The following is a 60464-nucleotide window of genomic DNA, read 5'->3' on the forward strand; positions in this document are numbered from 1 at the left end:
AGAGCTACGTGTTAAAATGACCGTGTATATTTTTAATAAACAACGATATTTGATTTATTTTGATTTCCTGCCCTCCCCTCCCCCGCACCGAGTCTGCGCTATGAGTGCTGCTACATGAGATCAAGAACCCATTCAACCCACGGAAGCGGATATTGCAGAGCTACCTCCAAGGCCCCGCTCTGCACTTGACGTCTGGTCCATAGAATAGGCGGCGACTCATTCCCACCCCCCAGCTTGACTGCCATAGGATGACGCTCGTCATCCTATGGCAGTCAAACTGGTATCGTTCATTCTCAGGGTTGGAATTTTGACAAATTAAGCACGGCACAAATAATTTTTAATGTGATGCGTATTTTTTGGGCGACCGGGCTAAGACCATCATCAACTTGCTGCACTTGACAAGCCGGTTTAATCACCAAGCCTGCCGGGATTCTGAACCCGGGAATTTCGGCGGTCCCAGCCCAACGCCTCAGAGCGGCGGGGCCACGTCCACAGCGGAGTGGGAGAAGAGGGACAAGGGCAGCAGCCATGCCCTCCGAGCTGGGGTGGGTAACGATGCGCGTGGATGAATCGATTTAAGTCGGTTTCTTCCACCGGGACCGTGGTTGTGTTGTATCCTAACCCTTCTTCCATAATTGAGATTAATAATATTTGATGATTTTTATATATATTATCTTTTTACTTGTTTTTTTTAATGAGTGAAACACACCAAGCGCAGCAAACTGCAAAACACCAGGTGTTGTTAAGTAATGAACTGGAGGAGGGCTAGGATGGCAGAATTTGCAACCTTGCTTCAAGGAAAGATAAGGCCTGATGAACGGGCACATGTCACCCGTGCAGGCGGCAGAGACAGTGGGAGTGTCAGCCAGACATCGTTAAGGCAAAAAGCCCAACCATCCTGCATGGTTTTAAAGTAACGTCAAAATTCGAAATTCAACAACAGAGTAGGCTAAATTGTCGATCCTCGCGCTCGCTCAAACTGGAGACCAGGCTGCGAGCTACATCAATGAACCATTGCCCATTTGCTAATCCAATACTGAATGTTAATATTACTGAAGTCAAAACGAATTCTATGACCTCAGCACATGGGCAAATAATAGGGCAGTGTCGACTCAAAGGCAATGGAAGAAAACAGAGGCGCCTTTGTCTAAATCACAACCACAGAAAGCCAGGAATCATCACTGATTGTGTGTTCAGGAATTCCGAGCTAGTTAGAACACGTGCACAGGGGGGGAGCTGATGTAAACAACCCTGCGCGTCTGGATGTGAGGGGGCCTTTGACCTGAAAGTAAGAATAACACTCCCAGAGCAGAAGGTTGGATGACCACAGTGAGACGAGAATAAGAGTGGTGTATATCTCTCAAGGAGGCAGACCCAGCTGAACAACAAGGCTGCGGGGTCACCAGAAGTTCGCATTCGCCTAGTTAAGACAAAAAGCTCAATTATTCTGTATTGCTATTAAAGTAACGTTAAAGTCGGAATTTAACAACAGGGTAGGCTAAAGTTATCGATATTCACACCCACTCCAATTAAACCAGGCCACAAGTTACGCCTACTGAACCATCACCATTATTAAGTCAATATGAAATGTTATTTCCATACTTCAATACTTTCTATACAATTCGACCCGAAGCATATGACAATCAGAACCTTCCTAAGTCAAAATTGAATCGCACCCAGACAGGAGCGAATAGTCAATATAAGGTTGAAGAGGGAAGGAAATCAAGAGCACGGCGAACTGCAAACGTAAGCAAAAAGCCGGGAACAACACCAGCCCAGCAACAGCGAGTGGGGCTTCGACAGGCCATAAAGTAGAATAATAACTCCCGGGGTCAGGGGACACAAGAAGAAGCAGGCAGACAAAAACCAGAACTGACTCCAAGGTTCAACCGCCCTCACCTACTCAGGGGTGACGGAAATTAATGAGGCCTTGAATTAACGGCAGGCAACAACAACGGCGAGCAGAGATAGGGTGGGGCAAAGACTGCGGGCTATGGAATGCAACTTCGTGTCAGTAAAGCCCTGACAAACAAGTTAAGTTAAAGACATCACAATACATAATATCGCACATAACATCAATGTTAACGCTATTCACCGTAAACTATATTCCGCTTATATAACCATCCAGGCACCAAGGAATACGAATTCCTAGGATCAAGAAACTTACCCCTTAACCTAAGATATCGGAAATAAATTAATAGTAATAAGTATATGCATGAAAAGACAAAAGTAAAACTTATGGAAAAGCCAGGATAACGGGATGAATCACCACCAGGTCGAATATAAATACATAATAAAAAAAAAAAACAATGTTAAACCCAGGGTCGGAGAGAAAGGGAGATCCCGGCCGTCTTTGTATCCCCGCAGCGCGGGATAGGAGTGTGTGTACGCTCGGGGAAACACCTACACTTGGGTCGGGAACCACGATGGGAAACGACAGACCTTAGGTTACATACAGAATCATAACTGTGAAATAGTAAGGGACAAATGTTAACTTAAAACTTTTAACCATTTCTTTGTGCGCCGGGTCGGAGAGAGTGTTGCCCCTCCCTCCAGGTTGTGCAACACGAACAAAGACGCCTATGAGACGATTTGTAACGTCTGTGTTTTGGGTTCATGAAGAAGGCCAGACAAGAGATAAATTGCACCCAGACAGAGAGACGACTTCGAGACAATTTGTAACATCTGGTTGTTTGCTCGTGGGTTTTATGGAGGGAGTTGACAACGGAATATACCGTCAGTGATGCACACAAGGACATACGGACACACACATGGACACACCTGCCTACGGACAGATCCTGACACAGCAAAAATCGGAAGCCCCGCCTTGTGGGCGGGATCCAGGGGGATTTTTCAGCATAAAGGAACGGATCCTGAACATTGGAAACCAGTGCGACGGGAGGGTCCACTCAGAAGCTCGACCGGGAGGGTCGACTCAGGAACGAGTGCGACGGGAGGGTCCACTCAGAAGCTCGACCGGGAGGGTCGACTCAGGAACGAGTGCGACGGGAGGGTCCACTCAGAAGCTCGACCGGGAGGGTCGACTCAGGAACGAGTGCGACCAGAGCAGGTCCACTCAGGAGTGCGACCAGAGAGTCGACTCAGGAGCGAGGGCGACCAGCGGGTCGACCCAGGAGCGAGCTCGACCGGGAGGGTCGACTCAGGAGCGAGCTGCGACCAGCGGGTCGGCTCGACTCATCTTCAGCTCGTCAATCTCTGCTGCCGCCGGAGATCTCCGCTGCCGCCGGTGGTGAGCGTCGCGACTTGGCGACGATCCAGCGCTGCACGCTACGAGCGAGTTGTGGGCGCCACCTACCGACCGGGTTCCGAACTGCGACAGCGTATCAACAGCCATCCGAGCCAATTCACCACGGTGACAGGGGAGCGCCTGATACGTATGACGCGCACCGCCCCCTCACCACACGACCACCAGGCGTCTGTTTGACATAAAGAATCGACTCCGAACACTGACTATTCAAGACAACTCTTACCACTCAAACACACTCGAACCCACAAGTCATCCGTGGCTGGGAAGGCATCACAACGAGACCGAGTGGTGGCCTCCGTCGTATAAGAGTATTCTTAATTTTTATCTTTAATATTTAGTGGGCTGTACTCTTAATCGCATAAATTCCCAACAGATCCATCAATACGAACTGATTCTTGGCACCTCCTTCCGCCGAGCCACGCTCACGTGGGGAGTGGTGGCCCACCGGATCCTTATCAGGTGATCTGGTCCCCAATTAGTAAACTTGGTATAAGATAACGATCTTCGGAAAAGGAGCACCGTCGCAGGCCCTTACTCCGAGCCGTTCTGAGATAACCTGCCGATGTATCTGTTGAGATTGGTGCCTTTAAGAATAATAACTGTTTTTGATTGTGTTTTTTTTTTATCGCCGTATAATCTTTCAAGTATCTTTCAGTCATAATCGCCGCACGTACTCGCATCCTCTACAGAATATTCAACTGTTCCGTGACCCAAGGTGTTAACAACGTGATAAGGGTTGCGTATGATCAATAAGGAGTGCGGTACTGCGTGAACAATATTGAGTATAATCATTTATTAACGTTAAGGTTTTCTTAGCATAGTATTTGCACGTTTTAACGACTCTCTCTCTCACTAACAACCATCGCGTTAGGCGGGATCCATGTGCAGTTGTCGAAGTGAAATCCGACAATCGTTGATGATACTGTATTGATGCCGTATTGACGTTCCGGGATTGAGAGTTCGCATACTATATCATAGTTAAGGTTGAATTAGTAATAAATTGATCAATACAGAAGTGGTTGTGTGATTCTTTCCTGAAATCTATGCATAAGATCTGCTTCTGCGTTGAGATTTGAACTTGGTGACCTTAATAAACACACTAATACATACTCAGTAAACGTTAAAGCGATAACGGGGTGAACCGGGGTCTGGTTATCATAACGACTTGCATTATCATAATTACACCCACTCGCATAATTAATACGATTACCTCTCGAATTGGCATAATTAAAATGTGCGTAATTACATAAATTAACATATTTCCGGATAATTACACATTTGGCCAAATTTCATTTAATTATTATTATTTCCACTGAATATTCATAACCCACATATACAACATAATAATTTCACCCACGCACGCATACAACATAACAAATTTTCATACCCAACATATACAACATAATGGGGGCTCGTCTTCCGGGATCTCTCGCAGACAGTTATGCATGAATTCAGGAACGAATCACTGATGTGTTAATCAAAGTGTTGTGAACTAACGTTGCCTTGTGATTGTAAACGGGGGTATACAAACAAAACGCGCTCTGAAGGGAAATACCAGAGTAGCAGAGTATAACAAAGACAGCTGGGCTGAGATTATTTGCTCGAGTTGAACTGACGCATCCTGTGATACAATTGTTTATATGTGCTCTGAAGGGGAATTCTAGAGTAACTCACGACGCACATGAGATGTTAGAATTAAGATACACTCTTAAGTCTATTAACCACACTACATAATAGAGAGGGCACAGGATCCACAACATTCTGAGTTTGACACACCAACGCATAACACTGATACAGAGTGGACCTCTGAGGAGGAGATGGAATCTATGGAAAAACAATATCGGGAATTTGTATTAAAACGTACTGGACGGACTGCTAGCCAGCAGACGGAGCAGAGAGATATATGGGAGGGGAGCCATACAGAAGATGTTAAGGCCCATAGAAGGAAACTACTTAAGGATGTGATGAAATGTGGCAAAGCCAAACGTGACGTAAAAATTGCAGAAATAGCGAGGGTAGACTCGTATCTCCTCGCACAGACAGACAGAGAAAGATTATGGAATGAGGAAAAATTTGAAAGGGAGAGACAAGAGAAACTGTCCTTAATGGTGCAGGTAGAGCGTCTGCACGCCCTCGTGAGAGAGAAAGAATCCGCACTAAATGCACCAGTGAAACACCCAGACGTTGATACACAGGACACATACGGGAGTAACAATTTACCACACTCCGAGCCACGGGGACGTAGCCCAGGGCCAGATCCCACAATGAGTGTGGCTACTATGCAAAGCAATTTTGATAAAGTAACACCCTCGCAAATCGAGGAGAGAGAAGAGGAAATAATAATACAAACGGGAAAACATGAGGCCGACCACCCCAACGTTAGAGAGAGACAAATAATTAACCCTAAGTCATCAGGATACACTGTAATGATAGAGCGGGAAAGGGCGGAGCTGGTGCAAGACGGGAAACATGACATAAACAGAACACCAGGCAGACGCACGCTACGCAAGTATGACCGACATGATGCAGATGACAGAGACAGCTCACCAGAGAAACGCACCTCGCACAAACACGACCAACACGACACACGTAACAAGAGCTCACCAGAGAGACGCACATCACACAAGCAGGAGCCATGGGATAAGCAGAAATCACCGAGCCAAGTTGACCCACGTAACAGGTGCAAAAGGCACTACAAAAGTTATGTTAAGCAGAGCCATCGTGAGGGTGACGGCTCATCTGACACTGACTTCTCTGACAATGACCAACACGACACGGATAACAGGAGCTCACCAGAGAGACGCACATCACACAAGCATGAGCCATGGGATAAGCAGAAATCACCGAGCCAAGTTGACCCACGTAACAGGTGCAAAAGGCACTACAAAAGTTATGTTAAGCAGAGCCACCGTGATGGTGACGGCTCATCTAACACTGACTCCTCTGACAATGACCAACACGACATGGGTACCAGAGAGAGCTCACCAGAGGGACGCATGACATGTGAAAATCACCCACGCAAAACCACCCGCACCAAAAATCCCAGAGACAGGAATCCCGATAACCATGAAGCACGAGACAAACATAAATTCAACACCTCACCTAGCAGGCACCACACACGTAGTAGGCAGCATGAAGGTCGAGGACAAAAACACTCACCACATAGACACCGCTCAAGGAGATCACGCACACCAACCCACAAGCACGAATCACAAGACCCACATAAGGAAAACAAGAGACACAAGCAACGGGACAGATACGAATCCTCGGACAGAGGGAGATCACGACACAGACACGGGACACATGACAACAGTGATAGTGGAGACAAGGGTAGCTCAAGGGAGCACTCCTCAGGAACCGACACCACTGATGACGAACAACACACTTTTAACAGTAAGACACTAAAACTAATGGACAAAGCACTCGTGAGAATTCCCTATTTCGATCCACATAACAAAAACAGGGATATCCACACTCACATAACTACAGTAGAACAGGAGGCTAAGATCCGGGGTCTGGGTAAATCAGCAGAAAAGGCATGTTTATTATCAAGGAGCCTACATGAACCCGCCAGACCATGGGTAGCCTCCCTGCCAAATAGGGTGAAGAGTGACTTTAAACAATTGAGCCGAGCAGTAGTTAAGAGATTTGGGGAATACTCCACACTATCCGAAGGATTGAACGCGGCAAAGTTGATGACCCAGCGTGTAGACGAAGACCCACGAGATTATCTCCTGCGCCTTAAGAAAGCATATTACGCAGGGGACGTGGACAATGCCCAGGGAGATAAGACAGTCTTAAAAGTGATGTTCTTCCAATCATTGAGACCTGAAATAGTGAGAATAGTAGGAATGATGTTGGACCCCGAGACTGCCTCCCTACGCCAGATTGAAAGCAAGGCCCACACGGCCTGGGTGAACGGACGGAAAACCACTGGCATAGCCAAAACCCACATCGTCACCAGAGATAAAGAATGCCTCGATCTGGAGGGAAGCGAATCTCCAAGGAATAATATTAGCGCCACACGGGGTGAACATGAATTCCCCCAGGAGAGGGCGCCTAACCCAATAGAATCAACACCCGTCCACAACACGCTGAATAACGTTCCACGTGAGAGGAGGAACGAGGCCAGAGGAACATGGCACCCACAGCCGCCACCACCATGGAATGCAGAAGAGGGCGGAGGCTGGAATTATGGAGGAGGAGGAGAGAGTGACGGGCCATACCTACACCGCGGAGGCCGACACCCACCAAACCAGTTACCATATCGTCCCCCACTGCCGCCTCCACTAGCAATGGAGCATAGACCACCGTTAGCTAACAGGAATCGATATGCTCACCACATTAGGATGGAAAAAGAGCTCCTAGGGAGTATGAAGACTCCCATGCAAGTAGCGAAGGGAAGAATACCAACTATACCCACACAAGAGGAGGACACACCCAGAGCAAAGGTAGCCCAAGTGAACGTAGGGAAGACAAGAAGCCTCGAAGCAATCACCGAAGTGGTACCAGAGGGAAAAGGGTACCATCTGGGGGAATTGATTCCCGTAGGACCAGTCGGACGAGTCCACGTGGAAGTAATACTGCAAGACACCCTGACCAGCCAGGGCCTTTGTGATACTGGAGCAGAAATATCCATGATATCCAGAGAATTATTTGACGAACTCCAGACTGCCCTCCAGAGGAAGAATGAAACACTACAAATGATGCCAAGTAAACTTACCTACTCAGGATGTGAAGGGACCCACATGCGACCATTGGGCAAAGTTATGACGAAGTTGACGTTCAACAAAATCAACATGAACCATCCACTATATGTCGTACAATACCCAGGTAAAGAACTGATTTTTGGGATCGAACTACTGAATCGCCTGAAACCCATTGTGAACCTTGAATCCCGACAAATTTGGGCACAGTCAATGCCGGAGAAACAAAGGGACTCAGAAGATGAAGACGTTATGAGAGACTCCACGGGAATCCAAGTGATAACACAAGAGCTCGACGACCTATCAACGACAATCAGGAACGAAGACAAGCTCCCCGCAGGAATTCGAATCACTCAGCTAATGACTAACAGACTGAGAGAAGTCCGAAAGGAAGCCGACTTAGAGTCAGTATCACCGAAAGACCGTCCCCTCATGGAGTATATACCGCCCCCTGGAGGCCAAACCGACGAACTGCAAACTGATGAAGGAGAACCCAAGGGCAAGAGCGTATTACCCTCGGATGAAGCCAAGGCAACTCAACCGATAGTAACGCAAAAGGAACTTTCAATTGAGCCGCCCGAAACCACGAAGGCCCTAGATCCAAACCAAGAGGGAAGAGTCCTTACAATAGAAGAACAAATAGAACAACAAATTGAAGCAGCAGACGCCCTCGAGAGGGAGGAGAAGTCAAAGCTCGCGACACCAGCGAAACTCACAGACGTTGAGCCACAAAATAAATATGGAAGTAACATCAAATCACTCTCTTGGGTACGTGGACAGAGTCCAGGGATTGATCGCACAAAAGTTAAAGTAAAATCGCCAGGACATGGTACACTAAGGGCAGAGGCAAAAACTGAAGGGAAATGGCAACACGAGCGACACGGCACTGGGCGCGCACACAGAAAATGCACACCACTTAAACACAGGAGACACAGCACAGACCAAAGTGACAGATTGCCTGATGATAACTTGTTTGATGATGACGCTGTCAGCAATCAACTTTCGGAATACCTGTTCACCAGTAAAACCCTTAAGTTGATGGACAAGGCTCTAGTCAGAATTCCCGATTTTGACCCCCACAATAAGACTATGGATATCCACACACATATCGCGACAGTGGAAGAGGAGGCAATGATTAGAGGGCTGAGGAGACGGGATGAAAAAGCGAGTTTGTTGAAACGGACCTTACATAAAGAATCTATTCCATGGGTAAAGTCACTACCACACAAGGTTAGAAATGATTTTAAACAATTGAGCCTGGCAGTGATTCGGAAGTTTGGAGAATATTCGACACTCACTGAGGGGTTTTATGCTGTAAAATCGATGACCCAGGGCATGGACCAAGATCCACGTGACTACCTCGTCCAATTTAAAAGAGCGTATTACGCAGGCGATGTGAATCAATACCACGAAGGGGATAAAATGTTCAAAATAATGTTTTTTGAATCCTTGAGCCCAGAGATTACAGAAAGGGTGAGAATGGTTTTGAATCCAGAAACCGCATCCTTACGCCGCATAGAGAGCAAGGCGTACATGGCATGGTTATACAGAGCTAAGAATCATAATTCGGATCCAGAACACAGGGAGAGGGATGAGGAACCCAGCCTCTCAGAGAGGAATAAAAATCACCGAGCAGTCCCACCATGCAGAGAGCAGCAGAAACGCACGCACACATGGCAAAATAACCCAGAGAGAGGTTGGCACGAGAATGAGAGCGGCACAAAGCCGAACATTCAGGAGAATCGCAGGAGGGGGAGGTTCAGAATAGAACCATACCAACACCCCATGCCCCGACATGCGCAAGGTCAAGATTACCCACAGGGATGGCGAAGTAACAATCCAGGAAAAATTTGGCACCCAAATGGGAAAAACACTGGGCCAAGGGTGCAGGAGAATCGTAGGAGGGGGAGGTTCAGAACAGAACCATATCAACACCCCATCCCACGACACACGCAAGGTTCAAATTACGCACAGAGATGGGAAGATAACCACCTAGCGGGAAGGTGTTACACATACCGCGGAGGTATGGATGCGAACATTCACGAGAATCGCAGGATGGGAGGTCAAACACAATCGATACAATTCCGACCAATTCCTCCACCGGCTATACCAGGAGGGAATAGAGGAATAACACAGAATACGGTCCAAATACGTGATGAACCATCCACAGTGATTGAGAGCGGGCAGCCCATACGCGCCACACCCGCCGAGGTGTTAAACCCGGCGCTCAATGTGAAATACAGGCAGGCTGCAAGTGACAGGGCGGGCAAAAACGTGGACAGTGCTCCCGTAAATGACGCGCGGATCGAATACAAGGACAGGGTTGAATTGAAGCGTGATCGGACAGTACAAAAACAGACAGCAGGGATACGCCCTGAGGAGCGCAGGCATGAGCCTTTGAATGGAAAATATCCAAGGGAAACCAAAAATTATGTGGATCGGAGTGCTAAAATGGAGACGAATGTCCATGACGTACCGGGAATGGTGTTGAAATCCAACACACTAGTAAAAACAAAGAGGGCAACATTACGAGGGACAGAATTAAATCGACACACTGACTCGGCAAATGTGCATGTAATCGCAGAGAGAGCGAATGCCTCGAACCAAGTGTCAAAGTGGGTCGTGTGCGCGAGTTCTGGTTATGTGCAGCACAATTTTTCACCACACACTCCCACGACACAGAGAGTCAGAGAGGAAACTACAAAAACGAACCCGAAAACCGTGATCGAATTATCGAAGTGATAAGTGGTGAACGAGGCAACATGAGGAAGGTAACGCATAAATGCGTTCGAAACCGCTACCTAGCGTTTCCCAGGATTTAACAAAAACAAAAATGAATATTCGTCGGAGTCATGATGTATCAGAACCGATGTAACGCAATATCGATGTTTAACGCTTGTTTAATTTTCTTTGCTCAATTCAAATATAACCATGTTAAGTTGTGACACGTACGCGCGCGTTGTAAGGAATAGCAGCAAAACTTGAGGACAATCGATGGTTCATGATGGAAGAAGGGTATACATTTTTTTAAAAATAACCCGTGGCCATTTGACCACTGGTCATTTTTAAAAGGGCGGTATGTTGTATCCTAACCCTTCTTCCATAATTGAGATTAATAATATTTGATGATTTTTATATATATTATCTTTTTACTTGTTTTTTTTAATGAGTGAAACACACCAAGCGCAGCAAACTGCAAAACACCAGGTGTTGTTAAGTAATGAACTGGAGGAGGGCTAGGATGGCAGAATTTGCAACCTTGCTTCAAGGAAAGATAAGGCCTGATGAACGGGCACATGTCACCCGTGCAGGCGGCAGAGACAGTGGGAGTGTCAGCCAGACATCGTTAAGGCAAAAAGCCCAACCATCCTGCATGGTTTTAAAGTAACGTCAAAATTCGAAATTCAACAACAGAGTAGGCTAAATTGTCGATCCTCGCGCTCGCTCAAACTGGAGACCAGGCTGCGAGCTACATCAATGAACCATTGCCCATTTGCTAATCCAATACTGAATGTTAATATTACTGAAGTCAAAACGAATTCTATGACCTCAGCACATGGGCAAATAATAGGGCAGTGTCGACTCAAAGGCAATGGAAGAAAACAGAGGCGCCTTTGTCTAAATCACAACCACAGAAAGCCAGGAATCATCACTGATTGTGTGTTCAGGAATTCCGAGCTAGTTAGAACACGTGCACAGGGGGGGAGCTGATGTAAACAACCCTGCGCGTCTGGATGTGAGGGGGCCTTTGACCTGAAAGTAAGAATAACACTCCCAGAGCAGAAGGTTGGATGACCACAGTGAGACGAGAATAAGAGTGGTGTATATCTCTCAAGGAGGCAGACCCAGCTGAACAACAAGGCTGCGGGGTCACCAGAAGTTCGCATTCGCCTAGTTAAGACAAAAAGCTCAATTATTCTGTATTGCTATTAAAGTAACGTTAAAGTCGGAATTTAACAACAGGGTAGGCTAAAGTTATCGATATTCACACCCACTCCAATTAAACCAGGCCACAAGTTACGCCTACTGAACCATCACCATTATTAAGTCAATATGAAATGTTATTTCCATACTTCAATACTTTCTATACAATTCGACCCGAAGCATATGACAATCAGAACCTTCCTAAGTCAAAATTGAATCGCACCCAGACAGGAGCGAATAGTCAATATAAGGTTGAAGAGGGAAGGAAATCAAGAGCACGGCGAACTGCAAACGTAAGCAAAAAGCCGGGAACAACACCAGCCCAGCAACAGCGAGTGGGGCTTCGACAGGCCATAAAGTAGAATAATAACTCCCGGGGTCAGGGGACACAAGAAGAAGCAGGCAGACAAAAACCAGAACTGACTCCAAGGTTCAACCGCCCTCACCTACTCAGGGGTGACGGAAATTAATGAGGCCTTGAATTAACGGCAGGCAACAACAACGGCGAGCAGAGATAGGGTGGGGCAAAGACTGCGGGCTATGGAATGCAACTTCGTGTCAGTAAAGCCCTGACAAACAAGTTAAGTTAAAGACATCACAATACATAATATCGCACATAACATCAATGTTAACGCTATTCACCGTAAACTATATTCCGCTTATATAACCATCCAGGCACCAAGGAATACGAATTCCTAGGATCAAGAAACTTACCCCTTAACCTAAGATATCGGAAATAAATTAATAGTAATAAGTATATGCATGAAAAGACAAAAGTAAAACTTATGGAAAAGCCAGGATAACGGGATGAATCACCACCAGGTCGAATATAAATACATAATAAAAAAAAAAAACAATGTTAAACCCAGGGTCGGAGAGAAAGGGAGATCCCGGCCGTCTTTGTATCCCCGCAGCGCGGGATAGGAGTGTGTGTACGCTCGGGGAAACACCTACACTTGGGTCGGGAACCACGATGGGAAACGACAGACCTTAGGTTACATACAGAATCATAACTGTGAAATAGTAAGGGACAAATGTTAACTTAAAACTTTTAACCATTTCTTTGTGCGCCGGGTCGGAGAGAGTGTTGCCCCTCCCTCCAGGTTGTGCAACACGAACAAAGACGCCTATGAGACGATTTGTAACGTCTGTGTTTTGGGTTCATGAAGAAGGCCAGACAAGAGATAAATTGCACCCAGACAGAGAGACGACTTCGAGACAATTTGTAACATCTGGTTGTTTGCTCGTGGGTTTTATGGAGGGAGTTGACAACGGAATATACCGTCAGTGATGCACACAAGGACATACGGACACACACATGGACACACCTGCCTACGGACAGATCCTGACACAGCAAAAATCGGAAGCCCCGCCTTGTGGGCGGGATCCAGGGGGATTTTTCAGCATAAAGGAACGGATCCTGAACATTGGAAACCAGTGCGACGGGAGGGTCCACTCAGAAGCTCGACCGGGAGGGTCGACTCAGGAACGAGTGCGACGGGAGGGTCCACTCAGAAGCTCGACCGGGAGGGTCGACTCAGGAACGAGTGCGACGGGAGGGTCCACTCAGAAGCTCGACCGGGAGGGTCGACTCAGGAACGAGTGCGACCAGAGCAGGTCCACTCAGGAGTGCGACCAGAGAGTCGACTCAGGAGCGAGGGCGACCAGCGGGTCGACCCAGGAGCGAGCTCGACCGGGAGGGTCGACTCAGGAGCGAGCTGCGACCAGCGGGTCGGCTCGACTCATCTTCAGCTCGTCAATCTCTGCTGCCGCCGGAGATCTCCGCTGCCGCCGGTGGTGAGCGTCGCGACTTGGCGACGATCCAGCGCTGCACGCTACGAGCGAGTTGTGGGCGCCACCTACCGACCGGGTTCCGAACTGCGACAGCGTATCAACAGCCATCCGAGCCAATTCACCACGGTGACAGGGGAGCGCCTGATACGTATGACGCGCACCGCCCCCTCACCACACGACCACCAGGCGTCTGTTTGACATAAAGAATCGACTCCGAACACTGACTATTCAAGACAACTCTTACCACTCAAACACACTCGAACCCACAAGTCATCCGTGGCTGGGAAGGCATCACAACGAGACCGAGTGGTGGCCTCCGTCGTATAAGAGTATTCTTAATTTTTATCTTTAATATTTAGTGGGCTGTACTCTTAATCGCATAAATTCCCAACAGATCCATCAATACGAACTGATTCTTGGCACCTCCTTCCGCCGAGCCACGCTCACGTGGGGAGTGGTGGCCCACCGGATCCTTATCAGGTGATCTGGTCCCCAATTAGTAAACTTGGTATAAGATAACGATCTTCGGAAAAGGAGCACCGTCGCAGGCCCTTACTCCGAGCCGTTCTGAGATAACCTGCCGATGTATCTGTTGAGATTGGTGCCTTTAAGAATAATAACTGTTTTGATTGTGTTTTTTTTTTATCGCCGTATAATCTTTCAAGTATCTTTCAGTCATAATCGCCGCACGTACTCGCATCCTCTACAGAATATTCAACTGTTCCGTGACCCAAGGTGTTAACAACGTGATAAGGGTTGCGTATGATCAATAAGGAGTGCGGTACTGCGTGAACAATATTGAGTATAATCATTTATTAACGTTAAGGTTTTCTTAGCATAGTATTTGCACGTTTTAACGACTCTCTCTCTCACTAACAACCATCGCGTTAGGCGGGATCCATGTGCAGTTGTCGAAGTGAAATCCGACAATCGTTGATGATACTGTATTGATGCCGTATTGACGTTCCGGGATTGAGAGTTCGCATACTATATCATAGTTAAGGTTGAATTAGTAATAAATTGATCAATACAGAAGTGGTTGTGTGATTCTTTCCTGAAATCTATGCATAAGATCTGCTTCTGCGTTGAGATTTGAACTTGGTGACCTTAATAAACACACTAATACATACTCAGTAAACGTTAAAGCGATAACGGGGTGAACCGGGGTCTGGTTATCATAACGACTTGCATTATCATAATTACACCCACTCGCATAATTAATACGATTACCTCTCGAATTGGCATAATTAAAATGTGCGTAATTACATAAATTAACATATTTCCGGGTAATTACACATTTGGCCAAATTTCATTTAATTATTATTATTTCCACTGAATATTCATAACCCACATATACAACATAATAATTTCACCCACGCACGCATACAACATAACAAATTTTCATACCCAACATATACAACAGTTGTAACAACCAGTTTAAGATGTGTGACCAATGAGACGGACACAACGCAATGGTGATGGCGATGCTGGTTGGGTGGAGCAGACGGGAAACGAGACAAACGAGGGTTCTCCAATCGCAGATCGTGCACCGCAGCAAGCCGTCAAGTCTCCGCAGTTGGCTCGATCGTGGTGGGAGAGGACGGGCGGTCCGGATATCATTAAAAAACACGGATAATGCAAATCACGTCCTTTTAAAATTGAACGCGTACGCGTTGTAACTTCTATTTTGAATGAATACGTAAAAAAAACCGCATTCATTTACCGATGTGGACGGAGAATGCGTCATTTCTTGGCTGCTCAGACGAGTTTGTCGCTTTGACGTTTGCTGTCACGTGGGCACCGAGTTGCTAATCCTTGACAAGAGAGGAGCAGTGCCTATATACAGCATCCAGCGCGCATGAACGTGGTTGTATTTTGGCAGTTTCATCCCCGATCCTGTGATGAATCCGTCCACAATACAATTGGGACTTCAACGTAACCTAGGAAATCTTTGGGTCGGGTATTGATGTTACTTTCTGACCCGCCCCTACTGGACAGCTGTGATAAGGAGTTTCATAGCTCGTCACATTCCTCCAGGATAAATAGAAGATTGTATTTATAATTACCAATTTCAGTGCACACTTCCTCGATTGTGTGGTGCCACGACCGCGGAGCCACTCCGCAAGCGCTACGACTCTCCCTACCCCCGCACTGAAGGCGCACGCGCCGCACACACACGGAGTGTCCCGGCGGGGGGTAGCCCGGCACCACGGGTTTTCATCCGAAGGGCCCCTAGAGTGATGTCCCTCAGAGGGGGCGCTCACGCGGGGGGGCCGATCACCCGGTCGGCGGGGGCCGATTGACGCGGTGGAGGAGGAGGGAGTTGAGGGGGTGGACGTCGCCCCCCACAATTGCACCAATTCTTGTGCACCATTCCAGCGCCCTCGATACCTCTGGCTCAAAGGCGCTATAGAAGTGGACATTATTGTTGTTCATTCATTAGAATATTTTTAACTTTGAAAAATATGTTTGTGATGATACGAGGCCTCTCGTTTCTGAACGTTGTTGTCTGGGGCGTCAGCTGACGCATCGCGATTGAGCCACGCGCACACCGCGCTGAGGGGTGCCAGGGTCAGGGTCGGGGTCAGGGTCGGGGTGTGACCGTGAGCTGCGCAGCGTCCCCTGCCGGCGACGCTGATGCGGGATGGTGCCAGCGAGACGCATCACGTGATGCGGGATGGTGCCAGCGAGACGCATCACGTGATGCGGGATGGTGCCAGCGAGACGCATCACGTGATGCGGGATGGTGACAGCGAGACGCATCACGTGATGCGGGATGGTGCCAGCGAGACGCATCACGTGATGCGGGATGGTGACAGCGAGACGCATCACGTGATGCGGGATGGTGCCAGCGAGACGCATCACGTGATGCGGGATGGTGCCAGCGAGACGCATCACGTGATGCGGGATGGTGCCAGCGAGACGCATCACGTGATGCGGGATGGTGCCAGCGAGACGCATCACGTGATGCGGGATGGTGACAGCGAGACGCATCACGTGATGCGGGATGGTGCCAGCGAGACGCATCACGTGATGCGGGATGGTGACAGCGAGACGCATCACGTGATGCGGGATGGTGACAGCGAGACGCATCACGTGATGCGGGATGGTGACAGCGAGACGCATCACGTGATGCGGGATGGTGCCAGCGAGAGGCTTGAAGGAGGGTCGTGACGCAGCACGCGAGCTGCATCACGTGATGCGGCACTGGTCCCGGTGCAGTGCACCGAATTCAGTGCGCCAATTCCAATTCCATTGCTCGGAATACGGCGCACCGGGTCCCACTTCACAGAGGCGCCTGCCCCGTGCACAGATTCCAGGGCACCGATTCCAGGGCACCAAATCGAGTGCAGTCGCTGCATTGCACCAACTCCAATGCACCGACCCCCGGCGCACCGATTCCAGTGCGCGGACGCCGATGCTTTGACCACCACCGGCACCCGATGCGCTCCGACCCCTCGCATCGCTCCGCTCCGCACCACTGGGTGGCCGCACGCGGTGCCAATAAAAACGCGCGGTGCTGTTGCATTGCGGGGCAGATCGCAGCACCCCCCCCCCACGTCCCCCACCCCACGCACCCCGCACGCAGCCCGACCACCCCCCACCCCACCCCACGCAGCCCGACCACAACCACGCACCACCACCACGCATCCCCCACCACGCATCCCCCACCACGCATCCACCACCACGCACCCTCCCCACCACGCATCCCCCACCACGCATCTACAACCACGCATCCACCACCACGCACCCTCCCCACCACGCATCCCCCACCACGCATCCCCCACCACGCACCCTCCCCACCACGCATCCCCCACCACGCATCCCCCACCACGCACCCTCCCCACCACGCATCCCCCACCACGCATCCCCCACCACGCACCCTCCCCACCACGCATCCCCCACCACGCATCCCCCACCACGCACCCTCCCCACCACGCATCCCCCACCACGCATCCCCCACCACGCACCCTCCCCACCACGCATCCCCCACCACGCATCCCCCACCACGCATCCCCCACGCAGCCCGACCACCACGCTCTCCGCACGCTGTCCGCACGCGCGTAGCGACGCGCCGTCTCGGAGGCAGCTGACGGGGCCGCCGCCGCCGCCGCCGCCGCCTGCTCCCGCGTCTCTCCCCTCGCACCTCCAGCCGCCCGGTCGTCTCCTCGCCCCGCCAGCCCGAGGAGGAGGAGGAGGAGCCGCCGCCGCCATGAACTACCTGCGCCGGCGTCTGTCGGACAGCGGCTTCGCGGGCAGCCTCCCCAACGGGTACCTGTCCGACCTGCAGCAGCAGCAGCAGGGCGCGCCGGCCGCGGCGGGGCCGCCGGGCAAGGCGGACGACGCCGCCGCCCATCATCAGCAGCAGCAGCAGCAGAAGCAGCAGCAGCAGCAGCCCGCCGCCGCCGCCGCGGGCTTCCTGAGCGCCCTGTCGTCGTCGCTGTCGCACGCCGTGAAGAGCACCGCCGCGGGGCTCGTCGGGGGGGAGGCGGCCGCGGCCTCCCCCGGCGAGGAGGGGAAGTCGGCGAGGACGAAGATCCTGCTCGTCATCGACGATGGCACCACCGAGTGGTGAGTGCTGCTGCTGGTGCTGCTGCTGCTGGTGCTGGTAGTGGTGCTGCTGGTGCTGGTGGTGCTGCTGGTGGTGGTGGTGGTGCTGGTGGTGGTAGTGGTGCTGCTGGTGCTGGTGGTGGTGGTGCTGCTGGTGCTGGTGGTGGTGCTGCTGGTGGTGGTGGTGCTGGTGGTGCTGGTGGTGGTGCTGGTGGTGGTGGTGGTGCTGGTGCTGGTGGTGGTGCTGGTGGTGGTGGTGGTGCTGGTTGTGGTGGTGGTGCTGGTGGTGGTGGTGCTGGTGCTGGTGGTGGTGGTGCTGGTGGTGGTGGTGCTGGTGGTGCTGGTGCTGGTGGTGGTGCTGGTGGCACTCGCTGCACGTTGATGGGCATCGTCGTCGCCGTGTTTTCGACAGCAGCAAGCAGCAGCATCATCAGCATCATCAGCATCATCAGCATCATCAGCATCGACACCATCAGCATCATCATCATCATTAGATCCATCATCATCAGCAGCAGCGAGCGCTGATGCAAAGTGCCATCGTCACCAATAACTGATGCATCATCATCATCATCGGTCACATTCGCTGATGCTGATGCTCGTTTCATCAGCAGCTGAAGCAGTAACAGCTTTTTCTGATGCTTATTCGAGTGTCATCATCATCAGCAGCCAATTGAGTATCAGAAGCTGCATTAGTGGCATCAGCAGCTGCTGCAGGTAAAAGTGCCATCATCCGCTCACGCAGCAGCTGCAGCAGCATCAGCAGCAGCTGCTGCTGATGCTCGTGTCATCATCATCAGCTGTCATGGGTGTGATCACATTCACCATTGGCGACAGGAGTAATCGGCTACAACAACTGATGCATTGGCGCCAGGCGTCGCAGCAGTGCCATCGTCAGCATCGTTCATTGGAATCGACTTCTGTAGCAGCTGTGGCGTTAGCAGCAGCAGATCCATCGGTATCAGCTGCAACAGCATTAGCTGCAGTGTCGCTATCAGCATCAATAGCTGCTGCAGCAGCAGCAGCATCAGCATATTTCGATTTAACAACCGCAGTTACAGGAATATTCCGAGCATAATAATTGCCGGCAGCGGCGTAATAATCAGGAGCTGCAGCATCAGCAGCATCGTAATCGGCAGCGGTGGATTGCAGGGGCAGCATCTGTAGCGGCAGCAGCGGTGGTAGCACCGTCAGCAGAACGGTTCGTCTGCGTAAGTAGCAGGAATCCCAGGAGCAACAAAATCACAATCACTATCATCATCATTACCATCACAACTACCACCATCACCACCACGTCCATCATCACGTCCATCATCATCACCACCACGTTCATCATCACCATCACCACCACGTTTATCATCATCACCACCACCACGACATTCATCATCACCACCACCACATTCATCACCACCACCACCATCACCACCACCACATTCATCCTCGCTGCGACGGAGCCGCCCTCAGCCACCACGATGTACGAGCCGTGAGGCCGTGAGGCCGTGGCGGCAGCAGCAGCAGCGGCAGCAGCGCCCTGCCACGCCGCTGCTGAGGACCCCTCTGCGGTGACGCGTGGCGAGGGGTGGACCCCCCCCCACCCCCCGAGTTCAATTCCCGCTCACGGCCACCAAAGCCGGTGACGATTACCATCTCCCCGAGGTCGACTCGTACCCGGTGCGGTGTGTGAACGTCGTCACTGGGGAGACAAAGGTGGCCGGGCGTGGTGCTGGCCACCCACCCCCTCGTGTGCCGTGTTGGCCTTCATAGGTTCTGCTCGCTAACAGCACTTGGCCCTCCAGTCTGTTGAGGCTACACGGGGGGGGGGGGGTCGTGTGTTGTGTTCGCCTCTCGTGTGTGGGCGCAGTTGCACGTGATAGCTGAGAGTGTAACGCGTCTCTTGAGGTCAGCAAGGTCGTTGTTATGTAAGAGCCTGGGCTAGGAGGGAGACGACGACGACGACGATGATGATGGGAGAGGGAATTCCAATGTGAGAAGAAGCAGAAAGGGTGGGTGAGTGTTGTTGTGACCTGCAGTGTGGTGAGTGGGTGTGGTGAGTGAGTGAGTGGGTGAGTGTTGTCACCTGCAGTGTGGTGAGTGGATGTGTGGTTGTAATCTGCAGGTGGTTAGTGGGTGGGCGTGTTGTTGTGACCTGTAGTGTAGTGGGTGAGTGTGTGTGTTGTGTCTGTTGTGTGTTTGTGAAGTGTGTAGTTGTGTGTGGTGCGTGTGTAGTGTGTTGCGTAGTGTGCTGTGTGTTGTGTGTGTGTGGTGCGTGTGTAGTTGTGTGTGGTGCGTGTGTCGTGTGTTGCGTAGTGTGTTGTGAGTGTGGTGCGTGTGTCGTGTGTTGCGTAGTGTGCTGTGTGTGTTGTGTATGTTGCGTCGTGTGCTGTGAGTGATGCTGGTGTTGAGTGCAGGCCACGTCTAGGCCCTGGCGCCTTCAGCCGCAAGCAATGAATTAAACAGCGGCCAGTGCATGAATGATTAAATATAGGAATCGAATGACTCAAGGAACGATACAAAGGAACGATTGCATGGCCATATGTGAATAAATGCGCAATGGGTAAGACTGCACGGTGTGAATTAATTCGTAAGATTGAATTCCAGATGGAGACAAATTAATGGACGATTGGAATTCTGTATGGCAATTAATGAATACATGATCTGATTGGGAATTCATTTATGCAAATTAATGCATGCACGATGGGAATGAACGAAAGTATGAAAATAAATCACGATGTGAATTAATAAATGCATGAGAATGAATGAGAGATGAAAATGTATGAAAGCATGAGAATTAACAAATGATACGCATTAATGGATGTTGGAAAATGAATGTGTGGACAAAAATGGAATCGGTGCAGAGATTAAAGAAAAAGTAATGAATCTACATAAATGATTGACAGATCAAATTCATGAACGAATTCATGAATATGATAAATGCACCGTTCAGGTTGTGAATGAATGACTAATTGAATGCACGAGGCAGTGAACTCACGAGGTCGAGGGTGAATGATTGCCACGGATGCTGTCGTCAGAAGTGAATGTTCATTTTCAAAGTTCATTTATTTCAAAGTTCATTTATTAGGTATAGCCCTGTGAGCCATTCGGCTCTTGAATCGGGTGCAACCGCAACAAACAAAAACATGAACAAGAAAACATCTTAAAGTGACTAAGTGCAAACAGAAAATCCAAGAAAAGACAGCAACATATTGCAGAAAAAATCACCGTACACCAACCCTGTGCAAAAATCCCAGTGGGTTGCAAGTCAAACAACAACAACCACAAGACAACTTAGATTAAGGCCATCAGTCTAACTCTGTACTACAACAAACAAACATGGCCAAACCAAAAAACTTTGAATGAATGCAAGGGACAGAGTGAAGAGTGAGACGGGGAATGCGTCAAGAGTCATGCAGTGGTCGGCTCTTCTGTGCGTGTGTGGAGGCGAGGGCTGGTGGATCACGCGGACAATCTGCGACAACTGCCAACATCTACTGGGCTACGGGGAGGCGGTACAGAAAGTTGATCCGTGAATCCATCTGTGCGGAGCTCTGAGTGTCGCCCCCTCGTGTATAGCGGTGCGGTGCTGGGTATTCTCCGCGTTGTCCGGTTCCCTCCTCCCACACGAGGCCAAGCAGCTCTCTGCTGCCAGTCGATTCGTGGCCAAGAGATCCCAGCGGTAGCAGGGCCTGCCTGTAAAACGAGTCCTGAGACTCCATGAGGCTGTCCTGCGTGTATATGGGACGCCACGGTGGTGGTGAGGTGTTAACTACCTCGCCTGGTATACAGGAGGTCGTGGGCTCGATCCCCACCGTGACCCCTGCTGTATATTTGCAGTTTGCGTGTCTCTCTCCCCGTGGTCGCGTGGATTTTTCTCCGGGTCCTCTGGTTTTTCCCTCCACATTTAGAATCAACACGCGTTCAGAGTATTTGGCTGCTGCTCTAAATGTCCACGTGATGATGACGATGACGAGCCACTTGGTTGAGCTCTCATTTGTGGGCAGGTCACTTCTGAGAAGAGCTACATAGCTCAGTGGGCCTTGCCTGGTAAACTAAAATAGTTTTAATTTATATTGGGCAACAGACTAGCGAGTGTGCCGTGTTCTCTGAGTGAGTGAGAGAGTGTGAGGGTGTGAGGAGAACACCAGGGAGGGGAGTGTGGATGATGGAGTGTGGTATGAGGAATAACACGAGTTTGTCCAACCGTGAGGGTCGGTGAGCGAGTGTGAGTGAGTACGTGAGTGAGTGAGAGTGAGTGAGTGAGCGAGTGTAATTGAGAGTACGTGAGTGAGTGAGAGTAAGTGAGTGAGCCACCATGGATGAGAGAGTGAGTGAGTGAGCCACCATGGATGAGAGAGTACGTGAGTGAGTGAGAGTGAGTGAGCCACCATGGATGAGAGAGTGAGTGAGTGAGCCACCATGGATGAGAGAATACGTGAGTGAGTGAGAGTGAGTGAGTGAGCCACCATGGATGAGAGAGTGAGTGAGTGAGCCACCATGGATGAGAGAGTACGTGAGTGAGTGAGAGTGAGTGAGCCACCATGGATGAGAGAGTACGTGAGTGAGTGAGTGTGAGTGAGTGAGCCACCATGGATGAGAGAGTGAGTGAGTGTGAGTGAGTGAGTGAGCCACCATGGATGAGAGAGTGAGTGTGAGTGAGTGAGCCACCATGGATGAGAGAGTACGTGAGTGAGTGAGTGTGAGTGAGCCACCATGGATGAGAGAATACGTGAGTGAGTGAGTGTGAGTGAGTGAGCCACCATGGATGAGAGAATACGTGAGTGAGTGTGCCACCATGGATGAGAGAGTGAGTGTGAGTGAGTGAGTGAGCCACCATGGATGAGAGAGTGAGTGAGTGAGCGTGTTACACATCATGCCCTGCTCGACGTGTCTCTGCCTTCCCGTAGCCCGAGCGTGGTTGCTAGACGACGGGCCGGTTCCCACGGCAACGCGGTGATGGCTCGGCTCGTTAGGAGCAGCACCTCGTGACTGTTCACGATGGACGCGGCGGCGACAACCAAACGCCATCGCCGCCGGTCCACTGCCTTTGAAACCAAGTCACAGCGCAAAGGTTTTCCAAGCAAAATTTGCCGTTCAAAAACCCAACGAGTTTTGTACCATCAGCTTTGAGAGTGTGTGGGTGGCGACGAGGAGGAGGAGGAGGAAGACGGAGGGTGAAACGCGGCCACGTGCCGCGGGTCTCGGCAGGGCAGCGTGGGACCCGGCGACTCCAGTTCGATTCCCGCTCACTGCCCCAACATTGGTGATGAATATCTGAATCGGTTATGGGCCTCCCCTAGGTAGACTTAGCCTTAAATGAGTACCTGGTATGGTGTGAAAAATAAAAATGAGCATTGGGGAGACAAAGGCGGCTGTGCTTGGTGCTGGCCACTCACCCCCCTCGTGTGCCGTGACCGGCATTATAGGTCTGTTTCAGGCTACACGTGAGCTGATTGTCTTCTGTGTAGTTTATTCATTGGTGTGTGTGTGCGTGTTTCTGTATGTGCGTGCAGAGTGTATTGTGAAGGAGTGATAATGGTCGGTTTGAGGCGTGTGCTTGGAGTGTCGCCACATATCGGGCGACCTCACAGTCGCTGAAAAGGCCCCAAATGACTCTCGTGTGTGGGGTGGGGGATGTCACTGGAGGCAATGGTGACCTGCAGTGGTGGACAGCATGTGGATTATTACGTGACGGACAGAGTCACCGGTTTGAAACGTGCACAAAGCTGAAATGCACCGTGACCACCATCCCCAGAGTGCGAGTCAGTATATGCTGAGTATCGTACGTCCGACACCATCATATATAACCCCAACACGTTCGTCTATAACGCTGTGTGCAGCCTTCACGGATGATATTGGTCGCGAAAGCCGACGTGTAAAACTTAAAATAAATAATTTATAATTGGTGACGTTTCAGGGCAATGGCCCTTCTGAAAGTGCTGATGGTTTGAGCCTCGTCACCAATGTCTGCTCAAACGTCTGTCTGATTCTCGCTGGGATATTGAACGAATCGTCTTGTACACGTCTCAATCATTCGTGTCAGTGGGTGTCTGCATCGGTCCTGGGCTTCCCCGAGATCGACTCGTCCATGAATTAGTTCTCGGTGCGTCGTGTTAAAACATTATCACTGGGGAGACAAAGGTGCTGCTTGCTAACAGCACTTGCCCCAACAGCCTTTCAAGGCTATATGGGGGATCTCTGTCTTTGTGGTGTGTGTGTGTGCAGGCAGCGTCTCTTTCGAGGGAAGAAGATTTTACAGGACCATGACATCGTGGTGGAACAGGTGGGAGCTGGGGGGGGGCTAAGTGTGGGGGGTGCGCTGATGATGGTAATGGTGGTTCTATTGCTGCTGATGATGATTCTGATGTTGATTGCATTGGTTTTGCCGACACCTATGATCAAATCAGCCCAGAATGCGCCCCAGTCCCGGCAGGTCTCAGAAGCTAAGCAGGCTTGAGCCTGGTTAGCCCCTGGATGGGCGACCGCCACCTTGACAGGCCGGTGCGGGAGGCAGCTGCCCAGCGACATTGACAGCAGCAACATCCATTGCGTTGTACTGTACTTCTCTGCTCCGACATCAATGCTCCCCGCCTTCACCAACCCGCACTATAACTCCTACAACCCGTGCGGCGTGGGCAGGCCCTCATCCAGCAGTGGATAAGCAAATGGGGCCCTACACGTGCGTGGCAATGCCGCTGATCTGAACCCACAGCCCGACCAATCGCCACCCCTGGCCCCTACCCAACCGCAGCTCGAACCATTGCCAGGCTGTGCTCTGACGAAGCCGCGACGGTGACACTGCCGTGATGGTGCCGTGATGCTGCCGTGATGGTGCCGTGACGCTGTCTGCTGTGATGGTGCCGTGATGCTGCCGTGATGGTGCCGTGACGCTGTCTGCTGTGATGGTGCTGTGACGCTGCCGTGATGGTGCCGTGACGCTGTCTGCTGTGATGGTGCCGTGATGCTGCCGTGATGGTGCCGTGACGCTGTCTGCTGTGATGGTGCCGTGACGCTGCCGTGATGGTGCCGTGACGCTGTCTGCTGTGATGGTGCCGTGACGCTGCCGTGATGGTGCCGTGACGCTGTCTGCTGTGATGGTGCCGTGACGCTGCCGTGATGGTGCCGTGACGCTGTCTGCTGTGATGGTGCCGTGACGCTGCCGTGATGGTGCCGTGACGCTGTCTGCTGTGATGGTGCCGTGACGCTGCCGTGATGGTGCCGTGACGCTGTCTGCTGTGATGGTGCCGTGACGCTGCCGTGATGGTGCCGTGACGCTGTCTGCTGTGATGGTACCGTGACACTGCCGTGATGGTGCCGTGACGCTGCTGTGATGGTGCCGTGACGCTGTCTGCTGTGATGGTGCCGTGACGCTGTCTGCGATGGTGTCGCGATGTCCCCGACTCCCCTAGGCCGAGTTTGGAGACATCGGGTTGGTGGCGCAGTCCGGGGAGCCGTGCGTCGTCACCGTGAGACAAAGCCACAACCTCCGGCAGCCGAGCAGGTGAGGAGCTCGCTCCACCCTGGGGCTGCCTCCACCCTGGGGCTGCCTCCACCCCAGGTTGCCTCCACCCCAGGTTGCCTCCACCCTGGGGTTGCCTCCACCCCAGGTTGCCTCCACCCCAGGTTGCCTCCACCCTGGGGCTGCCTCCACCCTGGGGCTGCCTCCACCCTGGGGCTGCCTCCACCCCAGGTTGCCTCCACCCCAGGTTGCCTCCACCCTGGGGCTGCCTCCACCCCAGATTGCCTCCACCCTGGGGCTGCCTCCACCCCAGGTTGCCTCCACCCCAGGTTGCCTCCACCTTGGGGCTGCCTCCACCCCAGGTTGCCACCACCCTGGGGCTGCCTCCACCCTGGGGCTGCCTCCACCCAAGGTTGCCTCTACCCCAGGTTGCCTCCACCCTGGGGCTGCCTCCACCCCAGCTTGCCTCCACCCTGGGGCTGCCTCCACCCCAGGTTGCCTCCACCCCAGGTTGCCTCCACCCTGGGGCTGCCTCCACCCTGGGGCTGCCTCCACCCCAGATTGCCTCCACCCTGGGGCTGCCTCCACCCCAGGTTGTCTCCACCCCAGGTTGCCTCCACCCCTGGTTGCCTCCACCCTGGGGCTGCCTCCACCCTGGGGCTGCCTCCACCCTGGGGCTGCCTCCACCCCAGATTGCCTCCACCCTGGGGCTGCCTCCACCCCAGGTTGTCTCCACCCCAGGTTACCTCCACCCCAGGTTGCCTCCACCCTGGGGCTGCCTCCACCCTGGGGCTGCCTCCACCCCAGATTGCCTCCACCCTGGGGCTGCCTCCACCCCAGGTTGTCTCCACCCCAGGTTGTCTCCACCCCAGGTTGCCTCCACCCCAGGTTGCCTCCACCCTGGGGCTGCCTCCACCCTGGGGCTGCCTCCACCCCAGATTGCCTCCACCCTGGGGCTGCCTCCACCCCAGGTTGTCTCCACCCCAGGTTGTCTCCACCCCAGGTTGCCTCCACCCCAGGTTGCCTCCACCCTGGGGCTGCCTCCACCCTGGGGCTGCCTCCACCCCAGATTGCCTCCACCCTGGGGCTGCCTCCACCCCAGGTTGTCTCCACCCCAGGTTGCCTCCACCCCAGGTTGCCTCCTCTCTGGGGCTAACGCCACCTTGGTACGACCTCCTCACCAGAGCTAAATCCACCCTGGGGCTTCCTCCTTCTCGGGGCTGCCTCCTCTCTGAGTCTAACTCCACATAGGCACGACCTCCTCCGTGGGGGCGACCTCGAACTTGGGGCTACATCCTGCCCAGGACTACCTTCATCACAGGGTTACTTCCAACTTGGTATGACCTGGGACTACATCCTGGAGCTGGCCACACCACCCCCTCGTGTGCCGTGCCGTCTCTGTAAAGGCTGTACGGGGGGACTTTGTCTCTGTGTGCGTTGTCCGCAGGTCGTTTGTGCCGGATTTTGTCCTCATTCGGCAGCACGTGTGCGACGGTGGGCGGGGCCAGGATTTCCGTTCGCTGCTGATTGGCCTGCAGTTTGGGGGTGTGGCCTCGCTCAACTCCCTCTCGTCCATCTACCACTTCTGTGACCGGCCCTGGGTGGTGAGTCTCCACGCCGCGTCATCATTAGCAGCAGCACCAACATCACCATCAGCGTCACTCAAAATCTGCTTCAGACACTAAGGTCTCGAACTGTTACACAGCCTCACGTCGGTTCTCTACTGTTGCCCTTTCGGTGTTGAACTCTTTATCTCTTTGCACGTCCGCAACATCAAATGTACTCCGACTTTCAAGAAACATCCAAAGGCCTTTATCTGCCTGGGTCAGGCTTTCGAGCAGCCCTGAGCTTGGCTCTGCGCCTCTGAGTTGTTGACTTGTCTGCAAAATCTGGGACGTTATGATTTCATTATTATTATCATCATCAGCAGCAGCAACGGCCACATCAGCAGCGACACCAGCAACAACTCGAGCATATGAGCAAAAACATCAGCAGCATCAACATCGGCAATGTCATGTTTTGAAACGTAAACATCAACTTTAGCATAATCAGCAATATCATCATCAGCAACATTAACAACATCAGAAACATCATCATCAGCAACATTAACAACATCAGAAACATCATCATCAGTCACAGTGATATTTGAACCAGTTCTGGTCCTTCGCCAAGTCGACTCGGCCTTAAATGAGCACGTACATCGTGCGGCGGTGTAGATGGAAAGTCATCGTCACTGGGGAGACAAAGGTGGCCGGGTGCAGTGCTGGTATACGTCAGCCCCATGTGTGGCCGTGCAGGTGTTGTTCACAGCTGCTTGCCTAACAGCATTTGCTCCTACGTCCTGTGTGCCTACACGGGGGATCTTTGCCTCTATCTTTGTGGTTGTCGGTGACAGTTTGCTCAGCTGATCGGGGTGAGGAGAAAGTTGGGGGGAGAAGCGTTTCCTCTCATCACCCAGGCCTTCTACCCGGACCACAGGGCCATGGTAACTCGCCAACCCACAGAGCCACACACACTCTAGTATAGGCACAGAACCGGACACACAGCCACACAGAAAGCATGGAGACGTACGCATACATAAACACGTGTACGCACACTTATGTAGTGGGTTCTACGGAGGCGCACACTTGAACTTGGAGGCAACGCGTTTATTACACGACCCCAACAGGGTAACTACATGAACGTGCACTGGTTAACTAGACCACAACAGGGTAACTACATAACCGGGTCAGTCGGCTAACACCCACGATGCCGAGCGTGAAGACGGAGGACCGAAGAGACGTAGCGCCGATGGGTTCCATTCCCGCAGACAGCCGCCATCGCTCTCGAGACCTCCCTTTCACGCTCCTGAGAGGCGTGGCCTCGCCCTCTTCCACGCCCCCTTCTGGATCTCACCAGAAGGTTCTCGACCGAGCACCACGTGTCCCTCGAGCCACCCTTTGGGCCCCCTCGCTACCCTGTCCACGTCACGTGCCCTCTCGTGTTCTCCCAGACTGCCACGTCCCGACTTGCCCTCTCTCTGACCGTCACCAGAACCGTGCCCCCTGGGGCAGCTTCCACGCCATCCCCACTCAGGTGCCAGGGAGAGACTCAAGACGCACACTTACAGCAGCTGGCGCTCAGCGCCCTCGTGACTCCATGTACGTCACTACACTTAGACACGCGTAGCGACTGACATACACACCCACAGTTATGTACTCGCACACGCACAGACATACAAAGAAAACAACAACTGCCTTTCACCACTAATTGGCGGTGACGTCACCACGGCGCTTGTGCCATGCTAGGTGCACTTTGAGGCCGTGTGAAGGTGTGCGTGCGAGTATACAGTGTGGCCTATGCATCCCAGGTGAGCACTCAGGAGCTACCGGCGGTGGTGAAGATGGGACACACACACGGCGGCCTCGGCAAGGTGAGCACCTCACCACACTCTCACCACACTCGCCACACTCTCAACACTCTCACCACACTCACCACTCTCACCACACTCACCACACTCTCACCACACTCTCACAACACTCTCACCACACTCACCACACTCTCACCACACACTCACCACACTCTCACCACACTCTCACCACACTCACCACTCTCACCACACTCACCACTCTCACCACACTCACCACACACTCACCTCACTCTCATCACACTCTCACCACACTCATCACTCTCACCACACTCACCACTCTTACCACACTCACCACACTCACCACTCCATCTCACCACACTCACCACTCTCACCACACTCTCACCAGACTCTCACCACACTCACCACACTCTCACCACACTCTCACCACTCTCTCACCACACTCTCACCACACTCTCACCACTCTCTCACCACACTCTCACCACACTCACGACGCCCCGTGCAATGGTCCCATCGTCTCGTTTTCCCCCAAGCTCTCTCACAATAGCCTCGTTCAGTGCAAGAAACCTGCGCACACTATATACCCACACTCACCACACTCACCACACTCACCACACTCACCACTCTCACCACACTCACCACACTCACCACACTGTCACCACACTCACCACTCTCACCACACTCACCACACTCACCACACTCACCACTCTCACCACACTCACCACACTCACCACACTCGATACCCACACTCACCACACTCACCACACTCACCACACTCACCACACTCGATACCCACACTCACCACACTCACCACACTCACCACACTCACCACTCTCACCACACTCGATACCCACACTCAACACTCTCACCACACTCACCACTCTCACCACTGTCACCACACTCACCACTCTCACCACACTCACCACACTCACCACTCTCACCACACTCACCACACTCACCACTCTCACCACACTCGATACCCACACTCAACACTCTCACCACACTCACCACACTCGATACCCATCACCACTTTGATGGTGCTGTCTGTTACTGGCTGCTTGCCGTTGTCATTGGTGATGGAATTTCTAGCTGCTGCGCTAGTCTGGTCGATAGGTGAGGGCGGAGAGCCACAGCTGATGACAATGATGATGTTGGTCGGCAGGTGAGAGCTATGGTTTATGATGATATTGGTTGACAGATGAGAGCTATTGCTGACTGACGACGATGATGTCGATGACGATGATGATGTTGGTCGGCAGGTGAGAGCGGAGAGCCACGGGGGGTTACAGGAGCTGCCGGGGCTGCTGTCGCTGGTGCGTGCGTACGCCACCACCGAACCGTACCTGGAGGCCAAGTACGACGTGCTGGTCTACAAGATCGGGGCGGCCTACCGTGCGTTCATGTGAGCGTTACCCCTAACACTAACATTACCGTGCGTTCATGTGAGCGCTAACCCTAACACTAACACTAACCCTACCGTGCGTTCATGTGAGCGCTAACCCTACCCCTAACACTAACCCTACCGTGCGTTCATGTGAGCGCTAACCCTACCCCTAACACTAACCCTACCGTGCGTTCATGTGAGCGCTAACCCTACCCCTAACACTAACATTACTGTGCGTTCATGTGAGCGCTAACCCTACCCCTAACATTAACATTACTGTGCGTTCATGTGAGCACTAACCCTACGCCTAACACTAACATTACCGTGCGTTCATGTGAGCGCTAACCCTACCCCTAACACTAACATTACTGTGCGTTCATGTGAGCACTAACCCTACCCCTAACACTAACATTACCATGCGTTCATGTGAGCACTAACCCTACCCCTAACACTAACATTACCGTGCGTTCATGTGAGCACTAACCCTACCCCTAACACTAACATTACCGTGCGTTCATGCGAGCACTAACCCTACCCCTAACACTAACATTACCGTGCGTTCATGTGAGCACTAACCCTACCCCTAACACTAACATTACCGTGCGTTCATGTGAGCACTAACCCTACCCCTAACACTAACATTACTGTGCGTTCATGTGAGCGCTAACCCTACCCCTAACACTAACATTACTGTGCGTTCATGTGAGCACTAACCCTACCCCTAACACTAACATTATCGTGCGTTCATGTGAGCACTAACCCTACCCCTAACACTAACATTACCGTGCGTTCATGTGAGCACTAACCCTACCCCTAACACTAACATTACTGTGCGTTCATGTGAGCACTAACCCTACCCCTAACACTACCCCTACCGCATTTTCCCGTGAGTGCTACCCTAACAACACGAGGAGTTTTTGTGGTTGTGCTGTGGTTGTGCCATGTTATGATGCAGTGTTGTGCTGTGTTGCGCTGTACCGTTGTTGTTTTGCGCTGTGGTTGTGTTGCGCTGTGGTTGTGTTGCGCTGTGCTGTGTTGTGCTGTACCGTTGCTGTGTTGTGCTGTGCTGTGTTGCGCTGCGGTTGTGTTGCTCCTTGCTGATGGGGCGCACGTCCCTGCGTGACGCCTGCAGGAGGACATCCATGTCTGGCAGCTGGAAATCCAACACGGGCTCCGCCATGGTCCAGCAGATCGCGATGACGGACAGGTGTGATGCAGAGACACACGGAGACACGCACAGGGACGCACGGACACAAAGACAAAGAGGGACACGCAAAGCGACACACACAGCGACACACACAGAGATATACACACAGCGACACACAGAGATATATACACAGCGACACACAGCGGCATACACACATCGACACACAGAGATATACACACAGCGACACACACAGCGACACACAGAGATATACACACATCGACACACAGAGAGATACACACAGCGACACACACCGCGACACACACATCGACACACAGAGACATACACACATCGACACACAGAGATATACACACAGCGACACACACCGCGACACACACAGCGACACACAGAGATATACACACAGAGATATACACACAGCGACACACACCGCGACACACACAGCGACACACAGAGATATACACACAGCGACACACACCGCGACACACACAGCGACACACAGAGATATACACACAGAGATATACACACAGCGACACACACCGCGACACACACAGCGACACACAGAGATATACACACATCGACACACAGAGATATACACACAGCGACACACACCGCGACACACACATCGACACACAGAGACATACACACATCGACACACAGAGATATACACACAGCGACACACACCGCGACACACACAGCGACACACAGAGATATACACACAGAGATATACACACAGCGACACACACCGCGACACACACAGCGACACACAGAGATATACACACAGCGACACAGAGATATACACACAGGATTCCCACTCGCAGCCAACATGAGGGAATTATATCCCAAAATTTCATGGGCCCCTCCCCTAGGTCAACTCGGCCTTAAACGAGTACCTGCTGCGGCGTGTACAACACATCATCGTTGGCGGGCATGGCGCTGGCCACGTCATCCCTTCCCCGTGCACCGTGCCCGCCTTCATAGGTGCCGCTCACTTTCAGAGCACTTGCCCCAACAGCCTGCGTGGGCTACACAGGGGACCTTTGTCTGTGTGGTGGCGCAGGTACCGCGTGTGGGTGGACGCGTGCGCCCAGCTGTTTGGCGGGCTGCACGTGTGCGCCGTCAAGGCGGTGCACGCCAAGGACGGCCGCGACTACATCATCGACGTGAGCGCTGCTGCTGCCGCCATCACCACTGTACCATCATCACATCATAGCCTTCACCACACCAACACCATCACCACTATACCACCACCACCACATCATCGCCTTCACCACTACATCACCGACACCACTATACCATCACCACCACCACCACATCATCGCCTTGACCACACCAACACCATCACCACTGTATCATCACCACCACCACCACCACATCGCCTTCACCACACCAACACCATCACCAATATACCATCACTGTCGGTACCAACATCATCGCCATCACCACTACATGGAAAGGACGCTATATAATTCCGAAATAGAATAGAAGCACACCATTGGCTCCACCACCGCCATACCACCGCCATACCACCACTATCACTGCTATCACTACTATGTCACGATATCGTCATTGTCATCACGACTACATCACCACTATATCATCACCATCACCACGACATGACGGCCATCATCACCACTACATCACAATCGGCTCTACGTCAACACTACATCACCGCATCAAAAGCACAACATAACCACCATCATAATCATCACCACCATCACCAGCATCACGACAGTTACCATGAATACCACCATTATCATCATCGTCACAACCACCATTACCATCGATCATAACCACCATTACCATCATCACAACTATACTACCACCACCAGCATCATGCTACTAGGATCACCACTACCCTCATCATCACCATCACCATTCCTTCCCGAGTCCCTCACCCCTCGCTCACTCGACCCCTGACTGCTGGGTCCGTGACCCCTGACCCCGCTGGGCAGGTGATGGACGGCTCGGTGCCGCTGGTCGGGGAGACGCGGGAAGAGGACGAGCGACTCATCGCGCAGCTCGTCACCTCCTCCTGGGAGGCCCTGCTAACCCACCAGCGCGCGCACGCACAGGTGAGGGTGACACCTCCATCGCCACCACCACCATCATCTTATTGTCGTCACCACCTACATCATCATCGCCACCCTCATTATCACCACTTTCCCCACTTTCATCATCATCATCATCATCACCATCATCATCACAATCATCACCACAATCATCATCATCATCACCACAATCATCATCATCATGTCGTGCACCTCTCTTTGGCCTTCGTGCCGCCAACCCCCCCGCGTGGCAGAACAGAAGAGCAGCCGCCCGTGCCCAAAGCCGGACTCCCATCATCATCGCGAGCGCTGCGAGCGCTGCGAGCATTCACCCGCGTCCAATCCCACCGCCCCTCGCACCGCGCTCGTGACTTGGTTCAGAGCGCTCGGGTTGGGGTTGAACGGGCAATGGAGTTGGTCTCCACGAGTCTGGCGACCAGGGCGCAGGGTGGTAGCGCAGTGGCAATGCTCGTGTCGCGGCGAAAAGGGCCTGGATTCAAATCCCAATTCGGGTGCCTTCCTGTGTGGAGTTTGTGTGTTCTGCCCCTGTTCTAGACAGTGTGTGAGTGAGTGAGTTTGTGTGTGAGTGAGTGTGTGAGTGAGTTTGTGAGTGAGTGGAGTTGGTGTGTTCTGCCCCTGTTCTAGAGAGTATGTGAGTGAGTGAGTTTGTGAGTCAGTGGAGTTTGTATGGACTCTCTCTGTCTGCTCTGCGGTTTCCTCCCATAGCAAAATAACATAAAAACATAATGTCATTGATATTGGCCAAACATCCCAATTTAGCAGCACCCTCCAGAAAACAAGTCTTCAGACTCAGAGTGCCTTTCCTGGGTAATTAATTATTACACTTATTATAATTATTATCCTAACGATGAGTCATGTGACACGGCTGATCCCGTTCCAGGGCAGCACCACAGACGGCCCGGACAACCCCAAGCCTCCGGCCCAGGGCTGCCTGCAGTACATCCTGGACTGTAACGGTGAGAGCCTTGCAGCCGCCCTACTGCTCGGGACCTATCCTCGCTTCTCCTCCCTGCCCTGCCCCTGCCCTGCCCTGCCCCTGCCCTGCCCCTGCCCTGCCCCTGCCCTGCCCTTCTGACGAGGTGCCCCGCCCCCCTTGTGCCCTCAGGATCACAGGGCACGACTGAGACTGACAAGGCCGGGCAGCAGCAGCAGCAGCAGCGAGTACAGGCAGCCCAGCCACAACCCTCGGGCCAGACGCCACCAAAACCACAGCCACAGCCTGTTCTGCCACAACAGAAGCAACAGTATCAGGTGGGTCAGCCACAACCCAAGCCACAACAACAACCGGGGCAGCCACAACCCAAGCCACAACAACAGCCGGGGCAGCCACAACCGAAGCCACAGCCTGGGCAGCCACAACCTAAACAACAACAGCTTGGGCAACCGCAACTCAAGCCACAACAACAGCCAGGCCAGCCACAACAGAAACCACAAACACAACTGGGGCAGCCACAACAACAACCTGGGCAACCACAACTCAAACTACAACAACCTGGGCAGCCACAACCGAAAGCACAACCGCAACCTGTCCAGCCACAACCAAAGCCACAGTCATCACCCCCTGCACAACCACAGCCACAGGCACAAGCTCCACCGCAGCAACAACCTGGGCCGCCACAACCGAAACCACAACCCGCTCAGGCACAGCCTAAACTACAGCCCGTGGGTCACTCTGCACAGCCGCTAGCCAGGTGAGGCTGTGTGTGGTGTGGCACTCTGTGTGTGTGTGTGTTGCCGTTGTAGTGTTGTGTTATGTGTTCACACACCTGTCAACCCATTACCAGTGCCCTACCTTATTACAGACCAATTCAGACCTTATTGGTCACCCCGTGCCCTTATAAATCTCAACGCTCATCCTACAAAGTCCCATCACAAGGGAGAAACACAAAAAAATAGACACAAACATTGTTGCTCGTATTGAAGCGGCTGTACGTCGTATGGACCTGAACTCAATTTCCCTGTACAATAATAAACCGTGTGGGTTGACAGGTTTGCGTTCATCAGGTTTGCGTAGAGTGTTCGTGAACAGCACTTGCCCTAACAGTCTGTTGAGGCTATTATGGGGGATCTTTGTCTTTGCTATTGAGCAATATCTCAACCAGTTCTCGGTATCCCCTGGGTCAGTGACTCGGCTTTACACATGAGCATGGGGTCCAAGTACAAAGAATGCTCGTAAAATGCAGCAGGCTGCGTTTGTACCGGGCTCCCTAAATGCCACCGCGTGAAACATGATTTTTATCTGTAGGATCGTAAATCTAGGGGCGGGGCGGCGGGGATTACAAAATCACTGCCACTGTTCTAGCCAATGAGCTGCTGGGAAGATGACCCCCAAGCAGACATGGCCGCCGTAACATCACCCACGCGGCCGTGGGAATCCACTCGGCGCTGTCCAGGGGGACCGTGTCGAGTTTCACGCGGAGTGACGATCCGCGAGTGTCCACGTGTTTGGCCTATACGGCTACAGCGCCATCCACTTTTAGCGCTCGTCAACCGAGGCTCCGACCTCGGTGTACGAGCGCTACAATAGCTCCCTGCGTCTGCCTGCGACAACGCTCGTTAACGATGGCCCAATGTCACAACTTTACTTATGATCCAACCGAGTTTAATTGGTAAATATTGCTTGATTGCTGAATAGTTTGTCTGTTGTTACTCAGTGGCTAATATTAGTTTCACTCTTCATTTTCCTATTTAAAAACTCGGTCATCAGAAAACTATGCAGTCCCCAACTTTTATTCTTTGCGCTGTCTCTCTCCTGGCCTCTATTCACGTGCCGTGAAGAAGGGCCATTGCCCGAAACGTCACTTGTCATATTAACATTTGTATATATCAAGGTCGCACCATAAGCGCACAGTGCAGTTGACGAACATATCGAGTTTTGTTGTTTTATTGTGAAGTTGTTTAGTGTGAAGTCGCAATGCCCCGAGGAGAAATCTGCGTGAATCGGATTCGTCTTGACCGTCTCGGTGAGGACGTCATGACACGTGGTCTAGGTGATGACGTCACGACACGTGGTCGAGGTGGTGACGTCATGACACGTGGTCTAGGTGGTGACGTCTCGACACGTGGTCTAGGTGGTGACGTCATGACACGCGCAACATCGCGAGGCACCGGGCGACGTCGCGTCGGAACGTCGCCGGTCGGAGGGCAACGCGCGCTGGGGAAAGCGTCGTGGAGAATCTGTGCGTACGCCCGATTCTCTTCTTCCTCGCAGACCGGTGGTCGTACAGCAGCAGAGGCCGCAAGACGGGGCCCGCCCCGAGCCCCCCCAGGCCCGGGCCCCGGGACAGGCGGCCCAGAAGTGGAAGGCGGTGGGGGGCGCGGGAGCCGCGGGGGGGCCGCCCGCGACGGCGGCGGCGTCCTCCGGTGGGGGCCGGGCCCCCCATCCTAGGACCCAGGGGGAGGGGTCGAGCCCCCCGCCCCAAGCCGCGCAATCGAGCGGCGCTCCCCCGCCATCCGGGGCGGCACAGGCCCCCCACGGGCCGCAGGGCGAAGGGGGGCCGGCGGCTCGACGGGCGGCCGGCGGAGGGCAACGCCAGACGGCGCCGCCGCAGCCGACGGGGGGGACGCCGCAGCAGCGGCAGCAGCAGCAGCAGGCGCAAGCCACCGGGTCCACCTCCGGTGAGGAGGCGAGCGACCCCAACGTGAGCCAGCGCTTCGTGGGCGATGGCGCTCCATCCGAGAAGCAGATGGCGCTGCACCAACAGCCGCCGCAGCCGCAGCAACAGCAGCAGCAGCAGCAACAGCAACAGCAGCAGCAGCAGCAACAGCAGCAGCAGCAGCAACAGCAACAGCAGCAGCAGCCATATCAGAAGCAGCAGCAGCAGGTGGTAGGGTTGGCTGGAGGGCAGCAGGGCAGCCGTACAGCACCAGCCGTGGGTCAGAGGTCACGCACGCAGTCCCACTCGGAGCAGGCAGGGTCACCCGTTCCGCAGTGGAGTGGGGTGAGACAAGGGTCGGCGCCCAGGCCAGTGCCGGGGTCGGCACCCGAATCAGCGCCGGGATCGGCGCCGGGATCGGCGCCGGGATCGGCGCCGGGGTCAGGCCCGGGGTCGCCCCAGCACCAGAGGTCGGCGGCTGGACCCGGCTCGCCACAGCAGGGGAAAGCTCGCAGCCGGTCAGTGCAGGGTGCGGCGCAGGCGGACGTGGCCGCGCCGGCACCACCATCGCCACAGAAGCAGCGAGTGGAGAGCACGGGCTCGGACAGACGCGGCGATCTCATCAGGGCACCCTCCCCACAGCAGCAGCAGCCACCGGTCCCACAAGCAAAACTACAGCAGCAGCAGCAGCAGCCTCAGGCACAGGCACAGGGGCGGCCGACCTGGGTGTCACAGGAATCGGGGAGCCGCGGCGGTGTGATTGGGGAGCAGCGCGCAGTCGCCCCGTCGGACTACCAGCCGCAGCAGCCGCAGCAGCAGCCGCAGCAGCAGCCGCAGCAGCCGCAACAGCCACAGCAGCAGCAGCAGCACGGCCAGCCATCACTCTACCAACATGACAGTCAGCAGCCGTTTAACGAGCTGGACATTCACCATCATCATCAGCAGCAGCCACAGCAGCAGCAGCCATCTGTGAGCGAGCATCAGGCCACCCAGAGCCAGAGCCGGTCCAAGGGCCCGTCCCCCCAGGCGTCCCCGCCACCCCACCAGCCACGGGAGAGGCCCCAGCCCGGAGTGCTCGCCCAGCGGAGGTGGCCCCCCGAGCAGGCGCCAGGCATGGGGCCTGTCCTGCAGCAGCAGCCGCAGCAGCAGCAGCCGCAGCAGCAGCAGCAGCCGCAGCAACAGCAGCAGCAGCAGCCGCAGCCATCGGGGCCCGTGGCGAGCCAGAGAGGCCCCACCGCTGAGCCCCTGCCGAGCCCCCAGGCCCGGCGGCACGGTCCCTCCGTGCAGCCGTCTCCTCCCCCACAGCAGAGGGCCCCCGGGGAGCGGTCCCGCGGACCCCCTCCACCGCTCCAGCCCAAGCCGGCCGAGCTGGCCGCGAGGCCCGACCGGGGCCCGCCCGCTGCGGGAACGCCGGAGAGGATCCCGCCCAGAGGCCCGCCGGGCCAGCCCCGCCCCGCGGACGGCGGCGGGGAGGCCCAGGGTAGGCCGCGTCTGCCTCCGAAGCCCAGCGAGCTGGCCGCTCAGCCACCGTCGCCTCGGCCGCAGCAGAAGGCCGGCGGCTACGCAGTGCCGCAGCAGCAGCAGCAGCAGCAGCAGCAGCAGCAGGGGTCTCCACAGCTGCAGCAGAGGCCGGTGTCGACCCAACAGCCGCAAGGACCCTCCTCCTCCCCAGTGCCCGCACAGCGGCCACGCAACCCGTCGGTGTCTCCCGACCACCAGAGGGGCCCCGCTGGGAGAGCCCCGGCTGCGGCACAGAGGGCCGCTTCCGTGGCCCAGGCGCCCGCACCGTCGGCACCCACGCAGCAGCAGCCGCAGCAGCAGCAGCAACAGCAGCTGCAGCAGCCGCAGCCGCAGCAGCAGCAGCAGCAACAGCAGCCGCAGCAGCTGCAGCAGCCGCAGCAGCCGCAGCAGCCGCAGCAGCAGCCGCAAGAATCGGCGCCCCAACCGCTCGGGTGAGTGGGCAGTGGGGTTGGCGCAGGTGAGATGTTGCTGCTGTTGTAACTGTGCTCGTGTGTTTGTGCATGCATGCGTATGAATGTGTGGATGTATGCGTGCTTGTGTATCTCTACATGCGGGTGTATATACACGTGTGCACATGTGTGTGCGCAGGGAGCGGTAGTGTAGCGGTTAGCATACCACGCTTCTAATCCAGCGACCTGAGTTCGATTCCCGCTCCCATAACAGCGACGCATATTTGAACTGGTCCTGGGCCTTCCCTGGGTGTGGTGGGTAAACATCAGCACTGGGGAGATAAACGCGGTTGGGCGTGGTGCTGGCCACCTACCGCCTCGCGTGCCGTGCCGGCCTTCGTAGGTGCTCGCTTACGGCACTTGCTCCGATAGTCCGTTAAAGACTACACGGGGGATCTTTGTCTTTGTGTGTGCAGCTCATCTGGCGACCCCCAGCCGGGCCAGGAGCAGACCGAGAACTGGCCTCCCATTCGCAACATCCGCAAGTCCTTCGCTTCCTTCTTCCTCGACTGAAGCATGCGACCGCACGACACGGCCACACTACCGCACGCACGCACCGCACGCACCGACACAGCCACGCACGCCGCGCCACACGTGTCTAAACCCCCATTGCACCGGCCCCACCCAGGTTCCGTCTCACCACCTCGGTCACCCTGCCTCATATCCACGACCTGATCTCAGCACCCGGCACACACGTCCAGTATACATTTCACTTTGGCTGTGGCTACTTGGTCACGTGCTAACTATTCCAGTCTACCAACGACCCATAACATATTTCTGCACACCAGTACACCGCATCCAGTACACCGCATCCAGTACACCTATCGCTATGGCTGTGGCTACTACTAGTCACGTGCTACCTACTCCAGTCTACCGGTAACCCAGAAAATATTTAGTTTGAGATGCATTCCTGCTCACCTCCCTCCACGACGACCCAAGCCACCTCCCTCTCAAGGGAGAATGTTGGTGGCGTTGTCTTGCGCGTGGGAGGGAGGTGTGGACCGGTGGTGGTCACTTGAAGGGATCTCAGAGATAACTCTGTGATATCTGCTTCCGGGGGCCCGTCGTCCAAGACGAAGGCTTGTTGCCGCTCTGCGAGAGAGTCCCGAACGGATTCGTCATTTCCAGGATTTCTGACCGCGAGCATTTGCAGCGAGCAATGACGAGCACAAGCACCCCGGGCGCGCGTCGCCGCCGACCGGCGACCGCGACCTCCCGTGACCCCACGGATCACCCGGCCGTGACCCTACGGGTCACCCGGCCGTGACCCCACGGGACACCCGGCCGTGACCCCACGGGTCACCCGGCCGTGACCCCACGGGTCACCCGGCCGTGATCCCACGGGTCACCCGGCCGTGACCCCACGGGACACGTGGCCGTGGCCACGAGTGAGCGCCCGCCCGTTTGCGCCCGTGGGGCTGGGCGGGCGACCCACGCTTATCTGTTCTTTAGCCGTGCCGTGATCCCGTCAAGTGCCGTGACCCCGTGTCGCCGTTACTCCTGCGCCGTGGGCGCGCACGCGCCTGTACGTGTGTAGATGTGTGTGTACGTGTGTAGGTGTGTAGGTGTGTGTGTACGTGTGCATGCGTGTTCTCCCGTGTGGGCAGTGCTGCAGGTTGGGGCGACGTCGTGGTCCAATTTGAAAACATATAAAATGGCTGCCACAACAATGGGGTGCTTCTGCTGCCGCGGTGTGGGGCGGACAACACACCGGACCTGCAATCCAGAGGTCACCGGTTCAGCTTGATTTGACCTCCCGGTGCGGCGGTTGAAGCAACGGAGCAAGTTTCTTAATTCCGCTCGCCTCTGTTCATGCATGCGCATCCATGGCAGCACCACAGTCGCCTTGCACCACGGCGCGGGTGAAAGTGTCCTTCCCGAGTATGTCCAACGCCCTGCGGTAGTTTGAGCACTTTTCCCTTGTCACGAGGTGGGGCGGGTTTGGTGGCGGTGGCAGCACACCCACGATGAACATCGATGGTGAAAGCCGGAGGGAAAGTGCTCAACCCCCCCTTCCCACCCCTAATGTCACTTGAAGAGATCTTGGAAGTAGCTCTGTCGTGTCCGCTTCTGCGGTACCGTGATACACCGAGGGCCGCGCTGTTTTGCGAAAGATCGGAACGGATTCTTCATCTCGTGACGACACAACGCCGGTAGCAGTGATCGGGATCACATTTGGGGGGGGGGGGGAATGCAAATGTGGAGGGACATCTGTGGAAAAAGTGCCGCTTAGCTCATCGGATTCCTCCAGGATAAAGATCGCGACTCTGAATGGTGTAGGCGCCGCTATGCTCCAGGGAAAATCCGCTCGATGACGCCTCCAATCGTTGCCCACGTCTCAGAGTTTGTGGGCAGAGCCCGGCCTCGTGCCGCCGTCACGCGCAGCTCGTCCGCCGCCTGAGACGACGCCGGCCCGAGCCAGTGCAGCGCTGCCCCGCGTGTCGCGTGTCTGGACTGGCGTGTGGCGGCTCCCCCTTTGGGTTCCCCAGCGTCGGCCGGGCGGCCGAGCACAGGTGCTTGGCCAGGTGAGGTCGACTGAGTCGTGGGCCACGTGTTCACTGGCGGGCTGCAGGCTCCGTGGTGGTGGAGTTGGGGGCGTCATGTCAAGCTGATGGGATACGTGGTTGAGCTCGGGGACCGCGTGCAGCTGGGAGAGGGTTTCATGGTTGAGTTGGGAGTTCCTTTAGTGGAGCTCGCGATCCATGGGGGACTTAAATATTACGGGGGGGTGAGTGGTGGACTTAGGGGGTGAGTGGTGGACTTAGGGGTGAGTGGTGGAGTTAGGGGTGAGTGGTGGAGTTAGGGGTGAGTGGTGGAGTTAGGGGTTAGTGGTGGAATTAGGGGTGAGTGGTGTCAAGGGGGTGAGAGGGTGCATGGTGGTGTCAAGGGGGTGGGGGGGTATGGTGGTGTTCAGGGGGTGGGGGGTGGGTACGTGTTGGTGGTGGTGATGTCAGTGTCCGGAGATTCGAGTCCGCGAACGTTGGGACCGCAGAAGGAATGGAACCTCCTCCTCCTCCTCCGCACTGGCGCGTTGCCTGCGTGTCGATCACCCCGGCGAGTGCGCATGCGTCAACGTATTGGCTTCTTGTTATTGCCGTGTGCGTAAGTTTCCTCGTGCCTGTGAATGTAATTAATCGGCGTGAGTGTAACTTATTGATCACTGTGAGTGTAACTTATTGATTGGTGTGAGCGTAAACGTATCGATGATCAGCGCGCGATCACTGTTATCGACGATGGTGGTGGGCACGAGTCCACGTGTTTTCGATGGATGCGTCTCGGTGTGTTGGTGGATAATGCGGCGGCTCGCGCGCTGCGCTACGGACCTGGCGACCCGAGTTCAATTCCCACGAACAACCACCAGTGACGATTGTCTGAACCGGTCCCTAGGACCTCCCCAAGGTCGACTCAGCCTCGGATGAGTGCATCGTGCGATGTGTAAAAACATCGGCACTGGGAAGACAAAGGCGGTCTGGCATGGGGTTGGCTACCCACTTCCTCGTGTGCCGTGCCGGCCTTCATAGGTGCTCGCTAACAGCACTTGCCCCTACAGTCTGTGAAGGCTACACGGGGGATCTTTATCACGCGTCACTCCGAGCCTGTTGCCGTGTGTGGGTTGACCTGGCGCCTCTGTCCTTTATTGAGTTGTCATTGACTGAGGAACGCCGGCTCCGTTTCGACTCCAGGATCCTGGGCCTCTTCATTTGGCACTTGAGTGGATGATGGTGATGATGATGCTGTGGCCTGGGTTATGATGATGATGATTCACCAGTTGTTATGGTAATGATGGCGAAGTTGGTGATACGAGCCGCGTTGTGATGGCCCTGATGATGGGGCTGGGGCTTATAACGGTATTGACGGGGCCCTGCTTGTGATGGTAATGAATGAGGGTCACGTTGAGATGTGACTGGAGGGATTCAGGTTCCGGTGGTGTTGATGGCTTTGGCCATGGTGATCAGGCTGCATTGTGACGATGGTGATGGCGCTTGTGATGTTTATGAAGATGGGACCCGGGTCAATCTTGGTGCCCGGGTGTTGATGGTGGTGATGGGACATGGATTACGGTATTGATGATGATAGTGGTTTATAGACATCATACGGCCCATGTAATGATGATGATGGATAATTTGAGTTGACGATAGTTCAGTTGTGATTGTGATGATGGAAACCGGGTTACTATGATAATTGATAGAGATGATGAGACCCCTCTAATGATTCATGATAACGAGCATGGTTCCGTTGTCATGATGATTACATGATTCAGTTGTCGTGATAATGTTGCCTGGATTACGATAATGATGGGACCCGGGTTACCATTATGACTGATATAAGTGATGATGATGGTTCAAATGATGATGGTTCAGTTGTGGTAGTAATGATGATAATGGTTCAGTGGTGGTGATGATGGTGCTGATTACGATGGTTGAGTGGTGGTGGTGATGGTGTTGATTATGATGGTTGAGTGGTGGTGGTGATGGTGTTGATGATAATGATTGTTCACTGGTGGTGGTGATGGTGTTGATTACGATGGTTCACTGGTGGTGGTGATGGTGTTGATTATGATGGTTGAGTGGTGGTGGTGATGGTGTTGATTATGATGGTTGAGTGGTGGTGTTGATGGTGTTGATTATGATGGTTCACTGGTGGTGGTGTTGATGGTGTTGATTATGATGGTTGAGTGGTGGTGTTGATGGTGTTAATTATGATGGTTCACTGGTGGTGGTGATGGTGTTGATTACGATGGTTCACTGGTGGTGGTGATGGTGTTGATTATGATGGTTGAGTGGTGGTGGTGATGGTGTTGATTATGATGGTTGAGTGGTGGTGTTGATGGTGTTGATTATGATGGTTCACTGGTGGTGGTGTTGATGGTGTTGATTATGATGGTTGAGTGGTGGTGTTGATGGTGTTAATTATGATGGTTCACTGGTGGTGGTGATGGTGTTGATTATGATGGTTGAGTGGTGGTGGTGATGGTGTTGATTATGATGGTTGAGTGGTGGTGGTGATGGTGTTGATTATGATGGTTGAGTGGTGGTGGTGATGGTGTTGATTGTGTTGATTATGATGGTTCACTGGTGGTGGTGATGGTGTTGATTATGATGGTTGAGTGGTGGTGGTGATGGTGTTGATTATGATGGTTGAGTGGTGATGGTGATGGTGTTGATTATGATGGTTGAGTGGTGGTGTTGATGGTGTTGATTATGATGGTTCACTGGTGGTGGTGATGGTGTTGATTATGATGGTTGAGTGGTGGTGGTGATGGTGTTGATTATGATGGTTGAGTGGTGGTGTTGATGGTGTTGATTATGATGGTTCACTGGTGGTGGTGATGGTGTTGATTATGATGGTTGAGTGGTGGTGGTGATGGTGTTGATTGTGATGGTTCAGTGGTGATGGTGTTGATGATAATGGTTCAGTTGTGGTGGTGATGACGATGTTGAAGCCACGGGCCCTGCTGTCCGAATCGTTGTGCCCGAGTCGATGCCGCCACGTGCTCACACGCGGCTCATTGTGATTGGTGAATGATTATAAGTAGCGCGATTTAGAAGTAGTTCATTAGTCGTTAGCTGTTGGTTAATTGCTCGTTCGCTGTGGGTTAGTCATTACCTGTGCGTGTTGGTTGCTCAGTCGCTGTGGGTCACGTGATTGTTCATTACTGGCGGCTCATTGCACAGTGAATGTGGGTTGGTGATTGCACAGTCGCCGTGTTGGTTCTAGATTAGCTGCGCCTTGTTGTTAACTGCTCATTAGCTATGGGGCAATTGGCCCTGGGTGAATTGCTCATTAGCTGTGGGTTAATTCTTCATTAGCTGCGAGTTCATTGCTCATGATCTATGGGTTGTCAATGGCTCAACAGATCTGGGTTAATTGCTCATTAGCTGTTGAACAATTCCTCATCTGTGGGTTAATTGCTCATTGGCGGTGGGTTGCTGTGATTTGACTGTGAAAAATAAAACTGCGAGAGACACCTGATGACTATTTGTTTGGGAGCAAGAGAGAACCCCACCATCATCACAACCCTCATCATCACAATCACCAACACACCCCCCACCCGGACCACCCCCCCCCAATCACCTGTACCCTGCCCCCCCGATCACCTGTACCCCGCCCCCCCAATCACCCGTACCCCGCCCCCCCAATCACCCGTACCCCGCCCCCCAATCACCTGTACCCCGCCCCCCAATCACCTGTACCCCGCCCCCCCAATCACCCGTACCCCGCCCCCCTATCACCCGTACCCCGCCCCCCAATCACCTGTACCCTTCCCCCCAATCACCCGTACCCCGCCCCCCAATCACCTGTACCCTTCCCCCCAATCACCTGTACCCCGCCCCCCTATCACCCGTACCCCGCCCCCCAATCACCCGTACCCCGCCCCCCTATCACCCGTACCCCGCCCCCCAATCACCTGTACCCTTCCCCCCAATCACCCGTACCCCGCCCCCCAATCACCTGTACCCTTCCCCCCAATCACCCGTACCCCGCCCCCCAATCACCTGTACCCTTCCCCCCAATCACCCGTACCCCGCCCCCCAATCACCCGTACCCCGCCCCCCTGACCACCTGTACCCCTCCCCTAGCCGGTACACCTGAAGGCGGAAGCCCCGTCTCGAGTCAAGGACGACTGGAGCAGCGGCTGCCAGGTGAGTGTGTCAGGTGTGTGTGTGTCAGGTGTGTGTGTGTCAGCTGTGTGTGTCAGCTGTGTGTGTCAGTGTGTGTGATGGTGTGTGATAATGTGATGGTGTGTGTGTGTGATGTTGTGTGATAATGTGATGGAGTGTGTCATGGTGTGTGTGTGTGATGGTGTGTGATAATGTGATGGTGTGTGATAATGTGATGGTGTGTGATAATGTGATGGAGTGTGTCATGGTGTGTGTGTGTGATGGTGTGTGATAATGTGATGGTGTGTGATAATGTGATGGTGTGTGATAATGTGTGATAATGTGATGGTGTTGGTGTGTGTGTGATGGTGTGTGATAATGTGATGGTGTGTGTGATGGTGTGTGTGATGGTGTGTGATAATGTGTGATAATGTGATGGTGTTGGTGTGTGTGTGATGGTGTGTGATAATGTGATGGTGTGTGATGGTGTTGGTGTGATGGTGTTGGTTGAGGCAGTCGCCCTCCAGCAACAACGGAGGGCGGATGAGCGACGCTCACAACAACTAGCCGAGCGCCGGGTGGCTAAAGCACAGTAAGTTGGTACAGTAGGGGGCACAGGTGGTGCATCAGCCACTCATCTCGGCCATCTCAGTCGACCCGTGGCACCTGAGTCTGCCCCGTGACCTCCTGCCAGCGGGCGTTCGACACTTCACGTGGCCTCAAGGTGCACATGGCCTGGCACAAGCGTCGTGGTGACGTCACCGCCACTTAGTGGCGAATGGCGGTTGTTGTTGTGTGTTGGTGTGTGATAATTTGATGGTATGTGATGGTGTTGGGGCATCTTCCAGACCGATTCAGCCTCAATAGAGTGCCTGGTGCCTTGCGTAAAAACATCGCCACTGGGGAGACACAGGCGGCCAGGCGTGGTGCAGTCCACCAACCCCCTCGTGTGCCGTGCCGGCCTTCAAAGGTCTTTTTTAAAAGCACTTGCTCCAACAGTCTGTTAAGGCTACACGGGGGATCTTTATCTTTTGTGATGGTGTGATTGTGTGATGGTGTGATGGTGAGATAATGGTGATGGTGTGTGTGATGGTGATGGTGTGATGGTGATGGTGTGTGTGATGGTGTGTGTGATGGTGATGGTGTGATGGTGTGTGTGATGGTGATGGTGTGTGTGATGGTGATGGTGTGATGATGGTGTGATGGTGGTGTGATGGTTTGTGTGATGGTGTGATGGTGTGTGTGATGGTGATGGTGTTGGTGTGATGATGGTGTGATGTGTGATGGTGTGATGGTGTGATGATGGTGTGATGATGATGTCATGATGGTGTGATGTCATGATGGTGTGATGGTGATAGTGTGATGGTGATGGTGTGATGGTGGGGTGATGGGGTGATGGCATGATGGTGATGTGAGTGATGGTGATGGTGTGATGGTGTGATGGTGGTGTGAGTGATGGTGGTGTGAGTGATGGTGGTGTGAGTGATGGTGATGATGTGATGGTGTGATGGTGGTGTGAGTGATGGTGGTGTGAGTGATGGTGTGAGTGATGGTGATGGTGTGATGGTGTGATGGTGGTGTGAGTGATGGTGTGAGTGATGGTGTGAGTGATGGTGTGAGTGATGGTGATGATGTGATGGTGTGATGGTGGTGTGAGTGATGGTGGTGTGAGTGATGGTGTGAGTGATGGTGATGGTGTGATGGTGTGATGGTGGTGTGAGTGATGGTGTGAGTGATGGTGGTGTGAGTGATGGTGGTGTGAGTGATCGTGATGGTGTGATGGACCTGATGACATCGCTCACCATCACTCACCATCACTCACCTTCACTCACCATCACTCACCGTCACTCGCCACCACTCACCATCGCTCACTGTCACTCGCCACCACTCACACATTGGAACAAATACGTACCATTACACACCACCACAAAGACCCCCCGTGTAGCCTTATAACAAACTATTGAGGCAAGTGCTGTTAGCGAGAAGCACCTACGAAGGGCTGGCACGGCATACCGGGGGGGGGGGGGGGGGGCGGGCAGCACCACGCCATTCAAAAACAAGCCACCAATCCCCAATCACAGCCCTGACCCGTGGCCGAGAGCCCGTGATTGCTGACCGAACGTCGTGACTTCTGACCGAGTGGCCGTGTTCGCGTGGTGCGAGCAGAGGCGATGGCGATGCCCGAGGCCCCCGGGGAGAAGCTGCGGTCCCCGGCGAGGGGCTCCCCGGCGAGGGGATCCGCGGGGGGCTCCGCCGTGGCGGCGGCATCGTCGCCATCGTGGCCCCCCGCGGAGGCCGTGGAGTGCCGCGTGTGCGGGGACCGCGCCTCGGGCTTCCACTACGGCCTCCACGCGTGCGAGGGATGCAAGGTACAGAGGGGGCGAGAATCGGCACGTGGCCTGTGAGACGACGGGGGTGGGCACTGATCGCTGCCACTGCTGATGCTGATGTTACTGCTGCTGCTGCCACTTCTGCTGCTGCTGCTGCCACTGCTGCCACTGCTGCCGCTGCCGCCGCTGCCGCGTGGTGATGGCAGCCGCGTCGTTGGTGCCGTGCCGTTTTCCCGAAGCGTCGCCCTGTTCGCCAGGGCTTCTTCCGCCGCACGCTGCGCCTGGCGCTGGTGTACCCGCGGTGCACGCGCGCCTGCACCGTGCACAAGAACAGCCGCAACAACTGCCAGCACTGCCGCTACCAGAAGTGTCTGCGGCTCGGCATGTCACGCGACGGTGGGTGGCACGCACTCACTCGTGTCTGTGTGTGGTGTGTGTAGTGTGTGTGTGTAGTGTGTGTGTTCGTGTGTGTGTAGTCTGTGTGTAGTGTTTGTTCGTGTGGAGATAACCCTGCTGAGGCTGCGGTGCCTCAAATATTGGAAGAGGTCACCCCCTGTGAGTGGCTGGCTGAGGTGCCATCTGTTGAGGAAGTACTGAAGGCGATCCGGAGTCTGAGACCAGGAAAGGCACCGGGCAGAGATGAACTCCAAAGTGAAATGCCGAGGGAGGGTGGCGTTTGTGCACAGACTGCCCTATATGAACCGCTGGACGGGTTCCGCAGGATTGGAAGGATGCCCTGGTGTTCCCCCTTTTTAAGAAGGGGAACCGCACAGACTGTAACAACTACAGGGGCATCTCACTCCTCAGTGTGCCGGGAAAGGTCCTGGCAAGGATTATTCAACATCGCCTTGCTAGGCACGCTGAGGAGAGGCTTGCGGAGCCCCAATGCGGTTTCAGGAAAGGGCGGTCCTGCAAAGATGCCATATTTTCTGTCCGTCTGCTACAGCAGAGGTGTAGGGAATTTCAACAAGACCTACATCTCTGCTTTATTAACCTGGTCAAGGCCTATATGATACCATCAGTAGGCCTGGGCTCTGGGATGTTCTTCGTGCTTTCTGCTCACGATCATTAAGGACCTTCATGATGGTGAGCGGGCCCAGGTTAAACTACGTGGCCGGGAGTCAGAGCCTTTCCCTGTACACCTTGGGGTGCGACAGGGATGTCCTCTGGCTCCCACATTATTTAACATCTATTTTGACCACTAGTTCGTGAAGCCTTCAATAGCTGTACCGGGGGAATTTCCATTTGGTACAGATATAATGGGAGGCTGATCGATGCCCGGGTGCATCAAGGGATGGCTCCCTATTGGTCAACCACGTTATGTATGCCGATGATTTGGTAATAGCTGCTCATTCAGAGGAGGAGTTGGAAACGCTGCTGTTGAGACTGGAGCGTGCCACTAAGAGGTGGGGCCTTACCATCAGCCCCACCAAAACTAAGCACCTGCCTGGGTATTTTGTACCATCGGACACTCCACCCCCACAACTCCCAATCAATGATGGGACAGTAGTGGAGAGAGTGGAGAGTTTCCCATACCTTGGAAGTGTGCTTATGACCGGCTCTAGTTTAACAGCAGAGGTATCGCTCCGAATCAGTCGAGCGGCAATATCTTTTCATCGGTTGCGTAACGCTGTGTGGAAGCTACCTGGTCTGTCGCTCCATACGAAGCTTCAGGTCTTCTCGGCCACAGTCATTCCCTCCCTTCTCTATGCTTGTGAAACGTGGACCCCCCTAATGGAGCATCTTCGCCGGTTAGAAACATTTAGGCTGCCTGCCTACGATCCATCCTGGGTTTAACCAGGCTGGATTGTGTGTTATGAACTCGCCGACCCGAGTTCGATTCCCCACTCACGGCCAACACCTGTGACTGTTATTTGAATCGGTCTCGGACCTCCCCTAGGTCGACTCGGACTCAACTAAGAACCTGGTGTTCGGTGTGTAAACATCGCCAATGGGGAGACAAAGGCGGCCGGGCGTGGTGCTGGCCACCCACCTCCTCGTGTGCCACGTCGGCCTTTATAGGTGCTCGCTAACAGCACTTGGTCGCGAAAGCCTACGTGTTAAACTGAGTCTGTTAAAGTGTGCACGTGACCGCGTGCCCACAGGGCCGCGTTGCGTCCGCGTGTGTACGTGTGCCACTGCGAGTTCCGGATTATCCGGACCGTGAGGAATGTCGCCGCTGCCCGCACGTGGCGGCTGACATTAGAACCCCCCCCTCGCAAGTTCCACCCTGTGGCGAGCGTAGACACGCGGTTCGGTTCAGCTGGGCCGCCCTGGTTATTACTGCTGGGGTATCAACCGGTAAATACCGTGACGCGCAATCCACCTTGCTCGCAGTGGACGTCAAAGCTCCCCGTGACGCTCTCTGAAGCGAGTAGTGAGCCCGGCTGCATCGGTGAGCACCGGATTTGGCAGAATCACTCGATTGAGGTTCCACACACAGCAGCGCACCCCCCTTCCTCACCACGAGAACCAGGACCCTCCTGGAACAGAGTCACGAGACTTGGTGAGACTTTCCTGCGTAAACAGGCGTGATGTATTAACAGTAATAACATGACGGGGTGGCGCCGCTGTCGGGCGGTGCGGTGGAGTGGCCGTGGTTGGTGATGCCCGGGGCTAACGCCGTGCGCCCCCACAGCGATTCGGTTTGGCCGCATGCCGCCCAGCGAGCGAGACCGCATCCTGGCCGAGACGGCGCCGGAGGCGAGCGGCGGCGCTAGCGGCGGCGCTGGCGGCTCCGGCGACGGCAGCGGCGTCGAGAGCGGCGGCGAGCAGAGCTCCCCGTCGCCGGCCGAGGACGGGGAGGAGGCACTGGCGGCGCTGGCGGCCCACGTGCAGGCCGCCTACCGCCGCACGTTCCCGCTCACCAAGGCCAAGGTGGAGGACATCCTCCGGGACCTGGAGTCGGTGAGAGGCGGGGAGACACGGAGAGACGCGGGGAGACGCGGGGAGAGACACGGGGAGACACGGGGAGACACGGGGAGAGACACGGGGAGAGACACGGGGAGACGCGGGGAGAGGCATGGTGGCGGGCGCCGTGCTTGGCGCGCCATGAGGGGCGTTTGCCCAGCCACGCGCGCGGTCGCTCGTTCGTCGATGGGAGTTGGCTGCACGTCCCAGCATATAGGACTGCAGAGCTTGGGAAATTTGGTCGGTCGATTGCGGACAGCCGTCGCGCGCGTGCCGGGGGGGGGGGGGGGGCGGGAGGGAGGGCTGACGCGGAGTCGACCCCCGCCCGGGATGCGAACTCTGCAGCGTTGCGAGCCGCTCGCTTGAGCGCCTGCTCCCCGAGTCGGTGTCTTGCTTCTGTCGTCGTGGCCTCGTGCAGCGATTCGTGGCCAGTGCCGTCGCCCCCCACTTGGAGTGCCGGCGAGGTGATGTTGCAGGTGCGCTGCTGCTGCTGCCGCTGTGGTATTTGTCGCAATTGTCGGGAAGGAAGAAACCTCGCAACTCCCTCGCACGCTCAGTTGGGCACAGCGAGAAACTCGCGCCGCGTGACAACTTCTTGTCACGGAATGGGGCAGCGCCACTTCACTTCTTTGTTCTCGATAAGATCAGTCGAGTTCTCTCGCAGCTACTGCGCATTACCACAACACCCAGCCACCCAGCCACCCCCCACCCTCCCCACCCAAACCCAGCCAGCCCCCCCACCCAAATCCAGCCCCCCACCCAGACCCAGCCCCCCACCCAGACCCAGCCCCCTCCACCCAGACCCAGCCCCCTCCACCCAGACCCAGCCCCCCACCCAGACCCAGCTCCCTCCACCCAGACCCAGCCCTCCACCCAGACCCAGCCCCACCCCCCCCACCCAGACCCAGCCCCCCACCCAGACCCAGCCCCACCCCCCCCCCACCCAGACCCAGCCCCCCCACCCACCCAGACCCAGCCCCCTCCACCCAGACCCAGCCCCCCACCCAAACCCAGCCCCCCACCCATCCCCACCCCCCCCACCCAGACCCCCACCCAGCCCCCCCCACCCAGACCCAGCCCCCCCACCCACCCAGACCCAGCCACCCCCACCCAGACCCAGCCACCCCCCCCCACCCAGACCCAGCCCCCCCCCAGACCCACCCTCCCCCCCCAGACCCAGCAATGTCAGCTGGGTTTGCAGTTCAGGACAGGGCCGGCAGGACCCGTTCTGCGTGGTCGTGGCTCGGCACGCTCACAATGTGGTCCAACAGGAGCAGGGGGAGTGGTGTGTGTAGTGTGTGTGTAGTGTCTGTGTGTGTGTGTGGTGTGTCGTGTCATTGTGTGTGTGGTGTCTGTGTGTGTACTGTCTGTGTGTGTGTGTGTAGTGTGGTGGTGTCTGTGTGGTGTCTGTGTGGTGTCTGTGTGGTGTGTCTGTGTGTGGGTGTGTGTAGTGTGGTGTATCGGTGTGGTGTGTGTGGTGTGGTGTGTGGTGTGTGTGGTGTGTCTGTGTGTGTGTGGTGTGTCTGTGTGTGTGTGGTGTGTGTGATGTGTGTGGTGTGCGTGTGTGTGTGGTGTGTGTGGTGTGTGGTGTGTGTGATGTGTGTGGTGTGCGTGTGTGGTGTGTGTGATGTGTGTGGTGTGCGTGTGTGTGTGGTGTGTGTGTGGTGTGTGTGTGGTGTGTGTGGTGTGTGTGGTGTGCACAAGCGTAGTGGTTCAGTTTTTTTTCATTTATGAGGTGTAGCCCTGTGAGCCATGAGTCTCTTGACTCGGGTTCAACCACAACAAACAAAACATGAACAAGGAACATCTTAAAGTGACGACGCGCGACAGAAAAATCCAGGAAAAAACCGCTAAATCTTCCAGAAAAAAGCACCGTATTTCAACGATGTGTGCAAAAATCCCAGTGGGAAGCAAGTCTAACAATAACACCCATAAGACAATTTAGATAAAGTTATCAGGCTAACTCCGTACTTTAACAAACATGGCTTAACCATCCGTTAATTGGAATTCGATACAATATCTGGAAAGTCACCGAGAAATGTATATTTTGCCAGTCGGGCGCTGCGCCTGCCGCTCACTGTCGCTGTGGACGGCGCTGGTGGCGCGTGCGAACCAGGTGCTCATCGTTCGGGACATGCGCTCCCTCGAGGAGTTCGGCAGAAGCATCGGGCTGACTCAGCTGGTGGCGCCGAGCGAGCGCGACCCCTCCATGGAGGCGATGCTCCGGGAACAGCTGCAGGCGGCGCCCGGACAGGAGCCGGGCGCGGCGGCGGCGGTGGCGGTGCCAGGCGCGGTGCAGCTGGTCCACTTCTTCAACCGGTTCCAGTACCGCATTGCCGACGTGGTGCGCCAGGTCACCGAGTTCGCCAAAGCCATCCCGGGGTTCGGCGCCATCGACATCAACGACCAGGTGAGGGACGGGGGTGGGGGGCAGTGCCCGATTCAGCGAGTGCGGGGCCTGTCGCATAACAGGGGCCCTAAATAAATAAAAAACACTTAAATATTAAAACACGTACTTTTTAACTTGCATAGTTAAGTAATTGTATTTATTCCTTCGCTATACAGCAAGATAATACGACAAATCGATAACCTTAAACATCCAGTCGTTCATAAAAGTTGAAGGCAGTATAGTACTATGAGAATCGAACAAGTGCAGAATCACTGAACGGCCTGGCCGCCTTTGGGGCCGTCCATAAATGACGTCACGCACCTAGGGTGGGGGGGGTCAGACATTTGTGACAATGTGTGACGAGGGGGGGGGGTTGAGAAATGTGACATCACATCAAAATGCGCAACTTTAAATAAATATGGACAACACGTTCTACTTAATTAAATTGACTTTCTAATAAATGTTTCCTCCTACAACATCAGTGCAGCGCCACATTAAATACGCACTACAATAACAATCGTTTAAAGCGATTTGAACCATGTTTTATTTTGGGGGGGGGGGGGGGCAGAGCTTTGTGACGTCACATTTGAGAAGGGGTCTGACTTTTTGTGACGCTGTGTGACGATGGGGGGGGGGCTCAAAAATCGTCCAAAGTCGCGTGACATCATTTATGGACGGCCCCTTTGTTTCCCGAGTGACGATGTTTACACATCGCACCAGGTACTCATTTGAGGCTGAGTCGACCTAGGAGAGGCCCAGGACCTGTTCAGATAACCGTCACTGGTGATGTTGGCCATGAAGCGGGAATCGAACTCGGGTCGCCAGGTTCGTAGCGCAGCTTAGCGCTAACCACTATACCCACCGCTCCCCTGTACACACGGACACTCTCTCACCTACACGCAGCCGTACGACACGCTCCGAATCTACCCCCTTGCCCGTGGGGGGTGCCGTGGGTACAAAGTTGCGTGCAATGCCACACCCGGACACGACGCACCGTGCCAGGCTAGGTGCCCTTTGAGACCACGTGAAGAGTCAAGTCAGCTCGGTGGCAGTTGCCATGGCGTCTTGGCCGTCTTGTTGACCAGTGTGGTTCCCGGTTGGTTGTGCCTTTTTGTGGTGGTTGTTGTAATTGGTTGTTTACCCTTTCATCTGGCAACAAAACTGACACCTCTTTTACAAGGAGTCATGTTTGCATAGACCACAATACTTGCGGTCAGAATGCAAACAAAAAACACAACTCTGATAATGTATGCAATTTTGTTGCCAGGTAAAAGGGTAAAAAAACTATTATCATATTTTGCTTCTGGCAAAGGAGGTTCCAATGGTGTAAATGCTTCACCCCGAGCTCTCATACTCTGATGATGCATTGTCTTTGAGTTGTGCACCTTTTGGTGTCATCTGGTCCAACACTATGAGAGACTAGGCTCTAAGGAAAGCTGTCTCGAGTGTGGACCAATCAATTTCAAGGACAGTGCATACATTATCAGAGTTGTGTTTTTTGTTTGCATTCTGACCGCAGGTATTGTGGTCAATGCAAACATGACTCCTTGTAAAAAAGGTGTCAAATTTGTTGCCAAATAAAAGGGTAAAAAACCAATTATCACATTTTGCTACTGGCAAAGGAGGTTCCAATGGAGTGGTTGCTGTAGTTCGGTGGTCGTCGTCGTCGCCGCAGGTGACGCTGCTCAAGTACAGCGTGTACGAGGCCATGTTCACCATGATGGCGGGACACGTGCGCGAGGACGGCATGCTGCTGGCGGGCTGCGGCGTCTACATCTCGCGACCCTTCTACGACGCCATGCGCAGCAGCTTCCACAGCAGCGACTCCAAGTTCGAGTTCTCGCAGCGCTTCAACGCGCTGGGCCTGCTGGACGACGACATCGCCGTCTTCCTCGCCGCCATCATCCTCTGCGACGGTGGGCGCCGCGACACCTCTTCCCGTGGAGCGGGGGCCAGTAACGGTGGAGGTTGTTTTAACTGGTCCTAGTCCCTCCCCTAGGTCAACTCGGCCTTGACCAAGTACCTGGTAGGGTGTGTAAAAACATCAGCACTGGGGAGACAAAGGCGGCCGGGCGTTGTGCTGGCCACCCACCCCCTCGTGTGCCGTGCCGGCCTTCATAGGTGCTACTCGATAATGGCACTTGCCCAGTCTGTGAAGGCTATACGGGGGGGGGGTCATCTTTGTCTGTGGCGCCGTGTGCCAATGTGTCAGTCATATGTGTCAGTGTCACTGTGTGTCTGTGTGTCACTGTGTTTTGTGTGGCTGTGTGAATGCGTCACTGTGTGAATGCGTCACTGTGTCTGTGTCACTGTGTCTGTGTGAATACGTCACTGTGTGTCACTGTGAATGTGTCACTGTATGTGTGAATGCGTCACTGTGAATGTGTCACTGTCTGTGTGAATGCGTCACTGTGAATGCGTCACTGTCTGTGTGAATGCGTCACTGTATGTGTGAATGCGTCACTGTGAATGTGTCACTGTGTGCAGACCGTCCGGGCCTGGTGAATGTGGCGGCCGTGGAGCGTCTCCAGATGCGCATGCTGCAGGCGCTGGCGCTGCAGTTGCGCCGAGCACACCCGCACTGCCCCTTCCTCTTCCCCAAGCTGCTGCAGAAGCTGGCCGACTTGCGCGAGCTCGTCACGGAGCACGTGGACTTCGTGGAGACCTACCGGCGCACGCAGGCGGGCGCCAAGCTGCACCCGCTGCTGCTGGAGATCCTCACCGACATGTACTGAGATGCTCGCCGATATTCAGACTTGTACCGAGATACTCGCTGATACTCGCTGATACTCACCAACTTGTACCGAGATACTCGCTGATACTCGCCGACTTGTACCAAGATACTCACCAACTTGTAACGAGATACTCGGCGATACTCGCCGTTGTATACTAAGATACTCGCTGATACTCACCGACTTTAAATGTATTCTTGTTGATGTGCACAGACATTTAAATGTATTGGAATACCCATCGACATGGTACCGAGATGGTCCTCATGGATACGTCGTGGAGGGCAGGGTGGGGGCGGTAGTGGCACTCGGCACGACGGGGCAAGGTGGTCCTCGGTTCGATTCCCGACTCGGGCACTGCTGTTTGTATGATCTCCCCCTGGTCTGTACGGGGTTTGCTCTCATAGCTCACAACAAAAACGTGGAACTGGTATTGGACCATACATCACAATGGTGAAAAATTACCTGCCAATTGAGATTGCGCGCTCCTGCAAACACTTGGCAGGACCCTGCTGAAAGAGCGTCGAGACTCGGCAAGGCTCTCCTGAGTAAGCGAGCGTAAGTCAACAAAGTCCGACACGATGGGAACCGAGCTTGCGCACACACGCACGTGTTAACACGCACGTGTGTTAACACACACGTGTGTTAACACGCACGCCGCCGCCCTGTGCCCCAGTGGCACCTACTGCTGGTGGGCAGAGGCCTTTGTCTCTCCGGGTTGCCGGTGGGCACCAGGTCGTAGCCACCTACTGTAGTCGGAGTGGTACTGAATGTGGTGTGCCGGGTGACGTGTGGCAGGAGAGGCGACTGGCAGACGTTCCACCACGACCGCCGCTTGGTCTGTGCCGGCGCGCGAGTTGAGGGGTTGACGGCGTTGGCAGTAATCCCTTTGGCTCCGCTCCATGATGTTTTCACATCCTCTCGACACGTCCTTCTTTGCGTCTTCCTGATCTGTAGTAGTCGAATTAAGAGCACAGCAGCCCTGTGTCAAGTAATCCACGGCTGGAAGAAGGCCTCCGATGGAACGGACTTTGCCTACTGGTCGACGTTGCTGCGTCGGGCCGGTGACCGCCACAGGAGCTGCCACGGCCGAGGGTTGAGACGCCGGCAAGCACCCGACCCCACCGCCGCCGGTCTCACAAGCCATGGCAAGACACTCCACAGAAGCCCCTTTTATTAAACCAACCCTATACATGGAACTGTTAGGATCACACCACGAATACTATAAACGAAGATTTCACCGCGAACACGGCGGCCGCTTCATGGTAAAACGCAGGCGCTTCAGAAACACAGCAGCAGCGACGCCAATAAAAGGATAATCACCACCACAACTCGCATGCAGACACCATGCCACTATGTACAAAGTTTACACAGACCACCTTCCAGTTCGTGAACCTCGTTTGCTTTCGAACATCTTTTCGTTGAAAAGTATGAAATAAAAACGCACTTAATTATCCATCGCTTTTTTTCCGAATGAAAATGAGCATGGCACCCGATGTGTTAAAAAATAAAAACTCCACATCACAGTCACAGAATCTCAAATGCAAAACGCCACTCTGCCATGCAAAACCATCCGGTAGAGCAGCCACCACAACCACGTGGCCCACAGGACCTATCGCAAGCATGCAACAACAGACCACAGGGCAGTGGACATGGTCCTGTAGACCAAGGGGTAATGACCAGGGCCCCATAGACCACAGGGCAATGTAGCTGGCCCTGTAGGCCAGGATACAGCCCAGTACACCACAGGGCCTTGCAGACCACAGGCTCCAACGAGCACCAGGACACAGAGAGGGCGCCTTGCGAGGGACACCGCGCTGGGTACAATGATATGTTTAATCTATTCCATAAGGCCTCCGAGGCAGGGCTGTGCCGCCCGGTCGCCACCGGTGCCCATTCACAGTGAGGACGCACAACGGGGCGTCACGTGGGCGCCCGCGCTGCCATGTGGTAAGAAAAAGGAAGACGTGACCCGGCAGGGCATGGGCGAGCAAGAGCATCAGGGAGCAGCAGCAGCCACATGGAGCAGCATGGACAAGCGTGGAGCAGCATGGGGCAGCAGCATGGAATAGCATGGACTAGCATGGAGGAACTGGCAGCAGAGAGCAGAATGGAATAGCATGGAGTAGCAGCAGTATGGAGTAGCATGGAGCAGCAGCAGCATGGAGCAGCATGGAGCAGCATGGAGCAGCAGCAGCATGGAGGAGCAGCAGCAGCATGGAGCAGCATGGAGCAGCAGCAGCATGGAGCAGCAGCAGCATGGAGGAGCAGCAGCAGCATGGAGCAGCATGGAGCAGCAGCAGCATGGAGCAGCATGGAGCAGCAGCAGCATGGAGCAGCATGGAGCAGCAGCAGCATGGAGCAGCATGGAGCAGCAGCAGCATGGAGCAGCAGCAGCATGGAGCAGCAGCAGCATGGAGCAGCAGCAGCATGGAGCAGCAGCAGCATGGAGCAGCAGCAGCATGGAGCAGCAGCAGCATGGAGCAGCAGCAGCATGGAGCAGCAGCAGCATGGAGCAGCAGCAGCATGGAGCAGCAGCAGCATGGAGCAGCAGCAGCATGGAGCAGCAGCAGCATGGAGCAGCAGCAGCATGGAGCAGCAGCAGCATGGAGCAGCAGCATGGACTTAGCCTGGAGGAACTGGCAGCAGAGAGCAGCATGGAGTAGATTGGAGCAGCAGGAGCCACTGTCGGCTGTGTCCAGTTTTCAGCGCTACAATGAGTTGTTCTCATTACAGTTGTTAGACCCAGAATCGTAGTAACACTGTTCACTCAGATTTGTTCGCCGTGCCACAAAGCCGAATTGGAAGCGGCGACCTCTGGATTGCAAGCTGCGGAGCGATAACCGTGACAACCACGGCGGCTCCCGTCTACCCAAACGACTCGCCACAACTATGATCGCAGCCGCGCGCCGCTCCTCGTAGTTCACCGTCACGAGCGACGCGGTCGCTGGCGGGGATTGGACCCCAGGAGTCCGCCCCGTGGCCGTACAGACGGCATCGCCAGGAATAGCAGCAGGAGGCATATGGAGCCAGGGTTTTCCCTTCGTGTTTAGTGATTGTTTCCCCCCGTAGATTCGCGTTAACGCAACCGTGCCGGCACCACGGTCAAGGCCTCGCCGCCGGTTTCACAGAGGCACAACGGCAGCCTCACCCGAGAATAAGGCACATCGTGGCCACCACCACGCCCACCAGCCCGCTCGTGGAGGCAGACAGGGAAGGCGGGCGGGCGGGGGGGCTACGGGTGGGTGGGTTAAGGCTTCAGTGTTGTAAGACCCCAGGGCAGCATAAGTAAACTGACCAGGCTGGAGAAACGTTACCCAAAAGGTAAAACCACCACCAAGATGACAGCGCACACACACGCACACAGGCACACACAGCCTTATACACCCGATGGGGCAATTGCTGTTGGCGAGCACCTATTGAGGCACATGCTCACACGCAGACACACACGCACGCGTTAATGAAATAACAGATCGATTCAACGCCATAATGGATGGGGTTTTTTTCTGTTAGTCCCCACGAGGAACGGTCGACACCGATGGTTTGGCTGACTGGCCTTCATCAGGACACGACCTGAAACGTGTTTTTGTCGAAGAACCTGCGAGCTCACCGATTGGTTTGCGATAGGTTCATGGAAGCAGCAACTCCTCGCGGCGACCCATGCGATCACCATCGCGATCATGTGCGTACACGGGCGTGCACTCACTCACACGACCACACGCTTTACACGCTCGCCCACATGCTCACTCAGACTCGCACGCCTTCACAAGCATACCCACAGGCTCACCACCCTCATGCTCTTGTGCCAGGCTAAGTGCACTTTTGAAGCCATCACGTGACGTGGAGAAGGCTTGCTGCTGGCAGGAGGTCACGAGACAGACCCAGGTATTATAGGTTGACCGAGATGACTGGAAGATGCACCACCTGTGCTCCCGATTGTGCCAACTTGTTGTCGAGGGGGCGACCACCTCCAACTGCCCAGTAGCGTCCTTCACGAGCCTCCTCCTGCACAGAGGCCGATCTCGACACCGCTGGCACGTCACCGGCAAGTCCAATCAGCAAAACGTTCTGTCGTACCGCATCTACTTATTGTACCAACTCTCACACACACGCACACACTCAAGACGCTCGCACACGTGCACAACCCCGTGCGGTTTGCAGCACACGAGTGCCCTGCCGTGTCTGGCGGCGATGGCGTCCATCTCCTCTCGTAGGGCGAGTGCCGTCCAAGCCACCGCTCCCACACGTTGGGGTGGCGCT

At 54.5% G+C, this 60464-nt stretch overlaps 2 protein-coding genes across 2 annotated transcripts; both read left to right on the forward strand.

Moving 5' to 3' along the window:
- Positions 1 to 17724: 17724 nt before the first annotated feature.
- Positions 17725 to 41968, forward strand: LOC133356517 (uncharacterized). Its single transcript, XM_061574060.1, has 14 exons — positions 17725 to 18264; positions 24460 to 24517; positions 25644 to 25735; positions 27141 to 27297; positions 28089 to 28178; positions 29043 to 29105; positions 30320 to 30462; positions 31577 to 31651; positions 32667 to 32769; positions 33562 to 33681; positions 34559 to 34634; positions 34784 to 35369; positions 36890 to 39226; positions 39661 to 41968. Exons 1-14 carry the CDS (start codon positions 17906 to 17908, stop codon positions 39755 to 39757), a joined length of 4356 nt encoding a protein of 1451 aa, XP_061430044.1. The 5' UTR covers positions 17725 to 17905; the 3' UTR covers positions 39758 to 41968.
- Positions 41969 to 42178: 210 nt separating this feature from the next.
- On the forward strand, positions 42179 to 57660 carry LOC133356535 (peroxisome proliferator-activated receptor delta-like). The gene is made up of 8 exons (XM_061574094.1): positions 42179 to 42346; positions 45826 to 45888; positions 48013 to 48215; positions 48434 to 48572; positions 50815 to 51083; positions 53203 to 53496; positions 55151 to 55391; positions 55963 to 57660. The coding sequence occupies exons 3-8, from the start codon at positions 48018 to 48020 to the stop codon at positions 56208 to 56210; spliced, it is 1389 nt and encodes a 462-aa protein (XP_061430078.1). The 5' UTR covers positions 42179 to 42346; positions 45826 to 45888; positions 48013 to 48017; the 3' UTR covers positions 56211 to 57660.
- The last annotated feature ends 2804 nt before the right edge of the window (positions 57661 to 60464 follow it).

The sequence above is a fragment of the Lethenteron reissneri genome, chromosome 54, assembly GCF_015708825.2.
Source record: "Lethenteron reissneri isolate LAM-NWPU_2019-01 chromosome 54, ASM1570882v1, whole genome shotgun sequence".
Classification (NCBI taxonomy): Eukaryota; Metazoa; Chordata; class Hyperoartia; order Petromyzontiformes; family Petromyzontidae; genus Lethenteron; species Lethenteron reissneri.

What these genes read in the sequence shown, in the direction of transcription:
- LOC133356535 (XM_061574094.1), top strand. Translation starts at nt 48,018, where the DNA reads ATGGCGATGCCCGAGGCCCCCGGGGAGAAGCTGCGGTCCCCGGCGAGG. An exon ending in ACGCGTGCGAGGGATGCAAG is followed by an intron (nt 48,216 to 48,433) that starts GTACAGAGGGGG and finishes CCTGTTCGCCAG; the next exon opens with GGCTTCTTCCGCCGCACGCT. An exon ending in CGCCATCATCCTCTGCGACG is followed by an intron (nt 55,392 to 55,962) that starts GTGGGCGCCGCG and finishes CACTGTGTGCAG; the next exon opens with ACCGTCCGGGCCTGGTGAAT.
- LOC133356517 (XM_061574060.1), top strand. Translation starts at nt 17,906, where the DNA reads ATGAACTACCTGCGCCGGCGTCTGTCGGACAGCGGCTTCGCGGGCAGC. An exon ending in CACACGGCGGCCTCGGCAAG is followed by an intron (nt 29,106 to 30,319) that starts GTGAGCACCTCA and finishes GTTGGTCGGCAG; the next exon opens with GTGAGAGCGGAGAGCCACGG. An exon ending in GCGGCCTACCGTGCGTTCAT is followed by an intron (nt 30,463 to 31,576) that starts GTGAGCGTTACC and finishes TGACGCCTGCAG; the next exon opens with GAGGACATCCATGTCTGGCA.